The sequence below is a fragment of the Zalophus californianus genome, chromosome 6 (assembly GCF_009762305.2).
Source record: "Zalophus californianus isolate mZalCal1 chromosome 6, mZalCal1.pri.v2, whole genome shotgun sequence".
NCBI lineage: Eukaryota > Metazoa > Chordata > Mammalia > Carnivora > Otariidae > Zalophus > Zalophus californianus.
Window position 1 is genome coordinate 27,230,005 of NC_045600.1, and position 70,191 is coordinate 27,300,195.

At 48.4% G+C, this 70,191-nt stretch overlaps 2 protein-coding genes across 5 annotated transcripts; one reads left to right on the plus strand and one right to left on the minus strand.

Annotated features, from left to right (window-relative positions):
* Positions 1 to 8,020: 8,020 nt before the first annotated feature.
* On the minus strand, positions 8,021 to 34,841 carry VRTN (vertebrae development associated). The gene is made up of 3 exons (XM_027572606.1): positions 34,650 to 34,841; positions 34,110 to 34,250; positions 8,021 to 10,151 (listed from the first exon to the last, which is right to left on the minus strand). The coding sequence occupies exons 2-3, from the start codon at positions 34,187 to 34,189 to the stop codon at positions 8,021 to 8,023; spliced, it is 2,211 nt and encodes a 736-aa protein (XP_027428407.1). The 5' UTR covers positions 34,190 to 34,250; positions 34,650 to 34,841.
* Positions 34,842 to 42,833: 7,992 nt separating this feature from the next.
* On the plus strand, positions 42,834 to 59,309 carry ABCD4 (ATP binding cassette subfamily D member 4). 4 transcript variants are annotated; one of them, XM_027572076.2, is made up of 21 exons: positions 42,834 to 42,952; positions 46,920 to 47,038; positions 47,188 to 47,315; positions 48,459 to 48,598; positions 49,803 to 49,919; positions 50,281 to 50,406; positions 51,011 to 51,061; positions 52,497 to 52,591; positions 52,852 to 52,973; positions 53,075 to 53,166; positions 53,339 to 53,428; positions 54,961 to 55,169; positions 55,341 to 55,432; positions 55,945 to 55,981; positions 56,383 to 56,432; positions 56,843 to 56,895; positions 57,181 to 57,257; positions 57,547 to 57,599; positions 57,692 to 57,839; positions 57,917 to 58,032; positions 58,210 to 59,309. In XM_027572076.2, exons 1-21 carry the CDS (start codon positions 42,915 to 42,917, stop codon positions 58,276 to 58,278), a joined length of 2,022 nt encoding a protein of 673 aa, XP_027427877.1. In that variant the 5' UTR covers positions 42,834 to 42,914; the 3' UTR covers positions 58,279 to 59,309. The 4 variants fall into 4 exon arrangements, with proteins under 4 accessions (XP_027427877.1, XP_027427878.2, XP_027427879.1 ...); XM_027572079.2 differs by lacking the exon at positions 42,834 to 42,952 and having other exon boundaries at positions 46,917 to 47,042; XM_027572078.2 differs by lacking the exons at positions 57,547 to 57,599; positions 57,692 to 57,839 and having other exon boundaries at positions 42,915 to 42,952.
* The last annotated feature ends 10,882 nt before the right edge of the window (positions 59,310 to 70,191 follow it).

Below are 70,191 nucleotides of genomic sequence, written 5' to 3' on the forward strand. Positions count from 1 at the left end.
GAGAAAGAAGTGTTTGTTGTCTAAGTCACCCAGCCTATAGTAAATTGTTATAGCAGCCTGAACTAAGACATGGCAATTCGATGTTCACCTTTGGAGGAAGCACCAAACTGTTTGGTGACATCTCATTGTGACTCTGACCTACATTTCCTTAATGACCAGTGAGGGTGAAGATGTCTTCATGAGCTTATTGGCCATTTTTATCTCTTCTTTGGAGAAAGGTCTATTCAAATGCTCATTTTTAAAAATTACATTGTTTTGGGGCACCTGGGTGGCACAGTTGGTTGAGTGTCCAACTCTTCGTTTCCACTCAGGTGGTGATCTCGGGGTCATGGGATCGAGCCCCATGTGGGACTCCAGACTCGGTGTGGAGTCTGCTTGAGATTCTCTCTCCCTCTCCCTCTGCCCCCCCCCAACCTCACACTCACATGTACATACGTGCACATGCTCTCTCTCTGGAATAAATAAATCTTTTTAAAAAATAAAAATAAAAATTATGTTGTCTCTTTGTTGTTGAGTTGTAAGAGTTTTTTAATATATCCTGGATATTAAACTTTTTTAAGATTTATTTATTTATTGAGAGAGAGTGCACGTGCCCGTGTGGGGTGGGGGAGGGGCAAAGGGAGAGGGAGGAGAGAGAATCTCAATCAGACTCCCCACTGAGCAGGGAGCCCAATGTGGGGCTCGATCTCACGACCCCAAGATCACTACCTGAGCCGAAATCAAGAGTCAAGACACTTAACCACCTGAGCCACCCAGGTGCCCCGGATATTAAACTCTTATCAGATATATGATTTGAAAATAGATTCTCCCATTCTGTAGGTTGTCTTTTATTTTTTAATTTTTATTTTTTAAAGATTCTATTTATTTGAGAGAGAGCACGAGCAGGGGGTTGGGTCAGAGGGAGAGGGAGAAGTAGACTCCCTGCTAAGCCAGGAGCCTGACTCAGGACTCGATCGTGGGACCCTGAGATCATGACCTGAGCTAAAGGCAGACGCTTAACCCACTGAGCCACTCAGGTGCCCCTGTAGGTTGTCTTTTTACTTTCTTGGTAATGTCCTTTGATGCACAAAAGTTTTTAATTTTTACAAAGCCCAATATTTCTTTTGTTTCTTGTGCTTTTGATGTTAAATTTAAGAATCCACTGCCAAATCTGAAGTCATAAAGATTTGCCCATACATTTTCTTCTAATAGTTTTATGGTTTTAGCTCTTATACTTAGGTTGTTAATCCATTTTTTTTTAAGATTTTATTTATTTGACAGAGAGAGACACAGTGAGAGAGGGAACACAAGTAGGGGGAGTGGGAGAGGAGAAGCAGGCTTCCCGCAGAGCAGGGAGCCTGATTCGGGGCTCGATCCCAGGACCCTGGGACCACAACCCAAGCTGAAGGCAGACACTTAATGACTAAGCCATGCAGGCGCCCCTGTTAATCCATTTTAAGTTAATTTTTTTAGATGTGAATAAGGACACCATTTGTTGAAAAGACCATTCTTTCCCCCAACAAATGGTCTTGGCACCCCTGTTGATAGTCAACTGGCTATGTATATTTTGGATTTATTTCTGGAATCTCAATTCTGTTCCATTGTTCTATAGGTCTATCCTTATCCCAGTACCATACTGTTTCAATGACTGTAGCTGTGTGGAAGTTTTGAAATCCAAAAATGTGAATCTTCCAACTTTTTCTTTCTCAGTTATTGTTTTGGCTGTTCAGGGTCCCTTGAAATTCCATACGAGTGTGAGAATCAGCTTTTCCATTTCTGCAGGGAGAGAAAAAAGGCTATTGGGGTTTTGACAGGGATTGCATTGAATTTGTAGATCGCTTCGGGGAATATTGCCACCTTAACAATACTAAGTTTTTCAACTCATGAATGCAAGGTATCTTTCCATTTATTTAGGTCTTCTTTAAATTTCTTTCAGCAATATTTTAGAGTTTCCAGTGTGCTAGTCTTTCACTCCTTGGTTAAATTCACTCCATGGTATTTTATTCTTTTAGATGCTATTGTAGATGGAATTGTTTTCTTAATTTCCTTTTCAGATTGTTCATTGCTGGTATATAGGAACATGACTGATTTCATGCCCTGCAACTTTGCTGAATTTGTCACAAGCCCCAGTCGGTTTTCTTGTGGATTCTTTAGCATTTTCTATATATAAAATGTCATCTGCAAATATAGTTTTACTTCTTCCTTTCTAATCTGGGTGTCTTATTTCACCCAACTTACCCTAAGATTAACAACTCACACGAGTATGTACAATTATCATAACCAGGAAAATAATGTGGGTACAATTCCACTTACTACAGTGCTTATTCAAATTTCACCCATTTTCCCCAAATATCCTTTTTCTGTTCCAGGATCCAATCCAGGTCCACAGTGCGTTTGTTTGCTGGGTCCCCTTAGTCTCCTCCAACCTGTAACAGTTCCTCAGTCTTATTCTTCATGACCTTCAGGCTTTTGGAGAGTCCTGATCATTTATTACATAGAACATACATAGAATGCTTCTCAATTTTAGCTTGTCAGATGTCTTCCTGGGATTGAATCAAGGTTCTAAATTTCTGGCAAGAATTCCACAAAAAGTTATATGCCTTGTTACCAGGATTGTTAAGCTCAATCTCTCGATTTCATTGGTGTATGTCAGGTTTCTCCACTATAAAAAGTTACTATTTTGATCCTTTTCCTAAGAAGAAAAGGGATAGCATTGAAGGATTTTAAGCAAGTGACTCATTTAGATGTGCATTTCAACAATGCACCCCTGACTGTGGCATGAACGTGGGGAATACCGATTCGGCATAACTGTAGTCCAATGCGTGATGATGGAAGTGAGGAGAAGTGGATAGATCTTAAAGAGATACTTAGAAGGTTAAATCATAGGGCAAGTTAATGAGATCATGCAGAATTTCTGATTTAATTGGTCTGCAATTGGACTTGGACCAACCTAGTTTCCAAAAGCACCCACGTGGGGCACCCTGCTGGCTGAGTCCATAGAAAGAGCCTGAGACTTTTGCTCTCCGGGTTGTGAGTTTGAGTTTCACGTTGGGGTAGAGGTTATTAAAAAAAAAAAGCACGCAGGTGATTGTAAAGTTCAGCAACAATGAGATGACAACAGATAAGTCTACCCAAAGCCAGGGAGCCCAGAAGCTGAGCTTCGCTAGCAACATGCACAAATCACAGCACTGCACTGGGACCCCTTCTAAGCAGGGCTGGGCTGGGGCAAGGAGGGAAGGCAAAGCCCCTCACGTGCTCTCGGAATACCTCCCAACAGCCTGTGCTCCCTCCTCTGGCCTCCCGTCGGCCTGCCTTGTGGGGGCTGCAGTCTGGAATAGGTAGGTATGGGGAGGATCCCCCGAAGCCCTCCCAGTGTCCTCAGGCAGGTGATACGTGAGCAGGTACCCGTCCAGTCGCCTCCTGGCTGCCCTCCTCTCTAGGTGCCCCGCACCTCCCTCCAGCTCTCTCTGCCTGGCAGGGAGGATCTGCTTGAGTTAAGCGGATTTCATGCTATTTTCAAAGTCATCTTCCATGGAAATTTTTTTCTACCATTAAACCTATTTTCTGCCGCTCTTCTCATCTCCCTGAAAGCTTCCTCCTCCTCATCCATGAGATAAACCAGTAATGGGAACATTTAGGAATCTGCTAGTGACACTCTACAGGTGTCTTGGGGTGTCACTCACCAAGGTTGGGGAGGAGAAGTCACACGAAAGCCTCCCCGTTAGGAGTCAGGCCAGTAAGAGGAGCAGACAGCACCGAGGGCGGGGGCTGGAGCAGGCTCCTCTTGCATTCGCACGCACTCCTAAGCTTTGCCTCTCGGCCGGAACGTCAGGATACCTGGCCCTCGTCCTCCTGTGACAGCCACCCCACTGGGACAAGTGGTTTACAACCAGCGACGAAGGTCATCTGAGGAGCAATTGAGGCATTTTCCAGAGACCCCCAGGGAGCCAACATTTGAGCAAAGCTGACCCTGGGAGCTATGAGTTGGAGGGGTTGGGATGAGCTAGGAGATGCCAAAGCCAGCATATGCCTCCCTGTGAACTCACTCCACCTTGCTGTTCATCCCGGATAGAAGTTTCTTTCATATTGCTGCCAGTAAGCAGAGGCCTTTTGTGAGCACAAGTGTTGGGGCCAAATGACTCTGTACTGTCAGCTCCCTGCACAGGGCTCAGCCTGTCGTGGGTTGCTGGACAGGAGCCTATCAGACCTGCCAGACCCTGTGTGAGCAGGTCTGATCTAGCACCTGGACCAGACTTGGGCGCTGAGTGGCCTCAGAGGTGACCTGGTAGGAGAGCTGTGCTCAAAGGAGAGGATGAGATTAAGAATGGCCTGGACCAGTCCAGTTCCCTTCCCTGTGATCATCTCGCAGTGTGGAAACACATGAAGCCTTCAGTGTTCCTAGGGTCCTGCCAAGATGGAAATGTGGGAGAGAAAATTCTAGGATGGTGCCCAGCTTTCTGGCCATTTCAGCTGCTAAGCTGATGCTGGCAGCAACCAGGCTAAAAAATACTCAAAGAGCAGGTCGGTGGGGGATGAGCCCAGACTGACAGTGAGACTGAAGTGCTGCCCATGAGGGGCAGGTATGAGCTGGTTGTTCAGGGCCCAAGAGCCACCCCAGGGCCTGAGTGCTGGCCTCCAGAGAAATATTCGAGGAGCAACCTTGTGCATCAAGGTAGACAAGATAATCTCCCCCAAAATACAGGACCCCTACCCCTAGGGGATGAATATATTAAAAATTTTTAAATTATTCACATTTCACCTAATTGCTTTTTAGGATGAAGTTTTTGTATTCAAAATTTGTAGAACCAGTTACTACTCTACAATGGTACAGAATGTTGGAAGATGGAGAGCCAACCTCACATATTGTTTTCTTCGTTATTCCCATTGTTCATTTCACTAGAATTTCTTTCTACATCTGCATGTGAGAAAGTGGTGCAAAACATACAAATAATTTCAACAAATGTCAACTTCGAAATCAGCATTAGCATGAAATATTCTTAGCAAGATAACCACTGCTTAGGTATAATCTGCCTTTCTAAGCAATTATCAAGGAAACAGTTTTTCTACCAAGAATAATTTAACTGTACTGATACTTTCCAAATCAATAAATATTGACCTATTATTTTTATCTTATTTTTTTTCCCAACAGAAGGTAAAGTATCTCCCTGTGGTTTGGGGACTTAGAGCTGGCCGTGGACAAAAGGACCTTTCAGTCTCAGGACTGGAGTACCTTTACTTTACAAGGCAATCTTGAGCAAGAATCTCCCTGGGCATTAGCCTCCTCCTAGAAAACAGGAATTAGATTCCCAGGGGCTCTCAAACCGGGAATGGTTGTTACCAATAGCAAATGCTCATCCAGTACTTACGTAATCCCCATTTTACAGACGGAAAAAGTGACGTACAGCGAGGTTTAGCTCACCCATGTGCATACGCTGCCTCTCCAATGTCTAAGACTATCATCACTGGGTGGGGCCCTGGAATCCATGCTCCTAACCAGCTTCCCCAAGGACTGAGATCCAGTAGGTTTTTAGACCCCATTGAGGTACTCCTCAGGCATCGGATCTGCTGTTTCTGAAAGCCCATGGAAACAGACAGAATCCAGAACCCCAACCAGTGCAGTTCTCAGGAGGGAGCTTGCTAAGGCAGTAAGGGCAGGTAGGCTGGGGGTTCCAAATAGCCAGACCCGGCTGGCCCTACCAGGAACCCAGACTAGTCTCTTGCTGCACCAGATCGCCACCTGCTGGCTCTAGGTGGCCATTCCAGGCCAGATTTAGCAAGATCATTCTGGCATTTATCAGGATAGAGCAGGATAGTTTGAAAGGAGGGAGTCAGTGTCAGAGATGGGAGCAGCTACTGACCTAGATTAGGGGGTTGCTGTGGGATGAAGAAAAATGGCCAATGAGAGATATTTAGGAAGTAGGATTGCTTAGATTTAATAACACCAATCCCAAAGGACAACAGCAGGAAAAGCATAGTGGCCCCATTACATTCGTTCCCTCATTCAACAAGTTGTGGCACCTACTATGTGCAGGGAGCTAATCTTCCTGGGGTCTAAGCAAGTCAGGAAAAAGCCCTGCTTTACATAGAGCTCTAACGGGTGGGGGTAGGAGGTAATCAAATAAAGCAAATAAATAAGAAAATTATCAGATGGGAATAAACACCGCATGGAGAATTGAAAAAGGGTAATGCAATAGGGACACAGTTCTGAATGGTAAGGAGCCTGCCCTGCAACGGTGTTCCAAAGGAACAAATGCGAAAGCCCTCAAAGCGAGCATAGGCTGTTCAAGACCCAAGGTAGCCAGCGTGGCTGGAGCGGGACAAGCAGGGAGAGGGAGTCAGGAGCCAGGTGATGAAGGCTTTTGTCAGGCAGTGCAAAAATTTCTAAGAGTCACGGGAAGCCACAGACACAAGTTAGACAGGAAAGTGAAAGGATACGATTTCCCTTAAAAGTGCTCTCGGCTGCTCTACGGAGCATGGACTGTACGGGGCAAGAGTGGAAGCGAGACAGGAGGCAGGGATGTGGGCCAGTGGGGATGGCACCAGCAGCAGGAAGGGGAGAGGGCTCTGGGCACACTTTGGAGTCCGTCAACAGGACTTGCTTTTATAGACTGGATACAGGGGTGAAAAAAATAGCAGAACCAAGAATGACTCCCCAGGACCATTGAGGATGGGAGCCGGTGCGGAAAACCAACATTTTCCCTGCTGATGCCACACCCCAACAAGCTGAGGTCTGGCCCTCCAAGTTCAGCCCACTGGAGGGGGTTTGCAAGTTAGCCACTCTGAGGCCCATGGTGTCCTTACCTGTGCCTGGGCCTAGCCTGCTTGGGTGCATGACAAACATGAAAGAGAATGCCTGACACAGAACTGACTTGACCCTTGTGCTGACCTGGCCTGCAAGGACCCTTCGTGGGCCGGTTTTCTCCCATAGTGGGAGTATCTTTCCAGGCGGCCAGAGCCCCGTCTCCAGCTGGAAGTGCACCCAAGGTCACCTCTAGATCCGATGCTAAACAATCCCCAGAGTCATGCCCCCCATCCCCCAAACCCTGGACCTGGGAGCGATCCCTTAAAACAGAGGGACTGTGGGAATGAGCAGGCACATCCTGGCTAAACAAATACCAGAGACCAAGGGCTGTGGGTACCACATCACTTTATTTTTCTGGTTTTCCAACTTGACTCTTAGACAATGCAAATTCAGTTACTCGCCTGCCTGGCCACTATATGGTCCCTCGCTGATGGGGCACAGGCTCTGAGGAGAGACTCAACAGAACGACGGGGGCCCCTAAGAGCCAACCAGGCTGGCAATCTCACATATTGTTTGGGGTCCACAGAGGGGTCCACAGAAGGGCCAAGCACCAGCAGAGACTCGAAGCCCTCTCCCCCAGCCCCTTACCACACTCCTTTCAAGGGACAGGCCAGCACCTCAGTGATCCAGCTCAGGGTCTTCCCTTAGAGGTCCTTCCGATATACCCTTGTCATGCTGAGCCTGGCACCCTCTCCCTCGGGGGCACTAGGCAGAAGCCACTGACCTGCTCCATATTTGATTTCTTTCTAATGTTCCTTTGGGAAACATCTTTAAGGAGGGTGCCAACCCCCAAAAGAAACTGAAGACATATATTCTGCCTAATGGGACAAATAGCCATGTTAACGGTACTTCTTCCATCCCCAGGAAAAGTTGAAAGCAGCTTTAGCTAACAAACCCCCTCAGGACCCCCATTCGTATGGTTTCCAACACCAGCCAGGGGGCCCAGCCAACCCACTTAAATCAAAACAAAAAACTAAAACCAAGACAATAAAAAGCAAGAATGGCAAACAACCAAAAAGAACAATTCTGGTCCTGTAGCTCTCTGCAGGAGACCAGATGGCTCATTTCTGGCTCTGTCTGCCTTAGAACCAGGAAGCAGCGCAAAGCTGCCCTTGGATTCAAGGTAGACACTGTGGGAGCCAGAGCAAAGGGCATCCTGGCCAAACCAGGGGTCAACTTAGGTCCCTGACCCTGTCCAAATGGGTCCCCTCTCCTCCCAGCCCCCTTCACACCTCCCCATCAGCCATCCACCAGGGTGAGGCCGTCATAGAGCGCCCGTTTCCACATGTAGTAGGTGGAGCGGGCGGTGAGGGGAAAGAGGGCACTGAACTCCTTGAAGGAGGGGAAGCTCTTAGACTGGAAGCGCTTCTGCAAGAATAGCTTGGCCTGGGCCTTGAACTTTGTGGTGGCGAGCATGTCCATCACCAGCACCTGGCCGTCCCTGCCCCCCACTGCTGCCTCCGCCACAGGGCGGCTGGACAGGGACCTGCTGTGGGGCCGGCCCTGGGCCGTGGCCCCCTCACCTGAAGGCCCTCCGTGGGCCTTCCCTGGATCCTCTCCTGGAGAAGCCCCCACCTGCAGGGGGGTCCCAGCAGGAGGGGCCATCACAGCTGACCCATTCCTGCCAGCTTCCTTCTCCTGCTTCTCCTCCACTTCCCGCAGCCCCCCTTTGCCCAAGGTGGGGGCCTGCATCTGGAATTTGGACAGGCCTCTGGGCCAGCCCCGGGCAAGACTCTTCCAGACCCAGAAGGTGGAGGGCGACAGGCTGGGGTAGCGGAGGCGGAAGCGACAGAAGGGGAGATGCCCACTCAGCACTTGCTTGCGGGCCGCCCTGCGCAGGCGCCTCTGCCAACGGGACAGGGGCACCTTGGGGGGCAGGAACTCGTGGGGGGCGGGTGGTCCCCCCGCCGTTGCTTTGCATGCCCCCTCGCCCCCCTCCCCCTTCCAAGGGAGCAGGGCCTCTTCCGGAACAGATGCCGGCTGGGGAGCCCCAGTCGTGGGGAGGGCTGGTGCCGGCTTGAAGCCAGGGTTCCTTCGGAGAGCCTTCCGGCGCCAGTTGTAGTAGGTGGACCGGGAGATGCCAGGGAACCTGCGTTTGAAGCAACGATAGGGTACCAATGTGTTCAGGGAGATGCAGTGCTCCAGGTACAACTTGGCCCGCTGCATTAAGACCATTCCGGGGCTCGACACGGCCAGTGAGGAGCATCCCAGCCCCTTGGCCACCTGCTCCTCTGGCAGCTTCTGCAGCTCCTCCGTCACCTGCCCCTCCTTGGGGGCCAGGGCCTGGCAGGTGCCAGAGCCCAGGAGCTCTTGCTTCCAGGCGTAGTAGGTGGAGCGGGAGATCTCGGGGAACCTCTGGAGGAACTGCTGCAGTGGCACAACACCACCGCGGTGGACGCTGTCCTGCAGGAAGTGCTTGGCCGAGAAGCGGGCGGCCACCTTCTGCCGGTGCTCCTGGGACTGCCGCCGCCAGCGGTAGAAGGTGCTCTTGGTGACACTGTAGCGCTCACGGAGGTGGGAGTAGCTGAGGCCAGGTTCCTGGTTGAGCAGCTCCAGGGTCTTGGCCGGTGGCGGCGGCAGCGGGGCCAGGGCTGGAGGCACCGGGGCCAGGCTGGGGGCACCTTCAGCCTCCACCTCCTCCAGCCCCACCACAGGGGCAAAGTACTGGTGGCGGAAGAGGTGGCTGGTGAGGGGCTGGCCAGCCCACATGATGTGCAGCGTGGCGGGCACGTGGTCACAGCGGCGAGGCCGGATGACCCGATTGAAGTAGGGCCGGATCTTGAGGTTCCGCATGGGGTAGATGGAGTAGATATTGCGCTGAAGGACAGAGGCGAGAGCATACAAGTGCCACACGTTGGAGAAGCTGCTGGGGAAGCAAGTGGCCTTGACGTCCGCATCGAAGATGGCCTCCAGCGTGGCAGGTGGCAGGCTGGTCATCTCAGGGGACTCCTCGGAGCACAGGGAGTAGCGCACGGCCTGCAGCATCACCTTGGAGTCGATCATGCCCTGGAGGTAGTAGTGCCTGTGCAGCAGCATCTCGACCACGGTGCGGGCCCGCAGCTCCAGGCTGAAGCCCACGTCCCCCCACAGCAGAACGCTGGCCGCCTCAAACAGCAGGCTGCCCTCGCCTTCGCACGCCAGCGGCAGCATGTTCCGGGGAGCATCCTCGGGGTACAGGCTCAGGGCCACCGAGTCCACCTCCAGCACCTGGGGGCCGGAGCCCCCCTCCCGGCAGGTGGGGAGGGTGAAGGACGACAACACCTGCTTGGCCTCCAGAGCAGCACCGACAAGACCCTCGAGGCCCTCGGACTCCACAGCCTCCTGCAGCTCCTGCAGCACCTGCTGTACCAGCTGCTCCCGAGAGGTCATCCTGCCAGGGCAGAGGGCAGAGTCAGGACGCCCAGATACCCAGCAATGGTGACTTGCACTTGCTCCCTGAAGATAATGCCCACCCACCCACTCCCATGCCCCCACCCCCGGGGGTAGACCAGCTGGCTAAGTGCCTCCCGGGGTTTAATCCCTCAGCGGTACTGAGGAAGAGCCTGGTCTCTGGAACCCGACTTGGAAATCCTGGTTCTGATACTAGCTTGAGCAAGTCACTTCAGCTCTCCATGCTTCTGGTTCCTCTTCTGTCAAGTGGGATGACCGAAGTATCCAGTTACACAGTTATTGTGGGCACAAATGAGACCACGAAAGCATGGAGATATATAGGTATACACACACACACACACACTCATCCTTAGAACAGCGCCTGACACACGGGGAAGGAATGGAGAAGCATTAGCTAGCTATGACGCATTCCACAGTACAGACATAAAGGCCGTACCTCCGTACCTGTTAAAAAGACTTACAAACTCACAGAGCTACAACTGGTCTGCCTTTCCTTAGAATGGTGATTCTCAAAGTATGGTCCATGGACCCTTGGGGTTCCCTGAGACTTTTCCAGGGGGTCTGCACGTTATTTTCATAATACTAAGATATACAAAGATAATGTAAAACTAAGATATTATTTGCCTTTTTCATTATATTAATTTTGAGTAGAAATGTGGTAACTTAGCATGAATCCAACTATGCTAGTAGTCATTATATTCTTTACCACCATGTGCTCAGTTTGGGCGGGGCGGGGGGAACACTAGTTTCACTCAAGAATGTCCTTGATGAAGCAGTGAAGTTTGTTTTTTTTTTTTTTTAATTTAATCACAGCCCTTAAGTACATGACTTTTCAGTTTTGTGAGTGGCAAAATGGGGGGTAGTCATTTCTGCTGCATACTGAATGTCTCACGTGCCGATTGTTTGGTTTATATAATGAACTAGCTGCTTTTATCATGGAATATCACTTTTACTTGAAAGAAAAATTGAGACATTACTCATTTAGACTTGGGTATATTGGGCAGACATCTCAAAGGTGAGTAAGGTGAGCCTGTCACCTCACAGAAAACTGTTGACTCTCTGCTGCCAGTAAAATTCTGAACTTTCGTTTGAAAACTAGAATTTTGGAAAACCTGTATCCACTATAGTGAACCTGACAGTTTCCCGATACCTAAAGACTTTTCTGATGGGATCAGTAGTGACACTAACAAATGTAACTTTTTATACCATGTAATGGAATTGTCAACATCTGAAGATCTACATCCATCAATGAACTGTGTTTCCCAAAAAACCAATGGGTGATGCTACAAAGTCACACACAGGTAAAGATCCACTCCAAGTATAAAAGAAAGCAATGAATTTTACTATACTAAAGAATCATGGATATTGTTTGTTTTTACATTATAACTAAGCTTTAAGAAACTACTACTTGTCAAGCGTTGACGTACTGATCAAAGAATATTCACTGAACAAGCTATCGAAATACTCTTCCTTATCTGGACAAAGTTGGATTTTCTTCATAGACTTCTATCAAAACAACGTTATCACAACAGACTGAAACGTAGAGACACAATACCTTTTAAACCAGATATTACAGAGACATGAAGACATGTATAAGAATGCATTGTTCTCACTACTTTTTTGTTCTGGAAAAGTTATTTTTCACAAAAAAAACTTGTTATTTTTTTTTACTGTGTAACAGGCTTGTTTTTTAATAAATATTTTCTAAATTTCTCCATTTTAATTTTGAATACACATTGATAGATGTAACCTATATAAATAAAAGCTCTTCAGGGTCCTCAAGTTTTAGAGAGCGTACAACGGGTCCTGAGACCAGAAAGTTTGAGAACCACTGCCCTAAAACAAAGAGCCTTTTCAAAGGGGTGGCAGCAGCCTAGTCCCTGGACTAACACAGATCTAATAACTAGGATGTACTGAGCATTCAGTATTTGCCAGGCACTGTCTTCTAAGCCCGACAGCCATACTTTAAAAGCAGGCACTACCCTCATCCCCAGTTTAGAGGTGAAAAAACTGAGAAAATGCAACTTAGGCTAATTTGCCCTAGGTTGCACAAGTGGTAGGGCCAGTACCAATGCTGGAACCTAGTCACTTTAGGGTCTGATTCATCTCCAATTTAAACCAACACAAACGAATGATCCTAATTACCGGTACATTTTCAGTGTTGCGTTGCAAAGTATATTCCTTTTCAGATACTGCTTTTAAATTAAAAAGAAGACCATTGTCCTCTCTCAGATCTGTTCTCAGAATTCAATAAATTGCTTTAGATTAGCCTGAGGTTTGGTTTTTTTTTTTTTAAGATTTTATTTATTTATTCGTAAGAGACAGAGAGAGGGGCAGAGGGAGAAGCAGGCTTCCCGCTGAGCAGGGAGCCCGATGCGGGGCTTGATCCCAGGACCCGGGGATCATGACCTGAGCTGAAGGCAGAGGCTTAACTAACGACTGGCCACCCAGGCGCCCCTAGCCTGAATTTTAAAAACTGTGTTTGGGTGTATATATTTGTCAGCTCATCAAACTGCACACTTAAAGGGGATGTGCTTGGGTGTAAATTATGGTTCAGTCAAGTTTTGAAAAAAGTTTATAAAGCACCAAAAGAGTACCAGAATTTTACCTGATAATCGTAAAAAAGAAAGCTTTTCAGTAATTAGTAATCAGGGGTACCTTGCTGGCTCAGTCAGTAGAGCGAAGAGACTTGATCTCGGGGTCATGAGCTTGAGCCCCATATTGGGCAGAGATTACTTAAAAAATTATTTTTCACAAAATTAAAAAATTAGAATCACCTTCGGGTAAAACTCTTGGCTGTAGATTTTTTTTTTTAATGTGTATGCTGTGACAAATCTGGTCTAACCTCGCAGTGATTTTGTATTTTTACCGTATCATTTGACCCTGGAGTTGGGCTCTTAATCTGTTCATCATGAATGTACCTTACGTTTACTTTTTAAAAAAAGATTCATTTCACTGGACTCAGGAGATAAAACAATGTCATAGCAGTCCTTGATCAAGAGAGCACACTTCCATAGGCAATTAAAAAATTGAGCCCTGGGCGCCTGGGTGGCTCAGTCGGTTGAGCAAACGTCTGCCTTCAGCTCAGGTCATGATCCCAGGGTCCTGGGATTGAGCCCCACATCGGGCTCTCCGCTCAGCAGCGAGTCTGCTTCTCCCTCTCCCTCTGTGATCTCTCTCGCTTTCACACTCTCTCTAAAATAAATAAAATCTTTTAAAAAAAACATTGAGCCCTGAAAAACACACTGTACGCACAGAACAGCCTTTTCACTCTGGTAGCCAACAAAGATGGTTTTACTTACATGTCCCTGGTAGAATGCCGCTATACAGCTTAGACAGGAGCAAACTTTGCAAACAAAATTATGAAAATAGCCACCACTTACTTACGGCTTACTAGGTGCATTTAATTAGGTAATTCAACCAAAATCTCAGGAAAAAAGTGAGGGGACAATGAATTTAAACTGTTGGGTGATTCCTCCTACCCTCCCACTCAGTCCCTTTCCTGAGCAAAGCATCATGTCCCCTCCGGTGATGGCAAGCTCCTTTGGGCTTTACAAGGATTGAGTGGATTTCAGGCTTTTTAGAGGTAATTTTGCTTATATGCAGTTCTCCCCTCCCCTCCACATAAACTACAACTCCATCACACCTGCACCATTGCTTGGGATGGCTATTCTGAGCTCACACCTGGAGAAACGGAGGCTTGGGGGTTAAATAACGTTCCCAAGACCACACAGCTATTAAAGCTATAAAATTAAGCAATGTGACTCCAGAGTACCCCTCCTAAACACTGTAATTCCACCACCCAGGGGAATACATCACCCAAAATGCTTATCAGCTGAGGGATCCAGAAACGCATGGATTCTTGGAGCTTTGAGACAAACCTGGCCATTTCACAGATAAGGAAAATTGAGGTCCAGAAAGGTACAGGTGACTTGCCTGACTTCAAGCAGCAGTATCCAGGTATCTTCCAACAAAATGTCCAGATATACCACACTTCCTTCTGCACAAACCCCACCCCATCCTACCCTGTCCCACCCGACCTACTCTTCTCCGGTCCTGTCCTGGTCCCGGTCCCACCCAGCTCCCCTCCACCCTATCTCATTCCTTCCTCTTCCCCAAAGGCGTAGGAGGAGGTGTGAGTAGGTAATACCCCACTTCCGTTTTCCTCAAAAGCTTACTGAGAAAAAGCAGCTCCCTGGAGCTCCGCACCCCACATCCATCCAAGGAGGTCTGGACTACCGGAGAACAGACAGTGGGGGAAAAGCCAGAGGCTCTGCAGGGGAAGCCAATCATCCTTAAGTAGACAATTGGTTGATGGGGTTCAGGTGCAACAGTCTTTTCAACAATGGCTCCCTGGAAGTGCAATGCAAAACAGATCCAGCAATGGCCAGGTGCATTCATGGAATGAGGTGCAAAAAGCGAAAGCTCATCTATGGGCTTTGTTCAACTGGCCCCCACCCCGGCCCCCACAGATCTTGGAAGGGATTGGAAAAGGCAAGAAACCAAGGAGGCAAGCCCCACCAGGTTACACAGGCTCTCCTAGCTTGAGGTTGGAGGGAGGTAAAACGGGGCATCTAAAAAGCATCCAGCCAGCACCTTAGCACTTAGGAAGGGCTCGGAGCCAAAGAATAAATGAAGGGGCACCGGCAACTCTGCAAGAGACTCCAAGCCTTACCTTCACCAAAGCTAGCTTTCCTCCTCCCTCCATCTCCTTATTTCAAGAGATAGAGTCTCAGAGCCCAGGTCTGGACTCTGTCCCTTCCATTTTAGAAGGGGTCGGCCAGGGTTCTAGGCAGGGCAAGAGAAGGAAGGGCCAATGAATCTGCTAACTCAATGCTGCTTTAAATCTCCTCTGGCTTCTAGAACAAACTCCTTCTCTGCCAGCCTCATCCTGGGCTCTGTGTTTGCTCACCAAGGACCCCATGTTCTCGCCATCCCTCCTTTTCTCCCCATCCCTCATAAAGTAGGCTCTGCCGTCTCTACAGTCAACTAGGCCCAACAAGTAGGACGCAGTGCCACCCAGGCCTCAACCCTCAGCAAGACCGATTAAGACCACGGTAAACCGGATGGCATCTCACCTGGCCTGGCTCGGTGCCTCTCTGGTCTGCCCTCCCGGCTGCCCAAGCTAGGTCCCTGGCTCGAGGGAGCGCCAGCCATCTTGGCTCCCTCCCTGGGTTCCAGGAGGCCCAGCAGGGGCAGGGGCAGCCACGGGGGCTGGCTGGTGGCCGGCGAGTCCATCAGCTGTGAACTCCCAAGGAAGGGTAACGGGAGTGCCTGGGGGATCCAGGGTGGGCCTGAGGCCACCAAGTCAACCACGCCTGGGGAGTTCGGGAGTTCCCAAGTTTAGTTGCTCTCGTGGACCACGTGTCTGGACGGGTAGGAGAAGGGAGAGTATGGCCCACGAGGTAAGCAGTGCAGGCCAACAATCGCCCCTCAGGATGCCAGGAAAGCAGCAGGCGGCTGGGGAGACTAGAGCTGGCTGGCCCCACGCTTCTGAGCCAAGGGACCCAACCGGAGAAACGCTAAGAGCCTGGGGAGGGGCCGAGGACGGACAATTGTGTAGGGTGGGGAGGGGAGATAGGCAGGCGGGTGGGGGTGGGGATGGGGCTGGAGGTGGGGGTGGGGAGAAAGAACTTGAAACAATGCCTCACTTCCCCCTTACACACACACACACACACACACACACACACACACACACACACCCACACCCACACACGGATGCACGCAGACACACAGGCTTGCAGCATCTTCACGGAGTCGCTCCTTGACCCTTAGGCCCTTTACTGTCCCAAGGCCAGTCCTCTCTCCCCTGGGGCCTCCAAGCCGAACGGGGCACCCACCGTTCCTAATTTTGAGGAAACTTCCTAGTTTACTGACCTCGAGGGTGGCCCAGAGCCCTGGGGGCGTCCACTTCTTTCTGCAGCTTCCAGCTTGGGACATTTAAGTCACCCTGCGTCAGCGTCCCCAGCCAAGCGCCACTCTCACTCCAGAACTGGCTTGGTATCTGTAGTGGACCATTGAGCATGGACCGTCTACAGCCAACTGGCCGGTGGAGAAGCGGCTTAAGCCACTCCCCCCAGGAAATCGCCCACCCTCAAGTGCTCTGGTCCCAAGATGAAAGAAGTGCAAATTCGGGGGTCACTTCCAATGGTAAAGTGATAGCGGCTATTGTCTGGTCCACTCTACCCAGCTGGGGGCATTAAAGCGCCCAGACCTAGCTCTGAAACAGACTCCAAACTGCCCTGGGAAAACTTAAAAGAAAGTTGAAAGATTTCCAAAGAGTTTGGGGGAGGGGTTGGGGAGGTTCAGAGAGAAAGACCTAGGGAAGGAAAGTCCACCACCAGGCTTGAGGGTAGGGGTGGGGGAGCATAGCTGGAGCCCAGAAACTGGCCTTTGATGACTGGGTAGACTTTGGGGCTTTCTGAACCTCCAAGATGCATCTCTTCCTGAGGCAGCTGCCCATCCCTGGCGGTGCTGGATGGGAAGGTTGGAGAGCTCACTGCCCCCACCTTGGTGCAGGCCCCTTTTCCTTCCAGAATGGCCTCACTTTCTCCAAGGGCTCCATTCCCACCTTTCTCCGAGCATCTCCCAGGGGTGGGGCTCAACACCTCTCACTCCCAAAGCCTGCCCAGGCCAAAATTTCTTCCGTCCGGGGCCAGGGCGTCTATATCCCAGGACACCTAGTTTTCTGAGCCCCACAGGAAGGCGGGGGCGTGCGGTACCTGGGCTTCCGTCCCTCCTGCAGCTCATCTCTGCCCAGGGGCCTCAGATAATCCCAGAGGAACCAGTCCTATCCGCCCGTCTAGTCCCCGCTGGTGGGGGAGGTGAAGGCCGCCGGATCGCAGCCTTTGGTGGTAGCTCCCCCCAGGGGCTTTCCTGCCCGGCTTTAACCCTTTGGAGAGCTGGGGCTAGCTGCTGCCCTCCCGGGCTTCATTCCACCCACCTCCCTTCTATGGCCTGACCCCTGGCTACCGCTGTAAAAGGTCACCTCCAGCCCCCCACCCCAGGCCCCCAATGTCGGTTATGCCCCAGCTCACAATTATCATTTTCTCCTCTGCCAATCATGAGCCCTACACTTACCACCTAGATCAAAAATCCTTTATTGAAGGCTTGTTCCCAGGAGCACGGGAGGAGGAGGGGGCTACCAGATGGGAGCTCAAGTCCAGTCCCCGGATCAAAATCACACCAGCCCCACCCACCATGATGGTAGGCGCCCGAGGCAGCGGCTTAGACGTGTCCTGGACTTGGATTTGAATGCCAACCCTGCCCCTTTCTAGAGTATGGCCTTAGGCGAATTGTTTCAACCCCTGGAGCCCTGATTTAAAGGTTACTGGGGCACAACCTGTCCGGCAGAGTTGCCGCATAGATTCAGCAAGATGATCAATATAAAGCATTCAGGACCGTGCTTGGCACGGAGCAAGTCTGTTGCAGTCCTCAGCCTCTACAGCTAATTTGAAATTATTTTTAAGTTCTTAAGATAAATGTAGCATTTTAAAAGTTTCAGAGAATAGTGGTTATCTTGTAGGAGTTGGATACTTTTCCTTTCCAAATTATCTTTCTGTGTTGACATTTTATAAGGAACCTACCTTACTTGCTACCATTTTTAAAAGCAATGAAGATAATTTGAAATTCTTTAAAAGGCTAATGGAGTCTTTAAAAGTATTTTTTTTAAAGAAACTAAAGGTTTGTTGGTGCTTCCATCACCAAGGTACGAGTCTTTTATAGACCAAATTGGGAAAATTTAGAATAATTGGGAAACTTTTTTAAAGTAGAAAGAAGAAAAAGTTACCTATAATCTCATCTGAAGATAGCTATTGTGAACATCTTGGTATATTTCTTTCTAATCTAGTTTTTTTTTTCTTAGACTTACACAAATTAAATATTCTCTTTCCAAAAGATCCAAATGGTACAGGGTAAAAAATAGAGTAAATTGAGCAAGTCTTCCCTTTCAGTCCCTAACACATTCTCTTCACTATGCTTATCTGCCAGTTCTTTTTCTGTGCATTTACAACACGTATAAATTTCTGATCTTTCTGTGCATATTTTTGTTCTATGTTAAACGTTTTTTTAAACTACTTTTGACTAATATATAGTCTATTTTCTATACATAAAAAAAGCATATTATTCAAAATGCATGTAAATTTTTGGTTCAGGAATTTACAAAAGGATTCAGGATTCAAATTTCAGCCCTGTCTACAGTTTCCCTCTCCAGAAGCAGCCAGTGTTGTTTCTAGGGTACCATTCCAGAAATATGCATAAACAAGCAAATCTCTGAGAGAGTGCTTTTTTCCTTTCTTTGAAGCACAAATGGTAGTACATCAAACCCTCTTACGCACCTTGCTTTTGTCACTTTGCTTTTTTATCCAGAGTCACCATTGTCCAACAAAATGTAATGAGAGCCACACATAATACTTTTACATTTCTAGCAGCCACATTAATGATAGTTAGAAGACTTTAACTGAATGGACAGAGGGATCATTGAATTGGACAGGTGATATTAATTTTTTTTAAGATTTTATTTATTTATTTGATAGAGACACAGCGAGAGAGGGAACACAAACGGGGGGGGGGTGGAAGGAGGCTTCCCGCGGAGCAGGGAGCCCAATGCGGGGCTCGATCCCAGGACCCTGAGATCATGACCCAAGCCGAAGGTAGATACTTAATGACTGAGCCACACAAGTGCTCCTGGGTGATATTAATTTTAACAATATATTTTATTTAAACCAATATCTCTGAAATATTATCATTTTGACAGGAAATCAACATAAAAATTATTTTTAATATAAAAATTATTAATGAGACACTTTGTACCAAGTCTTCAAAATTCAATGTATTTTCCACTTGAAGCCAATCTCATGTAGAACTACCCGCATTTCAAATGTTCTATAGCCCCATGTGGCTGGTAGCAAATGTACTAGTATATATCTAGATGGAAAAGGAGCTCCATTTTTTTTTAAGATTTTTTAATTTATTTGACAGAGAGAGACAGTGAGAGAGGGAACACAAGCAGGGGGAGTGGGAGAGGGAGAAGCAGGCTTCCCGCGGAGCAGGGAGCCGGATGCTGGCCTCGATCCCAGGACCCTGGGATCATGACCTGAGCCAAAGGCAGGCGCTTAAAGACTGAGCCACCCAGGCACCCCAAGGAACTCCATTTTATGAATTAACATAATGTCCTATCCAGTCCTCCACTGGTGAACATTAAGGTCATTTCCATTGTTTGCTCTTTAAGCCAAGCTACAATGGGTAATCTTGCATGAATATAGGTATAGCTAATACATCCCAAGTGCACTGTCGTAATCTGTATAGATTTTGCCAGATTTCCCTCCCTAGAAGTTGTACCAATTTATTTCCCCCAAAACAAAGTATGAGAGTGCTATCTCCCTACCCCTTGGCCAGCACAATGCGTTAGCACTTTTTTATCTTTGCCAGTTAAATAGGCAAAAAATTATGGGCACCTGGGTGGCTCAGTTGGTTAAGCGACTGCCTTCGGCTCAGGTCATGATCCTGGAGTCCCGGGATCAAGTCCCGCATTGGGCTCCCTGCTCTGCAGGGAGTCTGCTTCTCCCTCTTCCCTCTCGTTCTCTCTCTCTCAAATAGATAAATAAAATATTTTTTTAAAAAAAGGCGAAAAATTAGTTCCTCCCTGTGGTTTTAATTTACATTTTTTCATTATGAGTAAGAGAGAGCATTTTTCATATATTTTTGAACCATTTATGTTTTCTTCCCTATGAATATCCTTTGCACATTTTGCTATTGATTATAAACCTTTTTCTTACTGTTAATGAGAGTTCTGTATAAATATCGCCTTTGGTCCATGGTAGGAATTACAAATGTCTTTTCTGCGGGCACCTGGTTGGTTCAGTCCGTAAAGCACGCAACTCTTGATCTCAGGGTTGTGAGTTCGAGCCCCAAGTTGGATGTAGGGATTACTTAAAAATAAAATCTTAAAAAAAAAAAACCCACAAAACTTTTTAATAGGGGCATCTGAGTGGCTCAGTCGGTTAAGTGTCTGCCTTCAGCTCAGGTCATGATCCCAGGGTCCCGGGTTTGAGCCCCCCATTGGGCTCTCTGCTCAGTGGAGAGCCTACTTCTCCCTCTGCCTCCACCTGCTGCTCCCCCTGCTTGTGCTCTCTCTCTCTCTCTCTTTCTCTCTGTCAAATAAATAAATAAAATCTTTTTAAAAAGCAAAAAGAAAAAAGAAATAAAAAGAATTTTTTTTCTGATTTTGTGGTTTATAACTGGACTTTGCTTATGGTAGTTTTTATCCTGAAGAAATCTTTTTATGTTTACATATATTGACCATACCTGCTTTTCTTTAATGGATTCTAGATTTGGTAAATTTAATTTACCTTTATTTATACTATTAAAATTAAGTATTACAAAATTAAAGTCTTAGTCATCAGGTGTCCAAACACCAAAAATCCCAGATTCCCAGCAATAATTAAACCAAATCCTACAAGTAGACATCTTTAGTTAATATGTACCTTGCTTTGGGCGCCTGGGTGGCTCAGTTGGTTAAGTGACTGCCTTCAGCTCAGGTCATGATCCTGGAGTCCCGGGATTGAGTCCCACATCGGGCTCCCTGCTCGGCGGGGAGTGTGCTTCTCCCTCTGACCCTCCCCCCTCTCATGCTCTCTCTCTCTCTCAAATAAATAAAATCTTTAAAAAAAAAATATGTACCTTGCTTTGAACAAAATTTAGATTTAGGGAGCAGATGAGTTGGGGTAATCCTTCACTTATAAAGGGACATACAATAGAAAAGCTTCCTTTAAATAATGAACTGAGATAAGTAATTAACTGGGCTTAAATGTATAGCTGTCCAGGGCTTGTATAAGTGGGGGGGTCACCTGTATTTGCATCTACAAAAAATAAGTTCTGCATTGAGCATCTATTGAGCACTGGCTGGGCAGTGACCAGCCTGAGCTTGGGGTGTGACGGTAGGGTTGAAATTCCAGTTCTGCCCTTGTGTGCGGCTAACCAAGTTTTCTCATGTCTCCAGGCCTAATTCCTTGCTTAAAAAATGATGAGACTAATACTAGAGAGGTTGCTGTGAGAGTGAAATGAAAAACGGTTTATGAAATTCTTAGCATAAAGGCTCCGCAAACGACACTGCTATTCCATTTAGCTGTACTACTCATTCTCTACAGAGATTTAAAGAATTCATCCCTCTCTATTCAATTAATTATCCACTTGGTGGCCTTACTAAATAACTTATATATTGGTCCATCATTCATTCAATCATTTCTTTATTCTGTTGTTCATTTACTCATACGTTCGCTCCTGCGCTGGCAGATATCTGAGCTCCTGCTACACGCCAGGTCCTGGGCTAGCCCTAAGGACACAGTGATGTCTACAGACCTGACTCTAGACTCCAGAGTCCGAGGGTTGAGGCTCAGGAATCTTCTCAAGCATTCCACACACAACACCACACTTATTACTGTGTTTACTGTACATGAAGGCCCTACATCCAATGGCTGACAGTTACTCCATGACGTCATAATCTCCTGGTTTCCTTTCTTTTTCCTTTGTTCCTTTTCTTCTCCCTCTTCCTCCCCACCACTCTTCCCTTTTACCCCCTCTCTGCCTCTACCCAGAGTCCCTTGGCAATTACTAAAAGACAGATAACAACTCAAGACTCTGGAGTCCGTCCAACCTGAGTTGACTCTCAGCTCCTCTACTTCCTAGTTAAGGGAACTTAAACAAATCTGACCCCAGTTTTCTCATCTGTGAAATGGGGATGATAGCCACTTTATTCCAATGACTGAATTAAATGGTGATGTCACTCCTTGGCTGTGAAGAAACATTTAATACCAGGGAGGTATGATTATCAATTCAAATCACAATGGGTTGAGCATCTACTCTCTGGAGACATTATGCTCAGTGCTGTGGAAGACACATAAAGAGCCAGCATAGTGTCTTCCAGTCAGAAACCACAGCCCAGGGGGGAATGTACTGAGTGCTCCAGAAGAGCCAATGTTACTTGCTATTACCAAGGAAAAGAACAAGTGTTTTTTGAGCCCCTCACTCCTGGACCTTGGGCTTGCTCAGAGACCTGTGCTGAGCAGGCTGTCAGGCTGCCCCGGCTTCTCTGGTTTCATTTACAGATCCAGTCTGGAATTATCTACAGCTTTAAAGTCATTTACTGGGGTGCCTGGGTGGCTCAGTCGGTTAAACATCTGCCTTCGGCTCAGGACATGTTCCCAGGGTCCTGGGATTGAGTCCCGCGTCGGGCTCTCCCTGCTTCTCCCTCTCCCTCAGCTTGCTGCTCCCCCGTTTGTGTTCTCTCTCATTCTCTCTTTTTCTCTCTGTCAAATAAAGAAATAAAATCTTAAAAAAAATAATAAAGTCATGGGACGCCTCGGACACTTGGGTGGCTCAGTTGGTTAAACGTCTGCCTTTGGCTCAGGTCATGATCCCAGAGTCCTGGAATCAAGTCCAGTATCTGGCTCCTTTCTCGGCGGGGAGCCTGCTTCTCCCTCTGCCTGCTGCTCCCCCTGCTTGTGCTCTCCCTCTCTGGCAAGTAAATAAATAAATAAAATATTTATAAATAAATAAAGTAATTTACTTTGGTGGTAAGTTTGAATATAGACTGTGTCTTAGCATATACTAAGGAATTAATGTTAATTTGTACAAAGTGATAAGAGTAAAATATGTCCTAAATTTTCAGATAAACATGTAAGAACTGAGGCATGAAATGATAGGACCTCAGGTATTTGCTTTTGAAAAACCAGAGGAAAAGCAGAGAAAAGGGTAAGCTACATATGTCAAAGTACTGATAGTTATTATTGAATCAGGGGTTTGTTTTACCATTCATTCAGAGTGATTCGTTATGCTATTCTCTCAATTCTATTACAAGTTTTGTAATAGAAAAGTGAAATATTTATTGTTGAGGCGTCGGAACATCACTTTATGGGGGCAGCGGGGAAGGAAACTTCCTGCAAGCAGCATTCCCATTTAGGCGCCAGGTAGACAGGACAGTGTTGGAAAGGTACCTGGTGGGCAAAGTCATTGGCCACAGGGATCGACACTTAACTTCGTTTGCAGGGCCTTTGCTTGGTGCCCTTGGAGTGATGGGATTCACACAAGAGCTGTCCTTAGGGAATTTACCTGGAGAGCAAAGAAGGCTGCTGGATAATAGCCCCTCCCCTGACCCCAAGGGAACAAGCACAGGTCCCCAACTAGAACAGCCCGTCCTCAAACAAGGCTTCAAGGGCCCGTGGTCCTCTCCCTGCTAGTTCATTGCGTTTCTTCTATCGCCTGTGTTTCATATGAAAAGAGGATGAACCGAAGGTCACCCAATCATTCTGTTCTTAATCTCAGGCCGGGTGCCCTTGGTTTTGGTTAGCTTATTCCCAATTCCCTCCACTCCCACCACTCCACTCAGTCAAGCACTTTTATACGTTTCTTTCCAGAGTTTCTTTCTGTAAGTACAAGCAAATACAAATATGCATCCTCCGAGTATGTTTTGAATAGGCTTAAAACTAACAACAAAGCAAATTGAAAATACAAAAAATTGCCAAGTGTTCCAGGTAAAGAGGGAAGTCTGGGAGTTGTTGGCCTTGTCGATAAGATCTAAAGCCAAGGGACTGGAAGTGATAACAGATAATAGAGGAAGAGGGGAGGGACAAGAGGAAGGAAAGAAAAGGGACCACCCATAGCGTCAGCAGGAGGAGAAAAACGGAGAAGCAAAGGGAAAATCGAGAGAAGATTAATTAATTAATTTATTTATGTATGTATGTATTTAGGGACGCATATGTATTGGTTAAAAATGAAATTATTATGTATTTAGGGACGCCATATTATTTATGTATTTATGTTTTGGGGACACCTGGGTGGCTCAGTCCTTAAGCGTCTGCCTTCGGCTCAGGTCATGATCCCAGGTCCTGGGATCGAGCCCCGCGTTGGGCTCCCTGCTCTGCGGGAAGCCTGCTTCTCCCTCTCCCACTCCCCTGCTCGTGTTCCCTCTCTCGCTGTGTCTGTCAAGTAAATAAATAAATAAAATCCAGGCACCCCTCAGGAGAGAATATTTTAAGAAGAAAAGAGTAAGTTGTCAATTGTGATACTTGCTTCTATTGTGTAAATAGATCTGCATAAACCCACCTGGAAAGATAGCCAAGGTAAAGAGAGAGTTCAGAGTAAAGTGTATTTTCTGATCCCATTTTTGCAAAAATCTGCCTAATCGATATGTATCTACACGTGTTCAGTGAGGAGAAAGAAGTCTGGAAAACATTAAAGAGAACAAACTAATAGGGAGAAATCCTGGTGAGCATGTTTGTGGGAAAAGGTGGCTTTTTTACTTTGCATACTTGGGTTTGGTTAGCATTTTTTACCACAAGAACATTTTTTTTCAAAGATTTTATTTATTTATTTGTCAGAGAGAGAGAACACAAGCAGGGAGAGTGGCAGGTAGAGGGAGAAACAGGCTCCTCGCTGAGCAAGGAGCCCAACTCGATCCCCTAGGACCCCAGGATCATGACCTGAGCCGAAGGAAGACACTTAACCGACTGAGCCACCCAGGTGTCCCAAAAACACATTCTTTTTGTAAATAAAAAAGATTTGGAAAAGAGGAGAAACTACTGGTTAAGGCCATCTATATTCAGAATTTTTTTTTTTAACATTTTATTTAAGTAAACTCCATGCCTACCATGGGGCTCGAACTCATAACCCAAGAGCAAGCATCTCAAACTCTACCAACTCAGCCAGGTGCCCCTGTATTCAGAATTTCTGAGGCTGTAGAGATTAAGATTGAAAGAACTGGCTTTAGGGGCACCTGGGTGGCTCAGTTGGTTTAGTCTCTGACTGTTGATTTTGACTCAGGTCATGATCTCAGGTTCCTGCGATCCAGCCCCGGGGCCAGCTCACTGCTCAGCGGGGAGTCTGCTTGTCTCCCTCTGCGCCCCCCCCCCCCACCCCTGCGCACACACTCTCTCTGAAATAAATAAATAAATCTTAAAAAACAAAAAAAAGGCACTGGCTTCAGAACATAATAAACCTGAGTTTAAACCCAGCTCTACCCTCAGGAACAAATGAACCTCTCTAAGGCTCAGTTTCCTCACCTGTAAAATGGTGATTATTATGATAACTACCTCAGAGATTGTGATAAGGATTAAATGGGGAAATGCAAATAAAGCATTTAGTGCAGTGACTGTCACACAGGAAAAGCTCAGTTAGTATTAGTTGGCCTTTAAAATAGTTATTACTAGGGTTGGGGCACGTGGGTGGCTCAGCCCTTAAGCGTCTGCCTTCCGCTCCGGTCAGGATCCCAGGGTCTTGGGATCGAGTCCCTCATCGGGCTCCTTGCTCAGCGGGAGGCCTGCTTCTCCTTCTCCCACTCCCCCTGCTTGTGTTCCCTCTCTCGATGTGTCTCTGTCAAATAAATTAAAACAAAATTCTTTTAAAAAATTAGTTATTACTAGGAGCGCCTGGCTGGCCCAGTAGGGAGAGCATGGGACTCTTGATCTCAGGGTTGTGAGTTTGAGCCCTACAGATTGGGTGTAGAGATTGGTTAAAAATGAAATCTTAAATATCTAGTTATTACTAGATCAAAAGATAAAACAGTTATGACTCGGTCAAAGGGGCCAATCAGAGAGGTGCAAACTTGGACCACATTATTCTAGAAGTGCTGTCGCTGCAATGCTTTTTCTGTGTCATGCTTTGGACCTTCACAGAGGGTCATACAGGGAACTCAAGAGGCACCCTGTGTCCACCAGAAGGAGGATGCAAGATGATCCGCAGAATTTCTTTGTGTATCTATATTTTTCAGCTCAGGACCTGAGCTGAGATCAAGAGTTGGAGACTCAACCAAATGAGTCACCCAGCCCCATAAAGCAATTATTACTATTTTTCAAATTTCATTTTTAAGTAATCTCTACGCCCAACATGGGGCTCAAGCTCACAACCCCAAGATCAAGAGTCATAAGCTCCATCAGCTGAGTCAGCCAAGTGCCCCAGCATCTAAAGCAATTAGAACAGGGGTGCCTGGCTGGCTCAGTAGGTAGAGCATCTTAGGGGTCATGAGTTCAAGTTTACTTAAAAAAAACTTTTTTTTTAAGGATTTTATTTATTTATTTGACAGAGACACAGTGAGAGAGGGAACACAAGCAGGGGGAGTGGGGAAGGGAGAAGCAGGCTCCCCGCTGAGCAGGGAGCCCAATGCGGGATTCAATCCCAGGACCCCGGGATCATGACCTGAGCTGAAGGCAGACACTTAACGACTGAGCCACCCAGGTGCCCCTAAAAAGACTTTTTTAAGTAGTAAAAAAAAAAAAAAAGGTAAAGCAATTAGAACAGTACTCAGCATATACTAAGCATCAAATATTATTTATATTGTTATTATTTTTTAAAGATTTATTTATTTATTTTTAAGATTTTATTTATTTATTTGAGAGAGAGAGAATGAGAGATAGAGAGCACAAGAGGGAAGAGGGTCAGGGGGAGAAGCAGACTCCCTGCTGAGCAGAGAGCCCGATGTGGGACTCGATCCCGGGACTCCAGGATCATGACCTGAGCCAAAGGCAGTCGCTTAACCAACTGAGCCACACAAGTGCCCTATTTATTTATTTTAAAAAGAGAGAGCATGAGTGAGGGGAGGGGCAGAAGGGGAGTGTAGAGAGAGAAGCAGACTCCCTGCGGAGTGCAAAGCCCACTACCCTGAGATCATGACCTGAGCCAAAATCAAGAGTCGGAAACTCAACCAACCGAGTCACCCAGGCGCCCTGATATTGTTATTATTTTTATGATTATTATTGGCTCTTATTCTAGGATTTCCTTACCCTCAAATTTCTTCAGCCCCATTTCTGCAACTCTATATGTATTTTAGTAAGATACTTCAAATCTGTTTTTGGAAAGAATACAAGCAAATAACTACATAAATATGTTTTTAATATGCCGGTCACTGTGTTCAATGCTTGCAGAATACAAAATTAACAAAAGATTGTTTCTGTCTTCAAGGAAATGCTCAGTCTAGTGGGGGAGACACACACACCCATAGCTGTAACCCAAGTACAGAATATGGTAAACCATGCAGTAAAGGTGTCCAAGCACCATGAGGACACAGAGCAGCTGAGACATGTGGAGGGATCCTGGAGAAGGTGGCATGGGAGGCACACTGCCCCAGGAGACACGGATGACAGAGCAGGGATTCCAAGTCAAGGGAGCCATGGATGATCCAAGACAGACCCTCCAGGACTGATGTGCTACCCACACTGTTGGGTCTCACAGGGGTGCTCAGTAAAGCCCTGTTTTTGACTATTCAGTTCAAGTAGTATGAAAAGGGGTAGGAACAGACAACGGACAATGCCCAAGGGCACCTTCCTTTTTCAAGAGAACTGAAAAAGAGTAAGAACAGAACTAAATCCTTTGAGGTGGGAAGATTGACTTGTGTGCCAGGCCAAACAGGTGTCAACACCAGGTTAAGGGCAGTTGTTTTGAGGGAGAAGGGAATGGAAGGTTTGGGGTAGAAAATGGGAGGGGTTCTCTGCCCAGATCCATCTGCAATGCAGAACAAATGCCCAAAGCTTCTGACACTTCTCCTTGGGCTCAGAGATAGAAGTCTCCTTTTTTTTTTTCATGGTGCAAGTTTCACTTCGAGTTTTCCAGAACCACATTTTGGCACAATCTCTGAATGTGTTCTATCATCTCTAAGCAGAGTGACCCCAGATGACTTTGGTCACACCCTCCTTTTCACCCTCTCTCTTATATGGAGAGTGCATCTGAAAGTGAGAGGGCTAATCACAGCTATTTTCCAGCCCCAAATGTTCCTAAGAAGTGACAGTGTGAGGGCACCCGGCTGGCTCAGTCGGTGGAGCTTATGACTCTTGATCGCAGGGTCTTGAGTTTGAGCCCCACGTTGGGTGGAGAGATTACTTAAAAAATAAATAAATAAAAGAGAGAGACGTCACTGTTTGCCTCCCGGGCTTGTTTGGGAGGACTGTGTGATAGAATGTCTAAGTGCCTGGTACTCAGAGATCATCTCTGAGCTCCCTCCATTCCTGAAAATGAATAAGCTACCGCTTATTGAATGTCTCTGCTATGTCAGGCCATGTGCAAAGGGCTTTATCTGTGTTCCCAGTTTACTAATGAGGGGGCAGCTCAAGTCCTTCAGGATGTGACAGCAACATGGACTCCTGCTTTTATTTCTGCCCTTGGAGACTTGATCTCCTAAAATCAAGTGATCAACTTCTAGAATACCTCAGGTGTCATCAGAAAGTTTGGTATCACTAAGGGCTATGCTGACAGAAGCCTAGGGATAATTTGAGGTGACCCCAGGCCCTTTCTTTTCCCAGAAGAAGGGCAGGTAATATCTGTTTAAATTTCATGTAAAGCGTTTACAACCTCATTTGCCTTTCTCAACCTTTCCTTCCTTCTGTTTCTTTAAGGTGCTATTTCCCAAGTTGGCCGCTCATAGAAATCACCTGAAGAGGTTAAGAAAGAGGTGCCTCCCTCCTACCCCAAGAAATTGTGATATAATTTGGAGTGCAACCTGGGCCTCTGGATTTCTTTTTAAATTCCCAGGTATTCTAAAGATTTTTTTTAAGGCTTTATTTATTTAAGTACTCTCTACACCTAATGTGGGGCTTGAACTCACCACCCTGAGATCCAGAGTCATAGGCTCCACTGACTGAGCCAGCCAGGCACCCGATTACCTCACACTTTTAACAGCTACAGAATATAAATATATTTTTTAAATTTTATTTGAGAGAGAGAGAGAGAGAGTGAACACAAGCACCAGTGTGAGTGGGGGAGGGGCAGAAAGGGAAGAAGAAGAAGAGGGAAAGAATCCCAAGCCAGAGCTGGAGGCAGGGCTCAATCCCACAACCCTGAGATCCTGACCTGAGCCCAAACCAAGAGTCAGACGCTTAACCAACTGAGCCATCCAGGCGCCCCAGCTACAGAATATTTTATTGTAGGGATTACAATAATGTATTTAAGCAATTCCTTGCAACTGGACATTTAGGTTGTTTCCAGTTGTTCTGTATTATAAATGTGCAGGAGACATATTTGCCCATATTGTGCAAACATTTCTATAAGATTCATGAGGCGGAACTGCTTAGTCAAAGAACATGATATGTAGGTAAGTATTTACATACTTACGTATTTATTTCTGTGTTTCGGTAAATGAACAAAGGAAGTGCCTCATGTTGTCTTTTGCTCAGTGCAAAATTATTGGGACTGAAGTGGCTTCTGAGGATGGGATCCTTGGTCCTTTGAGGTTGAGGGCTGGCCAGGCTACTGCCCCCACCACATCCGTGGCTATACCTCAGCTCTTCTGTCGGAGGCAGGAGGTGGCCAGGGTGCAGAGTTTTCCTTCCTCTCCCCACAGGGTGCCTTTTGGTGTGTTGGCCCTTGACCTAGGAAGTCGGAGGAGGCACTTTGCGAACTATCAGAAGAGGTAGAACATGCTAGTGAGAATCAACCAGCATTCATTTTGACTGAAGCTAGACCCTGTCCACAGGGGCAGGGCCTGACAGAAATGAAGGAGGGTCAGGGAGCAGCAGATCCGAGCCACGCTTGAATCTTGACAGGGCTTCTCACAGAGGTGAGGAATAACGGTCCCTTTTCCTGGCCTGCCCTGCTGAACTAGTATTTGAAACAAAATGTGGGCTTTTCAGGAGGCCATCTTAGAAGGGCAAGGGGTGCTCAGGTGGGGCCAGTCCTGAGGCCCCAGTAAGGGTCAGGGTGATGGCCTGATTTTGGAGCCAGTTGGTAAACATGTAAACAACAGAGACTGAGGAATTGTGCAAGAGAAGGTGAGGTAGGGGTTACCCAAGGGTCCTCAGACTTACCCTCAAGGTAGGGGCTAGGGGGAGACCTGGGCTCACATATTGGGCCCAGGGCTGATAGCTGACTTCGTGGAGGCTTGGGGCAAGCCTCTCCTCTCTGAGCCTCTTGCCTCATCTGGAAAATGTGGCCCATACTCATTTCACCTGGGGTTGTTTTGAGATTTACAGGAGGGAACAGATATAAAAGCATTCAGCCCTCTTCCCAGGACACAGGAGGTGTTTCATAAATAGTAGCTGCATTTATTAGTGGATTAGGAAGCCATGCAAAGAGATAGGGACCAACATCCTCCAGGGCAGTCCCCACATGGGGCCTGGAACCACGACCGAACATGCCGCTGCTGGGTGGGATGTCCTGTCCTGGACAAAGGGCCCAGCATTCTCGCATGGGGACCTGAGCATGGCGTCCCTGTCAGTATTCCTGCCGCTCTGGCTCTCTTTCCCAGGCAAGTAGCCTCCACCTCCAGGCAAGCACCCTTAACTGTGACGAGGGTGTTGGGGTCTTGTGGACCCGTGGCCCTGGCCGTAGCCAAGAGGGAAAGAGGGGAGTGGTGGTGGCAGTGGGGAAGCTGTAAAAAATGTAAATGGTGCAGCGTGGAGCATGGCTCCAGCTGTCTGGCACTCACCAGAGCTGGCAAGAGCCCGAGGAGGGAGCCCCAGACCCCGGGCGCCTTTTGTCCCTGGTCTTGGCTATGTAAAAGGTGGGGGAAGGGGCAAGAATCCGTGGAACTTGTCCATTCATCGGAGCCCCCCTGCTGCCAGCAGGTGCGAGAATGGGGGAGGGAGATGCGGACTCTGGCCTGCAAGGTTTAGAAATCAGAATTGCAACTCAGCATGCAGTGGACTGACAAACAGATTCCTCAGGTTCCAGCCTCTAAGGCTGTGAACCTTCAGGCCAGCCAGACTCCATCCTGCTTTGAGTGCGGCCACGAACTGGTTCCCCGCCCCCCAGTTGGCCTCCCAAACGCCCCTCTCGCCAGTTCCCAAATCCCAGCTTTGCACGCGCTCTGCCAAAGAACGCTGCTTCGCCAGGCCTACTCCCAAGCCCGTTTGATTTTCTGAGGTTTTTGTTTGTTTGTTTTTGTCTGCTCCTCTCTGGCTTCTCCAAAGCACCACATTCAAGCATTAGATGTTACTTGGACTAAAGTCTTAGAAAAAGCAGTGTGGAGAGAGAAAGGACTTGGAACCATGCAAACCTGAGTCTCAACCCTGCTCTGCCCTTCCCGGCTGAGTGCATTCAAGGCAAGTTACTAACCTTTCTAAGCCCGAGTGTTCTGTAGGTAAAATGGCAATTCCCTTTGTTCCTACTTCTCAAGGTTTTTGTACAAATTAAATGCTGAGTTAATGTTTAGAAAGCTCTTAGCACAATACTTGGCACAGAATAGGTGCTCGATGAATATTAAGTTATTCCCCTTAATAGTCATAGGAAAATAAGGCAGAACCTCCTGGCAGTCTTGTTTCAATTTGTATTTCCCTGTTGCTAGAGAGAGTAATCTTTTTTTTCATATGTATATTGGCCATTTGTATTTCTTATGTGAATTGTCTGTTCATATCTGCCATCCGTTTTTCTTTTTCTTCTTTTTTTCAAGATTTTATTTATTTATTTGTCAGGGGCGGGGAGTGCACAAGTGGGGGTAATGGCAGACAGAGGAAGAAGCAGGCTCCCCACTGAGCAAGGAGCCCGATGCGGGGCTCCATCCCAGGATCCTGGGATCATGACCTGAGCAGAAGGCAGCCACTTAACCGACTGAGCCACCCAGGTGTCCCTAGCATCCAGTTTTCTTTTAGGGTTTTGTGGGGTTTTTTTTTTGTCTTTGGTTTAATGATTGGTGGGACATCTTTATACATTCTGAAATTCTTTATTAATAAAATTTGCAGATTTTTCTCTTTTGGTCTGCCACTTGCTTTGGCTTTTTTAAATTAAATTAAATTGAATTGAATTTTAAAGATTTTATTTATTTATTTGACAGAGAGAGACACAGCGAGAGAGGGAACACAAGCCGGGAGAGTGGGAGAGGGAGAAGCAGGCTTCCCGCGGAGCAGGGAGCCCGACATGGGGCTCGATCCTGGGACTCTGGGATCATGACCTGAGCTGAAGGCAGACACTTAACCATCCGAGCCACCCAGGTGCCCCAAGATTTTATTTTATTTTTTATTTTTTAATATATTTCTAGTTTATTTTTTTATTTTTTTATTTTTTTTAAGATTTTATTTATTTATTTGAGAGAGAGAATGAGAGAGAGAGAGAGAGAGCACATGAGAGGGGATAGGGTCAGAGGGAGAAGCAGACTCCCCGCTGAGCAGGGAGCCCGATGCGGGACTCGATCCTGGGACTCCAGGATCATGACCTGAGCTGACGGCAGTCGCTTAACCAACTGAGCCACCCAGGCGCCCCCAAGATTTTATTTTTAGGTCATCTCCACCCAACACCCAACGTGGGGCTTGAACTCACAACAACCCTGAGACCAAGAGTGAGTATTCTACTAAGCCAGCCCCGTGCCCCGCTTTTGGCTTTTTGCTATTTTTCAACATACAAAATCTGTTTTTCTTTCTACACGGTGTATGCCCAAATCTGCCCGTAAGGGCTGGTCCTCTATAGGCTGTTTTAGTTGGCAGTTTGGGGGCTGCAGCGACTCTCCCCTTCTAGACCAGTGCTCTGCCCAGAGCTTTCTCAGACCCTCCCTTGTTCTCTAAACAAATGTGAAACCCTGCCGCGGTGCTGTTGGACCATTCCTGCCGAATCCCACTTCTGTCTCCAAATGCACACACTCCCACCTACTGGTTTCTGGAAGGATCACATCTTTCTTTTATTGGTTGGCTGATCTGGGAAAACGAGATTTGACTGAGAAATTAGCAGCTGAATGAGACTTTGGATGTCCTTTTTTAACCCTCTGTTTGGGGCCCAGGGCTGACTGGATCTCTCCATACTTCACCATCCCAACCAGTTGCCCAGACTCACATTAACTGACGATTCACCTGATGCATTTCTGAGAAACTGTGTGTAAATCTAATTTGATGGATTATATTTTAATGCTCTAGGAGAGAGGGAAATTAAAATAAATGTTATAAATTCTACCAGCTCATTTATTGGGCACTTATCATGTGCCATCTGCTGTTGAAGCACTTTACATAAAGACCTTATTTAATCGTCATGACAATGAGGAAAGCTCAAATTTCTCCATTTTATAGATAAGGAGCCTGAAGATCAAAGGGGTTATTATGTAGCTTGGTAAGGTCACCCAGCTGGAATGTTGCCAGATTGGGCAAATAAACATTCAGGGGCCCAGTTAAATTTGGATTTCATATAAATGAGTAATTTTTTAGTACAGCATACCTCAAATATTGCATGCAATATTTTATCTGGCAACCCTATCCACATGGTAAGTCGGGAATGTGAACTGGAATCCGAGTCTCCTGATTCCCTAGCACCTTCCAGTGGTAAGACCATGGAGTACTTGCATGGAATTCTTTGAAAAGGGAAGAACCCTCTTGTACTAAGTTTTGGGCTCTGCCTCAGACATGCTGAATAAAATGTCTGGGGGTGGAACATCCTTAAATATCCTCAACCACAAACTCCTACTCCTCAGGGAGTCCTTTGCACTCTGGATTTTGAGAGCACTTTAGTATGTAACCAGCTTGCAGATATAGATGCCCATATTCAGCTGTCTTGTGGTTGCCAACATTCCTAGTAACTCTTTACAGTTCCTTCAGTGATCCATCCATTCAACTCCCTGATAAATATTTACTGCTGGAGGGCCTGTCCTGCCAGCCAGAGATAGAAAGATGAATTAGACACAGCTCCTGCCCTTGAGGAACTCCTGTTCCACTGCAGGGACTGATAAGTAAACAGACACATTAAGGTGGGGGGTGGGTGCTGGGTTGGGCAGCGGCATAGTAGAGACCATGATAGAGGTTTGGTCCAAAGCAGAGGGGGTGGGGGAGGGAGCAGTCAGATACAAATTCCAGGAGACTCGCTTCAGCCAAGTCTTGAAGGGTCCATAGTTTTGTTTTCCTCTGAAGGGATATAACACAGGATAATGGATATAAATTTTAGCCAGTGGTTATGTTTTGCAATAAGAGATAAATTCGGATGAAGGAGAAAGTGAACACAAGGGCTCCAGAGTCAGACATCTTGGTTACATACAAGTTTCTCCACTTACCGGTCATGAGACCATGGCCATGTACTAATCCATCCTCCCGATGCCTCAATTTGTCTTCTGTGAAATAGGGCTGCCAACATTATCTACCTCACTGGTTTGGTGTCCAATTAAGCAATCCATATAAAATGCCTGACACAGCTCCTGAAAAGTAGTAAGTATGCAGTGGAGGTTCACATCGACAATTTCCCTTTCTCTACTAGATCTTTCCTTCACCCTACAAATGTATTGAAATATCTTTCCATCCTTGACCTCATATCTTCCTCTGACTGTTGGTACATTATTTGTTCCTTTTTTATGGTACAACTCAGAAAGAATCACCTATTCCTAATTGCCTATTTCCACTTTCTCACCTCCTCTCTCCTGAACCCGCTCCATGGAACCTGCTCTTGGCAAGGTTGCTGATAAGCTTCACAATGCGGTTCCAGTGGGCAATTCTGTCTCTGTCTCTGTAACCCCATAGCAGTATTCAACACAGTTGATCTGGCCACACCTCATGAAGTGCTTGCCTGCTTCCCTTGGCTCCCAGGACACCACACTCACCTGGCTCTCTCCTCCTCCCTCCATGCTGCTGCTTCTCCATCTCCTTTGCTGGCTCTTTCTCCTCCTGTCCTGGTCCACCTGCTAGATGTGAAAGTCCTGCGGGGCTCAATCCTCTGACCTCTTCTCTCTGTCTATGTTCACTTCTTAGGTGATCTCTTGTAATCTACTCATTTAAAATCCCACCTCCTGATGATTCCCACATTGATAGCGCCAGCTCATATCTCTCCTGAACTCAAGACAAAACAGCCGAGTGCCTATGTAACATCACCATTGGGTGTCCAGTAGGCATCTTCGATTCAGCCTGTCCATAAACAGCTCATGACTTACCACCTGTCCCTACCCAGAATCAGTTCTTCCTTCAGAGTTTCCCATCCCCGTAAATAGTACCATCATTCACTCGGTTGTTCAGGCCGAGAGCCTTAGAATCACTCTTGATTCCTCTTTCTCTCATTCCCCACACCCAAACTCAAATTCTGTCCATTATAGTTTCAAAATACATCCCAAATCTGATACTTCTCACTTCCTCTGAAGCAAGTGTCATATGGGGAAGCTGCCTTGGGCCTTTGAACCAGCCACACTGCAGGTGTTTTGACCTTGTCAGCCCATAGGATACATTTCAGATTAACTGATTACTCTTGAGTATTTTTTTTAATTTTTCACTTTTTAAATTTTTTTAAAGATTTTATTTATTTATTTGACAGAGAGAGACACAGCGAGAGAGGGAACACAAGCAGGGGGAGTGGGAGAGGGAGAAGCAGGCTTCCCGCGGAGCAGGGAATGATGCGGGGGCTCGATCCCAGGACCCCGGGATCATGACCTTGAGCCAAAGGCAGACGCTCAACAACTGAGCCACCCAGGCGCCCCTACTCTTGAGTATTTTTACACACTGTTTCATCTTTTTTTTTTAAGATTTTATTTATTTATTTATTTATTTATTTGATGAGAGAGAGAGAGAGAGAGAGAGAGAGAGAGAGCGCGAGAGAGAGCGCGCGAGAGCGTGCGAGCGCACACACCAGCAGGGGGAGCGGCAGACAGAGGGAGAGGGAGAAGCGACTCCCTATGGAGCAGGGAGACCCATGGACTCTGGGCTCACTACGTGGGCCAAAGGCAGACACTTAACTGACTGAGCCACCCAGGTGCCCCTGTTTCATCTTTTTCAAGAACATTCACATGCTCAGTGATTTCTTGTGGTGGCTATGAACTGCAGGTCCACTTTACCATCCTAATTTTATGTACAGGGAAACTGGGGGTTAGAATATTAACTTCATTCATTCCAAAAGTGTTCACTGAACACCTTCTATGCACCAGGCACTGGGCTGGGTGATGCAGGATATGAGGAGCGCTAGGCAGGCATGCAGGGGTGAGAGGCAGGAATATTCTGTCTATAACTGAGGTGTGAACCAAGAGTTGAGAGAGCCAGAAGGTGATTGTGATTGTTTCTATATTGGGAGACAACTTTGGGAAGGTTTTATTGTGTGGGTAACATTTAAAAAAAAAAAACCCACTTTAGGGGCGCCTGGGTGGCTCAGATGGTTGAGCGTCTGCCTTCGGCTCAGGTCGTGGTCCCAGGGTCCTGGGATCGAGTCCCGCATCGGGCTCCCTGCTCCTTGGGAGCCTGCTTCTCCCTCTGCCTCTCTCTCTCTCTCTCTCTCTCCCCCTCCCTCTCTCTGTCTCTCATGAATAAATAAATAAAATCTTAAAAAAAAAACCCACTTTAAACATACAGGCTCTTGTGTTCTTTCTAGTCCTTGCATTCCTAATTCCTACAGATGCCAATTATTTTCGATGGGTGCGTACTTATGGACACACAAACATGCATTGTAAAAACAAAATAGGGACTATGCCTTCTTTTAAACTTAACCATATTTTGTTTTTCTTGTAGATTTTATTTATTTATTTGAGAGAGAGAGAAAGAGATATGGAGAGAGGGCACAAGTGGGGGGGAGAGGGAGACGCAGGCTGCCCGCCCAGCAAGGAGCCGGATGCGGGACTCGATCCCAGGACCCCGGAATCATGACCTGAGCCGAAGGCAGACGCTTAACCGACTGAGCCATCCAGGCGCCCCAAACCTAACCATATTTTGGCTATATCCAAGGATATTCATTGCTGCATTCTACGTATTAGCAAGAGAATATAGCCCACTAAAATGTCTATCAGGAGGGAACTGGATAAATAGTTCCTCTTTAGGTGGTGTATTTTATACTGGGAAAAAAATGAGATAGGTATATATGGTATGGAACAATCTCCAAGCTATACTATAAAGCGTAAAAAGCTAGGGTGCCTGGGCGGCTCAGTCAGTTAAGCGTGAGACACTTGATTTCGGCTTAGGTCATGATCTCAGGGTCATGAGATGGAGCCCCATGTCGGGCTCCATCCTCGGGGTGAGTCTGCTTGAGCTTCTCCCTCTCCCCGCTCCTACTCCTGCCTGCGTGCTCTCTCTCTCTCAATAAATAAATGTTTTTTTTAAAATAAAGTGTAAAAAGCAAGCTGCAAGACAGAGTGTTTAAAAGGAAAAGTGTGTGTGTGTGTGTGTGTGTGTGTGTGTGAGAGAGAGAGAGAGAGAGAGAGAGAGAGAGAGAGAAAGAGAATAATAATCACACATATCAATCTGTATATACATAAAACATTTCTGGAAAAATTCCTAAGAAACCACGAACAGTAGTTGGGATGTGAGACAGACTTATTTTTCATTACATACTCTATCATCCTGTGTGAATTTTTTTACCATGTGTTAAAAAAATTTTTTTTCTTTCTTTCTTTTTTTTTCTTCTAGTAATCTCTACACCCAATGTGGGGCTCGACCTCACAACCCCAAGATCAAGAGTCGCATGCTCTTCTGACTGAGCCAGCCAGGTGCCCCAATTAACTAGTGTTTTAATTGAAAAATTTAAACTGAACACCTTCTATGTGCCAGGCACTAGTTAACTTGGGTGCCTGGCTGGTTCAGTCAGAAAAGCATGCGACTCTTGTCTTGAGGTTGTGAGTTTGAGCTCCACATTGGGTGTAGAGATTACTAACAAAAATAAACTTTTAAAAAAACCTAGTTAATTAAAAACAAACTAAACAGGGCGCCTGGGTGGCTCAGTCGTTAAGCGTCTGCCTTCAGCTCGGGTCATGATCCCAGGGTCCTGGGATCGAGCCCCGCAGCGGGCTCCCTGCTCTGCGGGAAGCCTTCTTCTCCCTCTCCCACTCCCCCTGCTTGTGTTCCCTCTCTCGCTGTGTCTCTCTCTGTCAAATAAATAAATAAAATCTTTAAAAAATACAAAATAAAAAAATAAATAAAATAAAAACAAACTGAACAATAATAGCATGGGCATTTTTTCCATGTTACTGTACATTATATATAGTATAACTCTTATTACCATGTACTGTTTAGATATTTCACGTGTATTAACTTACTATTTTCCACAACAACCCTCAATCATTATTCCATTTCACAGATAAAGAAACTGAGGCAACTTGCCCAAGGTCACACAGATATTAGGTGGTGGAGCAGGAATTTGAACCCATGTGACCTGGCTCTGAAGTCCATGCTCTTAACCATCTTGTGATGACACCCCTCTCCCGTTAAGGGCTGCAAAGTGTATTCTACAACGTGATTGTGTCACACTTTATCTAACCACTCCTCCTTTGATATGCATTCTGGTTGCTTCTGGGATTTGGCTATTACTTACCATGCTGCAGAAACACCCTCGTAATTAACCCTTCATGTTCTTGGCTAAATATATTTATAAGAGAAGTCTGGGAAGTGAAACCACTGCATCATCTAAAATTTGGTAGTATTGCCAAATTACTTCCCATTATTTTACTTCACCAGTGTATTCACCCCTTGTCTATGTATGAGAATGAGGAAGTAGCCCAGAAAGGGGAAATTCATCCTAGATGAAAACAGCGTGCGCAGAGACACTGACCTGTGTGTTTTATGAAATTGTCTAGCTCGTCTTTTTTCAACAAATATTTATTGTGCCCTTCCTGAGTGTGTTCAGAGAATGGAGACAGTCATGGCGAACACACATAGACCATGCCTTCACGGGTCAGACAATCTGTGGAGAGAGGCGTTAATGAAGTAAACACACAGAGTGAAAAATGTAACAACAATGTGCAATAAATGCTATCAGGTGAGAAAACCGAGTGCTGTGGGAAGGAGTAATGGAGGCTTTCTTTAGAGAGGATGGTCAGGAGAGGACCTGGGGAAGAGACGTTAGCTGGAGACAGAAGGAAGAGTAGAAATTAACAGAAGAGTTGAGGGGAACAAGGCTATTTCCTGGCCCCTAAAGAAGTTGGAGTGACAGGTGGGGCCAAGGCCCTAGAGCTTTTTGAAGCACTGAAGGGTTTAAGTGAGGTGTTGATCTCGTTTACATTTTTGCAGATTCCCTTCTGCTACGTAGGAACTGGATTAAAGCAGGAACAAGAAGTAGGGAAACCAGTTAGGAGGCTGGCCTAAGGTGTAGGAGGACCTATAGATTAAAAGAGTCTCCAAAGATGCATCGATCAACTGCCATGTGTGGACTTCATTTGGATCCTGATTTTTTTTTTTAAGATTTTACTTATTTATTTATTTGAGCGAGATAGAGCGAGTGTGCTCCAGGGCAGGGTGGAGGGGAGAAGGGCAGGGCGAGGCAGAGGAAAAGAATCTCAAGCAGACTCATCCAAGCTGAGCACAGAGCCCCACGAAGAGCTCAGTTCCACCACCCTGAGATTCTGACCTGAGTGGAAACCAAGAGTCGGAGACTCAACTGACTGCGCCACCCAGGCGCCCCTGGATCCTGAATTTTTTTAACTGTAAAAAAAAAAAAAAAAAATCACAGCTATGAGACGATTAGAAATTTGAACACAGTATATTTGATATTAAGGAACTATTTTAAAAAATTTTTAGGTATTCTGTCAGGTTTCCACTATCCCCACTCCGGGATTAAAGAGTTGGAGGTTAGCTAGTAGATAATTTAGAAATGTAAACTAATATATTAATGAATGATATGATATACATAGCATTTTGTTATATTGCATTATAGTTTTTCCTATGCAGATATTTACATCTATATTTTCATAGTTGAGATCATACTTAAATCCAGTTGGTATTGGAACAATACCCTTATTTATTTATTTTTAAAGATTTTATTTATTTATTTGACAGAGAGAGACACAGCAAGAGAGGGAACACAAGCAGGGGGAGTGGGAGAGGGAGAAGCAGGCTTCCCGCGGAGCAGGGAGCCCGATGCGGGGCTCGATCCCAGGACCCTGGGATCATGACCTGAGCCGAAAGCAGACGCTTAATGACTGCGCTGCCCAGGTGCCCCAGAACAATACCTTTTAAAAGTTTAAAGTAATATATAGTGTTGAGGGGACCTGGGACAGATATACCACCATACTCCAAAGCAGGATGCTTGAGAGTAAAAGGTGACAAGAGCTGGAAACCTGAATTGTTCTAGCCAGGTGAAGTTGCTTGCCTTAATACTTTGGTTGCCTTATTAGTTTTTCAGAGATTGCATCCTGACATGTTTTATTTGTTTGATTTTCAAAGTGACAAAGCCATACTCGGGAAATCATACTTGGGAGGAAGTTAAGCTCTTGCCATCTCTGAGAAATGCTCAGTTATCTCCTCCATAAAGTTTGGACTCCCCGCCCCCATCCCCAGTTGGATGGCACTCCCTGAGGCTCTGGGGCAGTGGTTCTCAAAATGCTGGGGGTGGGCAATGCTGGGATTTTGTTCCTCCCCACACCCACCTACCAAGAGATATTTGGCAATGTCCAGAGACATTAGTGATTGCACAAATGGATCAGGGAGAGTGCTGCTAGAAGCTAGTGCGTAGAAGCTGGGAATACCATTCAGTATCCTACAGTACACAGGATAGCCTCCCTACTCCCCCAACAAAAAATTATCGGGCCCCAAAATCAATGCTGTCATGGTTGTGAAAACTTGCTGTAGGTACCTTTGTCACAGCACTTCATGAAGACAACTATAATTGTAAACAGGTTGACCTTCCCAACTAGACTGGCAACTTCATGGGGACAGGTGATACATGTGTCTTCTTGGGTGTTTGGCATATAGTTGGCACTTAATGAGGATTGAAGGAAGAGGGGCACCTGGGTGGCTCAGTCAGTTAAGCCTCTGCCTTTGGCTCAGATCATGATCCCCAGGTCCTGGGATTGAGCCCAGCATCTGGGCTCCCTGCTCAGTGGGGAGTCTGCTTCTCCTTCTCCCCACCCCCTGCTTGTGCTCTCTCTTGCTTTCTCTCTCAAATAAACAAATAAAATCTTAAAAAAAAAAAAGGTTTGAAGGAAGATGAGGAGGTACGTCCAGATTCAAACCCTGTGAGATCATGCTGCTTGATTTATTTTTTTAATTAATTAATTAATTAATTTAGTGTTATACCATTTCCAGGTGTACAATATAATGATTCAACAATTCCATACATCACCTACTGCTCATCAGGACAAGTGCACGCCTTAATCCCCATCACCTGTTTAATCCAAACTCCCACCCACCTCTCCTCTGGTAAGCATCAGTTTGTTCTCAACAGTTAAGAGCCTGTTTCTTGGTTTGCCTCTTTTTTTTCCTTTGCTCTTTTGTTTTGTTTCTTAAATTACACATATGAGTGAAATCATATGGTATTTGTCTTTCTCGCAAACTGCTTGTTTTCTGAATTATTTCCCACCTCCCTTTGGGCACGGTAATGAGATGAAGTATTGCATTCTCCAACATTTAACAAATATTTACTAAGCACTTATACTGGCAGTGTTTTAGGTACTGGGAATACAGCTATGAGCAAGGCAGAGTCCCTGCTCAAAGAAAGTTTAATTTCAGAGGGGAAGACAAACAATAAACAAGGAAACAAGATGGCTTCAGACAGTGATAATTATCATAGAGAAAATACAAGTGGGGCATCTGGCTGGCTCAGGCAGTAGCACATGCAACTCTATTTTTCTTTCTTTTTTGTTTTTAAAGATTTTATTTATTTGACAGAGAGAGAGAGAGAGAGAGAGAGAGATCACAAGTGGCGGGGGGGGGGCAGAGGGAGAGGGAGAAGCAGGCTTCTGGCCGAGTACGGAGCCAGATGCGGGGCTCCATCCCAGGACCCCGGGGTCATGACCTGAGCCGAAGGCCAACGCTTCACCAACTGAGCCACCCAGGCGCCGCTTTTTTTTTTTCTTTTTAAAGATTTTATTTACTTATCTGAGAGAGAGAGAGAGAGAGAGAGAGAGAGGACGCTGGCGGTGGCCTAAGCAGGGGGTAGAGGGAGAGGGAGAAGCCGACTCTCCACCGAGCAGGGAGCACAGCGCAGTACTCCATCCCAGGCCCCTGGGATCATGGTTGGGGGGCGGTGGGCAGGGGCAGACGCTTAACCCACTGAGCCACCCAGATGCCGGAGCATGCAACTCTTGATCTTGGGGTCCTGAGTTCGAGCCCCATGCTGGGTGTAGAGATGAAGGAAGGAAGGAGGGAGGGAGGGAGAGCAGGAAGGCAGGGTAATACAATAGGGAATGATGTGGGCAGGCTGGCATATTCTAGGTAGGGTGACCAGGCGACATTTGAACGAATTTTGAGAGCAAGCCATCCATGGGAAAGCTCCCAGCCAGCACAACTGCACTTGCAAAGATCCTGAGATGGAAACAGTAGCCTCTCAATGAAGATTTAAGGGAAAGGCGCCATCACTTTGCTATGGAAACAATCCAGAAGCATGATTTATGCTTTGTTTTGTTTTTTTGAAAGATTTTATTTTATTTATTAGAGAGAACGAGAGAGAGAGAGAGAGAGCATGAGAGGGGGGAGGGTCAGAGGGAGAAGCCGACTCCCCGCAGAGCGGGGGGCCGGTTATGGGCCTCGATTCAGCGACTCCAGGATCATGACCTGAGCCGAAGGCAGTCGTTTAACCGACTGAGCCACCCAGGTGCCCATGATTTATGTTATTAAAAGATCACTCTGGCTTCTGTGGGAGAATGTATGAAACATCTATATTCCGAGTCTAAAATATTTGTCATAAAATGGTCACATTTTTCGGCTGTTCTTGTCAAATAGGAAACCTCCCGGATCCAGCAGGGGGCGCTGTAGGCGCCCGGTCGACAAATGTAACACTCAGCACTCTTTGGTTCTTTTCGAGGGGTGGGTCGCTTCCGGGGGCGGCCTCGTCGCCCGGCGCCTTCCTCTCTATCCGCCCCTCTCTGTGGTCACCGTGGGCCCGCCCTCTTAGGCCGACCGAGTGCTCTTTGGGCTCTTCCCGCAGCCGGCTCCCGCGGCAGCGGGGCAAGGAGGGCGGAACTCGGCTCATGGCGGTCCCGGGGGCTGCGGCCGGGGCTGGCGCCAGGTGAGCAGGGCGGTGGGGAAGAGAGCCGGGCCTCTGGGTGCCCTCCCCGGGGCTGTGTGGCCGGGCCCCGGCGAAAGAGGAGCTCGGAAGGGGCGCCCACCCTCCCGCGATCCGAGGCGGCCTCCAGTACTCTGGCTGTGGGATCCTCTCCCTCGGAATTGGCTCCCCGCCCCCGACGCAAGAAGTTCCAAGTGCACAGAATTGAGTTAATCGTCCTCAGTTCTTGGCACGCTGTGGTCCAGTGCAAGGTCCCTCTTGTGTTTTACTTTATTATGTTCCTTATTCTCAATCCTATTTCACTCCCCTTCTCAGACCCCCATCTGGTGTATTAAAAGACTGTACAGCCCAGCTTACATAACTCTGCATGTCTCTTACCTTGAAAGATAGTGGTTTTTGAATTCCTATAAATGATAATATGCTGTGATTTAAAAAAAAAAAACCTTTTTACTCAACGTTGTGTTTTTGAGATCATACATTCAGTAGTAGTCTAGTTTCCATTTCTGAAGGCTGCATAATACTACCCTATGTACTTTGGACCGCATTTTACCTATATATTCCCCAGGTGATGGACACTTAGAATGCTTCCAGTTTTTAACCACCTCAAATATACTGGCACTTGTCTCCTTGTGGACATGGGTAATATTTTTCTGGATTACCCACCCCAGGGTAGGATGCTAGATCATAACTAATTCTGCAGAATTGTTTTCTGGAATGGGCACATGAGTTTATACTTCCCAACAGCATTGCATAAAGGTTCTGGCTTCCCCACATCCCTGGAATGTTTGGTATTGTTTGGTTTTCTGATGTTTATCAATCTGATGGGTTGTAAGGTGGCATCCCATTGTGTTTTCCTGTATTAAGCATTTGGGTTTCCTCTTTTCTGAATAGCCCCGTTGTATCCTTTTCCCACTTTCCATGGATTTCCTATCTTCCTGACTTGCAGGAATTCCTTGTATGCTCTAGATTTTAATGTCTTGTTGGTTTTACACTCTTCACATACCTTCCAGAAGTCTTTTAATCTATGGCACTGTATTGAGCAAAAATAAATTAAGTCCATTAGTTTTCCCCTTTATCAAAATTTGTGGGTTTGGGGTCTTATTTGAGGAATATCTTCCCACTGTATCTTCATTAAGATATTGTTCCTTTCCTTCTGTTAAATAGAATTTCACATTAGATTTTTAATCTATTTGGAGTTTTAAAATTTTATCTTTCTAAGTGATTTGAGGTAATGACCTTAATTTTCCTTCACCATTTTCAATTAACAACTAATGAATTAATAATTAAAAATCGGAGGGGCGCCTGGGTGGCTCAGTTGTTAAGCGTCTGTCTGCCTTCAGCTCAGGTCATGATCCCAGGGTCCTGGGACCGAGCCCCACATCAGGCTCCCTCCTCAGCGGGGAGCCTGCTTCTCCCTCCCCCACTCCCCCTGCTTGTGCTTCGTCTCTCGCTGTGTCTCTCTCTGTCAAATAAATAAATAAAATCTTAAAAAAAAAAAATTGGAGAGCCTGTGGAGCATCATTAAGAGCTCAGATTCTTGGACCTAGGCTGCCCTTGTCCAAACCCTGAGGCTTCCACTTACCAGGTGGGTGACAGGGCAAGTTACTTAACCTCTTTTGCTTCAGTTCCTTATCCATAAATAGGGTATAGTCTCCATCTCTTAAGGTTGTGACAATCAAATGAATTAATACATGAAAAACACGTGTAGAACAGTACTGGGCACATAGTATGTGCTTAATAAGTGCTGACAACTATTAGTATTACTATGACCTTTCTTGTGATATAACCTCTATCATGTGCGCATGTAAACATAGGTCTATTTTTTCTTTTTGGTCTCTGTCCCATTGGTCTTTTTGTTTCTATATTAAAACCACAATTTTGGGGCACCTGGGTGGCTCAGTCGTTAAGCATCTACCTTCAGCTCAGGTCATGGTCCCAGGGTCCTGGGATCGAGCCCCACATCGGGCTCCCTGCTCGGCGGGAAGCCTGCTTCTCCCACTCCTGCTCCCCCTGCTTGTGTTCCCTCTCTCGCTGTGTCTCTCTCTCAAATAAATAAATAAAATCTTAAAAAAAAAATAAAACCACGGTTTTTCTGTATTAAAACCACAGCCCTGCACTATGATTTGTCTTTTTTTTTTTTTTTTTTTTGAGAGAGAGAGAAGGGTGTGAACACGCGAGAGGCTGGGGCAGAGGGAGAGGAAGAGAGAGAATCTTAAGCAGGCTCCACGCTCAGCATGGAGTCTGACACAGGACTCAGTGTCACAACTCTGAGATCAAGACCTGAGCCGAAATCAAGAGTCAGATGCCCAACCAACTGAGCCACCAAGGCGCCCCTGATTTGTCTCAATAACTGATGGTTTGGGTCTCCAATTCCTCCTTTCCTGTTTTTCACGGTTGCCCTCAGCTGTTCATGGGCCTTTATATTTCCATATAAAGTTCCTCAGAGAAGTTCTGCTTGTGATTGGTATTATATTGAATTTATAGACTACTTTTGTTAGAAATGAGATCTTTATAATGTTAAGTCATGCCAGCTCTATTTTTTTTCACATCCTATAACAGAGCTTTCGTTTTTCTTTTTAAAATGTCTTATCCTGGGGCGACTGGCTCGCTCAGTCGGTTGAGCTTGCAACTCTTGATCTTGGGGTTGTGAGTTCGAACCCCATGATGGGTAGAGAGATTACTTAAAAATAAAATCTTTTGGGGTGCCTCGGTGGTTCAGTCTAGGGTCGTAGTGCCATAGATTAAATTCAGGGGTGCATATTTAGGCGCCCCTAAAAATAAAATCTTAAAAAAAATGTGGGACACCTGGGTGGCTCAGTCAGTTAAGCCTCCGACTCCTGATCTCAGCTCAGGTCTCGATCTCAGGGCTGTGAGCTCAAGCACCACATTGGGCTCTATGCTGGGCTTGGGGGCCTACTTAAAAAAAAATGTCTTATACATTCTTTTTAAAAGTTAATTCCCGGATGCTTTACAGTTTTTTGTTTTTTTTTAAAGATTTTATTTATTTATTCATAAGAGACAGAGAGAGAGGCAGAGGGAGAAGCAGGTTCCCTGCCGAGCAGGGAGCCCGATGCGGGACTCAATCCCAGGACCCCCGGATCACAACCGGAGCCAAAGGCAGACGCTCAACCATCTGAGCCACCCAGGCGCCCATGTTTTACAGTTGTTTTAATGCTTTTCTTTTGTAAGTGACCTCATATTTTCTTTATATTTTCCAGTTTGTTATTGTTGGTATAGAAACACTTGATATTTGTATGTTAACCCTATATCTAGCTGAACTCCTTTTATTTCCAGCATTTGTCTATTGATTTGCTCGTTGCTGTGTAAATGATCACATTATCTACAAATAAAGACAATCTCTTCCCTTTTAATTCTTTTACCTCATTTATTTTTCTTGCTTTATTGATTTAGCCAGGACGTTAAAATCCTTTTTTTTTTTTTAAAGATTTTATTTATTTGACAGAGACACAGCGAGAGAGAGGGAACACAAGCAGGGGGAGGGGCAGAGGGAGAAGCAGGCTTCCCGTGGAGCAGGGAGCCCGATGCGGGGCTCGATCGCAGGACCCCATCGCAGGACCCCTGGATCATGACCTGAGCCGAAGGCAGACGCTTAACAACTGAGCCACCCAGGTGCCCCAGGACGTTAAAATCTTTGATGGGCTTTCTTGTCATGTTTGTGACCATAAAGAGGATGTGGCTGAAGTTTCTTCATTAACTATGTTTTATTTATTTGTTTATTTTTTTTGCTGTAAATTTTTGGTAAATAACCTTTTATAGCATTTACCAGCTTAAAGAAATCCCTTTCTCTCCCTGGTCTGTTCCCAGTCTACTGCCTTCAGCATCAGTAAACCATTCTTCCTGCATGGCCTGGACCCCTCCCCAGAACAGTGTAGATCAACTTGGTAACTGCTCTGTAAGGCTTAACTGCCCTCTTCGGGTTCTCTCGACTTCTCCTGCATCTCTTCTTCAGGCCCAGGTTAGATCTGCAATTTCTCCAGCGGTTCCTGCAAATACAGAAGGTTTTGTTTCCCTCCTGGTCATCACAGAATGCCTTGATGTTCCTGACCCTGTTGTGTGTCGCCCTACTGAGTGAGTGAGTGAGCCCAGGCTACAGGGGGAGGGCAGCCTTGGTTTGGGGTCCCTTCTCTCTGGGGAGTCGATAAGGCAAGGACTCAAGGGGAAGACTCCTTGTTTTCTCCCCCTTCACCACTGACTTCGGACCCCTCTCCCCACCTCAGAACAACTGGTGATCTACCAGGTTGGCTTGATCCCCAGCCAGTACTATGGGGTCCTGGGAAACAAAGACTTGGATGGGTTTAAGACCCTGACATTCCTGGCTGTGGTGCTCATCGTTCTCAACTCCATGGTAAGGTCTTCTCCCTGTGTTTCTCTTCCTCTCTAGCCTAGGGTAAGCACGGTGTCCACTGGGACTTAGCCACCAGGAAGCAGAAATCAAGCTGTGTGTGTGTGTTCCCTCCCTTTCTGGGAACTGGAGGTCAGGAGGGCATTGATCTTGTTGTTGGGCCCAATCCCTGGGATGTTTTCGGCTCCCAGGACTTGGCCACGAGGTTCTGGTTTAAGTCAGTGTTTAGCAAAAATGATCTTGTCCCTTCCATTCCCATTACTCTTGCTTCAGGGAACTCCCAAGCATTTGAAAACTGGGATCAGCAGCCAGGGGGGTATTGCTTCTCTGTGGGGCTGAGGCCCTGGTTCAGCCTGGCACTGTGTCACACCTCTCCACCTTTGCACCTGCTGCTTTCCTGCAGAATGGCTTCCTTCCCCACCCTTGTTCACTTGGTTAATGCCTGCTCACTTTTCAAGTTCTGCTGTTGTCACCTCCTTCAAGTCCTCCTTAACCTTCTCCTTCATGTTTCCTCAACCAAACTCTGCCCTCTTCTCTGCTTAGCTAATACTTTTAGTTAACCTCTGCTGTAACACTCCTCACACCCTTGTAATTGTTTCTTTGCTAGACTGAGCTCATTGTCACTGCCTTGGACGTAGCATGTAGCTGCTCCATCCGTGGTGAACAGTGAGTCAGGCCTCTGCTAGGACTCCAGCCTAATGCTCTGCCTGCCTGTGTGGCCTGTTCTCTTGGGGAATCCGCTTCTCATCACACTTGGGCACTTTGGATGGGTCTTCTGGTGGTAAACACCTGTGTATACAGAACTCTGTTCCAAGTTTTGGTGAACAGAAAAGTGAGAACATAAATGGCATAGAAGATATCATCCCCAATATCCGGAAGCTCACCTGCTCTCAGGATAAGACAGTACAACATAAGGGGCCAGAGACCTGTGCTTGGCGATGGAATGAGCATGGCGGGGAGGGAGGGAGAGAGGGAAGAATCGCCTGACTTGACACTTTAACCCAGAAGTGCTGAGTGGACAGAGACTAAGCGGAGTGGGCTGGGGCTGGTCAGCAGATGCACTCTGCCAGCCCCGAGCTCCTCGCTGAGATGTGCAGAAGCCATCTCTCCCTCTTCCTCACTTCCTCTCGCTTCCCCACTGCACAGCTGAAGAGCTTTGACCAGTTCACCTGCAACCTGCTGTATGTGAGCTGGAGAAAGGACCTCACCGAGCACCTTCACCGCTTCTACTTCCAAGGCCGCGTGTACTACACCCTTAACGTGCTGCGGGATGACGTCGATAACCCGTAGGCGCCCCCCCCCCGTCCTCCCACCCTCTGCAGGGTTCTGTCAGTCTGGCCCGGCCCTGGAGAGTCCCTGCGTGGGTCCTTTGAGATCATCCACAGTTCTCTGCAAGTGTTGATAAGTGTCATAGGGGAAGGGGGACTCCATGGAGAAACCCCCGAGCAGCCGCGGGGCTGAGAATAGGGCATATAAGTTAGGAGCGGCCCCCTTTTGTCCATTTTATACCCTGTGCTTCCCAACCAGGCACCCTCTGAGGAAAGTGTCCTTGCTCGCAAACCAGCTCTTGGATTTTCAGCAGTAAAAAATTATTGCTGCCCGGGACTCAGTGTAAGATTCAGATCTTCATTCTGTCACCTCCCAGTTGACAGGCCTTCGTTCACTGAGCCTCAGGTTCCCTTTCTAGAAAATGGGGATGATAGTTCCTATCTCAAGAATCTCTCAAAGGATATTCATGCAATGCACATGTGTGGTGCCTGGCACATAGCCAGTGTCCCAGTGTGAGTTAGCGCTGGTTATTTCACAGGTGAGGAAACTGAGGCCCAGAGAATGCAAGTGACTTGTCCAAAGTCATGTCTCTCATTGGAAATGGGAGTCAGAGCGGCCCTGGTGGTGCAGTGGGACATATGGGGTCTCTCCTCACACTCCCTCTCCACTCACCACCCCCAGGCACTTTTCTGCCTGTGGTGACCTTTCGTCAGCTCAGGCTGAGCTTTGTGGCAAAGATTCTTGGGATTCCTGTTGCCTCTTATCTTTCTCTTCTAGGCTTCTCCATGACTCAACCCATATGAAGCTTCAGCAGCCAGATAGCTAAAATGGGGGCAGGCTCAGGTTCCCAGAAGAGATTGGGAGGAGGCAGAGAGAAGGGATAGCTTTCTGGCTCGTCCAGAAACTCAGCTCTTCTACCCTCGGGTCGTTCTCTGGTGCTACTCAGAACTGGCTCAGGACCCCTGGGTACTGGCCCTTTGATTTGCTACTTTTCCTGAGGGGTAAACTGAGGCACCCTAAGAAGTAACTCTTCAGAACCCTGTTTAAAGGTCCTAAAGGTCTTAGTGCCTCTAGGAAAACCAGCGCTTGTCGGGGTCCATCTTCCCCCGGGATCGTGGCTAACAGTGCTGAAAGGCAAGGTCAGGGTAAGAGGTAACCTCTCAGCCCTTTCCACCCTTCGCGTCCCGCCCCCTGGTCCAGTTGCTTTGTTGTTGGCTCCAGGGACCAGCGCATCAGCCAGGATGTGGAACGGTTCTGCCGACAGCTCAGCAGCATGGCCAGCAAGCTGATCATCTCCCCTTTCACCCTCATCTACTACACCTACCAGTGCTTCCAAAGGTGAAGCCTCTCCTCCCCCATCCCACCCCCAGGTGTTTCCCCCCGAGGTCCCTCCCTCACATGAGCTCCCCCAGGTCAGGGTCCAGAAGAGGCCGGTCTTCCTCCCGCCTGCAGCCCAGGAAGGCTTCCCCTGTCCTGTGCTCGGGCCCCCGCCCTTCCTTTGGACACATGGCTTTTCAGTGTCACAGGGGTCCTGGTATCTGACAACCTGGACCAGGTACCTGCTGCCCCCACAAAGGAGCAGAGGTCCCACAGGACTGCTGGCTGAGATTGGACGAGGGCTGCTTCAAAGAGCAAGAAGCAGGGCTGAGGCCTGCGGGGACATGTGACACCCCCCACCCTCCCTTTCTCTGCCTTCCAGCACGGGCTGGCTCGGGCCTGTGAGCATCTTCGGGTATTTCATCCTGGGAACCCTTGTGAACAAAATGTTGATGGGGCCCATCGTGGCAAAGCTGGTGCAGCAGGAGAAGCTGGAGGGGGATTTCAGGTATGTCTCCCTTGCTTGAGGTTTCTGGGCCGAGCATAATGGTTAAGGAATGGGATCTCAAGTAAGACAGCCTCACTCAAGTCCCAGCCTGTGCTAGTTACTAGCCATGTGCTCTTGGGTGAAGTCTTGAACCTCCCTAAACTTCAGTTTTCCCATCTCTAAAATGGGGATGGTACTGTTGCCCGCAGAGGGGATTGTGAGGAGCCTTATTGAGATTCTAGGTGAGAAGCAGCAAGAGTGGTGTCTGGTTGGCCGTCATCATCCCTTGGTCTTCTCATGTGCTTCTGTTCCAACCTTCCTGTTTTGGCTCAGCCAATAGATCCAGCCCCTGCACTGTGCTTCTTGGCCTCCTACTTCAGGTTGGGCCCTGGGAGGAGGTGGTGTGGGCAGGAATGCACCTGTCCTCTGGGGAGGTGAGGGGTTGTCCTGTCTGCAGGGCTCCTGCCACCCCACCCAGGCCCTGCGACAGCTCAGGGAAGGGCTGGGCCTTTTTGAGGTGGAGCCAGGTTCCTCTTCGTCTGGAGATCTTCTTGGTCCAGGCTAGAGAAAGGAGAAGGGCCAGTATTGCCCGTTGTCAGCACACATTTGCCTTTGGTCTGCCCAGGTTCAAGCACATGCAGATCCGGGTGAATGCTGAGCCTGCTGCTTTTTTCAGGTGAGTCAGGTGGGCATCGTTTCCTTCTGCCTCATCAGAGCTGATAGTGGAGATGGCAGAAAAGGAAAGACGAATTGTACGGCCCTCCCACCATCACTGAACCCTGGGGCTGAGCATCCTTACACTTGGCTATGACCCTTGCCTCATGTCTCTCACTGCCCTTGTCTGCCTCATCCTTAGGTCCAGGGATTTGCTTCTGAAGCTGGTTGTTCCTTCTAGTGACCCAGCAGGGGGCCTAAATTTGTTCCAAGAATGAAACGAGTGAATGCTTCTTGTCTTGGTGATGACTATAAGGCATTGCCTCTGCCTCTGTTTTTCCATCTACAAAATGGCTTTCTGCCAGTGCCTGATGGCTGATTAAAGTCTCCAAGACTGATCCTTTGTCTCTGTAGGATGGGAGGGAAAGGAGGCCTCAGGAGATCAGGAGACCTGCTCCCCACAAACATTGTCCAAGTAGAACAAAGTGTCTGATCTCCTGATAGCAGCATTGTGAAATCTCCTTCCTTCCCTCAGGGTCAGGAGGGGTTCCTGGGCCCTGCCTTCTGTGGGACCTCTGGAGTCATTGTTTGGTGCCAGAGAGATAACTCAGGCCCCAGAGGTGTGTGTTAAAGGAGTGGAAGCTGCTCTTGGATCACCTGGATCTAAATAACTCGAGGACCTTTGCACTTATTTGTCTTTGCTGCATTTTGCAGCTGCCACCACTTGGGGGCGCCAAGAATACTAGGAATCTATGAGGTGGGGTTTGGTTGGGAGGCGGTAGGGCTGGGCCTGTGCTAAGTGCTTTTGGATTCTGCAGCCTCTCATGAAGTTCTGGGCTCTGGGGAAAGCAGGTTGGTTCTTGGAGCTCTAGATGGGTTCTTCCCTGGCTTCTCTGTCCCTCTAACACTTTCCATGTGCCAGGGGAGGAATGCAGTGCGTCTGCCTGCCCCCCCCTAAACTGACAGCTCAAGGACAGGGACTGTTTTATCCCCTTGTGTACCTCATTTGGCTAACTAGCACAGAGCCTGCCACCGAGCAACTGCTCCGTGTATAGTCGCTTAATAATGACAGCTGTTATTTTTTAAGGGTCCCTCTTCTGCCTGGCACTTTCTATTTAGAAATTCTCTAACTTATTTTGTAGGTATGATTAGCCCCATTTCACAGAAGAAGACACTGAAACTCCGAGGCTTCAGTAGCATTAGTCACCCAGCTAGTAATTGGCCAGAGCCAGGATTTGAGCCAGATCTGCCCAGTCTAGAGTTCATGTTCTTTCCCCAGACAATACTGTGCGGAGTAAATGAAGCAGTGAATGGATGCTAGTGGCAGAAAGGGTCTGAGATGAAGACCATTTGGATATAGGCTTGGTCCCCAAAGGAGAGTGTGATGAAGGCTAGAGGTTCCCCTGGCCTGGCTGAGGCTTTCCAGGCCCCATCAACATCCCAGCCTTTCTCGTCAGAGCTGGGCATGTGGAACACATGAGGACAGACCGCAGGCTGCAGAGACTCCTTCAGACCCAGAGGGAGCTGATTTCCAAGGAGCTCTGGCTGTACAGTAGGTGGAGGGAGCCCGGGGAGGCAGGAGCCCCAGGGGCGGGATAGTCTCCTTCCCTCCCTGACCTCCCCGCTTTCTCTCTGCCCTAGTCAGTTTGCCGGGATGAAGGAATTAACCACGGGGAGCGACTGTCTTTGCCAGGAGTGTCCTCGGGAGAACGAGGCTCCAGGGAATAGCTTGGTCCTACGTGGCTTCCTCTTCCCTCAGAGCACATCAGTGGTTCCTGGGTCTCTTACCCTCGGTGTTTCTGCCTTCTGCAGTCGGTGTCAACACATTCGACTATCTGGGCAGCATCCTGAGTTACGTTGTGTTGGCCATCCCTATTTTCCGTGGTGTCTATGGAGACCTGAGCCCCACAGAGCTCAGCACTCTGGTCAGCAAGGTGAGGCTCCCTCCTGGTGACCCCTCATGCCGTCCCCCTCTGCCCTTCGGCCCAGCGCCTCGGAGTCAAGGCCGGTACTCACTGCTCGCTGTCCTGTGCAGAATGCCTTCGTGTGCATTTACCTCATCAGCTGCTTCACCGGGCTCATCGACCTCTCCAGCACCTTCTCAGATGTGGCTGGTTACACACACAGGTGAGGCTGCGTCCGGCCCCTCTCCAGCTCCTGAGCAAAGCGGGTGCCACTGGGAGAAGTAGCTGAATGAAAAAAGGAACAGAAAAGCCACATGGCAGTGGGTGTGAGAGAGAAGGAGGGATGCGTTCACCTGGGCCCCCAGGCCCAGCTCAGGTTTTCACTTCTTGCCCAGAATCGGGGAACTTCAGGAGACCCTGCTGGACATGTCCCTGAAGTCGCAGGGTGGTGAGGTCCCGGACGAGAGCGAGTGGGACATGGACAGGTGGGTGCCGGGCTGGCAGGGCAGTGCCGTGGTGGGCGTGCCCAGCTGGGGTTCGCCCCGGAGCCCTGCCCTTTCCCAGGCGGGCAGCAGAGTTGTGCAGAGCAGATACCAGGCCTCTCTGCCTGGTGCCGGGCACATCACAGGTGTTCCCAGGCAGGGGTGCTGTTCTGACATCTGTTGTGGTCACCTGCACCTTCCCCCATCTGCGGGAAGCATGGTGCACACTCCTGCCTGGGCCCGAGACGACAAATCAGGATTTCTGAGCAGTCTGCCTCCTACTGAGCCCTGCCGCCTGCCGCCTTCCTCAGGGCCTGCCTGTTCTCTCTTCCCCAGGCCTCGCTCACCCTCACACATGGCTTTACTTGTGTATCCTGTTTTTGTTTTTTTTTTTTAATTATTTATTTGAGAGAGAGAGAGAGAGAACACAAGTGGAGGGGCGTGGCAGAGGCAGAGGGAGAAGCAGAGGGAGGATGCGGGGCTCGATCCCAGGACCCTGAGACCATGACCTGAGCTGAAGGCAGACACTCAATGGACTGAGCCACCCAGGCTTCCCTTTACTCATGTCTCCTTGCATGCGTTGTGATGTTTCTGGCCTTTCTGTGCACTGAGGATTTGTTTCATGTCCTCACTTTCTTGGGCTAATTACTCAACTGTTCTGTGTCTCCGTTTCTTCATCACTGTGAGGGGAACAGTAATGGAACCTTCCTCTTAGAATGGTTGTGAGGATTAGCTGTCACAGTCCGTGGAAAGTGCTTGGACAGTGGCCACAGAGTAAGCTTTCAAAAGTGGAAACAGCCTGCGTTCCAGGGCCTACACACAACTCCCTTCTGAGGCACTAAAGCCTTAACTGTTGCCCCCGTTCAGAATTCAGGCTTCGTGCAGCTGTGGGCCTGGGGCTGGGGAGATGGCACGGCGACCGTAGGAGACCAGAGGTGCTGCTCTCTGGGGGAAAGAGGCATCTTGTGCAGAACCAGAAACTCCAGGTCCCTTTCCGACCACCACATCCGTCCTGTCACACGCCCTGGTCACACGCACTGTGCACACCCACCAGGGTTAAGGTTAGACAACTTCAGCTCCGTGACCCTGAGTGAGTTACTGAGCCACCTGACTTGGTTTCCCCCTCTGCCAAGTGGAGATGACGTTTGTGCTCAGTGGGTGTTAAAGCTTAGATCAGTCACGGCGGGCCTTTGCACAGCCTGGCACAAAGTAGGTGCCCTCAGCCCTACCTCTGTGTTCGTGTGCCCGAGCTGCCGTAACAAAATACCACAGACTGGGTTGCTTATCTAAGACATTTATTTTCTCACGGTTCTGGAGGCCGGAAGTCCAAGATCAAGGTGTTGGCCAGGTTGGTTTCTCCCGAGGCTTCTCTCCTTGGCTTGCAGATGGCCGTCTTCTTGTCTTCACAAAATAATTGTGTTATTTTGAGAACACAGTTTATCCCATAACAACCCCCCCTGTCCAGAGGTGAGGCCCCCGAGGAGAAGACCCTGTCTCCCAGCATACTGACACTACTTCTCTCCCCTTGGTCGCAGGGCCCCAAAGCGGCCGGTCACAGAGCCAACAGACACAGCTTTTCTCCTCGAGCGGGTCTCCATCTGTGCCCCCTCCTCTAATAAACCCTTAATCAGGGATCTGAGCCTGAAGATCTCTGAGGGGCAGAGCCTGCTCATCACAGGCAACACGGGCACGGGCAAGACGTCATTGCTCCGGGTTCTCGGTGGCCTCTGGGCAAGCACACGGGGTGAGAGCCAGCCCTCCCTGCCTCTGAGCCAGCCTTGGCCTGGTGGGATGCGTGTGCGTGCATGCGTGTGTGTGTGTGTAAAAATCCAGGCCTTTTTGTTGGGGAGAGGAAATGAGAGGCAGTTACTTTGTCTGGGAGATCTCAAAATGGAGGTTTCTGTGGGCTCTGCAGGCTCAGTGCAGATGCTGACGGACTTTGGACCCCATGGGGTGCTCTTCCTGCCACAAAAGCCATTCTTCACTGATGGGACCCTTCGGGAGCAGGTCAGCCTGGGGCCCGCACCTCCCTCTACCCTAACGGAGACTTCTGGCAGTATGACAGGTCTCAGCTCTAGAAAGTTATGGGGCGGAAGGTGGGGTAGTAAATGGCTCCTGCTCAGGAACTCCCTCGTTCTAAGAACATTTTATTCACTTCCGTGGATTGGGCCACGTCGTTAGAGCAACTCCTGGGGGCAGGTTAACCTGTGGGGGCCGAAACCAAATATCACATACATTTTTTGGCCACCGAGGTTGGATTCTGGACGCTGTGCCCTTAGGAGGCTCACAGACTCTTTCCCCTCAGACACAAATCTGAAGGTTGCAGTGACCCTGTCGCACTATCTGCTGGCCCAGACTCTCCCACTGGACCCTTGGCCGGAGTGTCCCTTACCGTGCTCAGGTGGAGAGGAGCCTGGCCTCTGGCAGTTGCTGGGGCTGTTTCTGAGGGAGGATAGGCTGTATGCAGCACTGCCTCTCACGGGCCCTCATCTTAGACCTGTGTGGTTTTGTTTTATCAGGTGATCTATCCCCTGAAGGAAATCTACCCGGACTCAGGTGAGCTGGGCCTCCTTGGGGCATGTCTTCCCATCTAAATTGTCCCTGCTCTGCCTGACTGGGGCCTCGCCAGTGCCTCTTGGCAGAGGCTCCGGCAAGGCTGCTGGTTTGAGGTAGTTTTCTTCTCCTTCAAGTGTTTACTATTTTGGGGTCTGTACCCTGACCTCATCTTGTTCTGTCTTCCCCTGCCTTGAGGAGAGACCCCCATTGGAGGAAGGGAAGGGACTACTTCCTTTGCCTGGCCCTTCTTCTGTGTATTAAGTGGTATAACCCCGTCACTGCAGAGCCTTAGCCCAGATTCTGGCGCCCCCCCCAGCCCTGGCCCCTTCCACAGTGTACCCCCTCTCTTCTGGCTGCCCAGAAGGAGCTGACTTCTTGAAGAAGGCTTGTCTGTTTTGCAGGTTCTACTGATGATGAGAGGATCATGAGGTTCTTGGAGTTGGCAGGCCTGGTGAGTATGGGCAGGGACCCTGAGGCCCAGGCCCACCTGGTAGCACTGACCACAAGGGCTGGTCCAGCAGAGCCGGCATAGTGCCCAAGGCCCAGGACCAGAAGTGTGAGCCTGGACCGCGGGAGTGGGAATAGAAAGTGGTGAGGGGAGCAGTTGGCCAGGTACAGGCAACCAGAGGGTGCATTCTCTGCATCGACTTTTAAAATGATACTAAAACTAAGTCTGCTTAGCAGACGTAAATAGTGTAGTTGATAGGATAGTCCTCCCTGCAGGGCACAGATGGTTCCCGCAGCCCCTGCCACGGTGCGTGCGCTACAGGGCTGTAACTGCCTCAGAGGTGTGTGTGGAGAGATGACAGGAAGCAGGGATGGGCCCTCTCACAGACAGCATTCCCTCTGGGTGTGTTACAGTCCAGTTTGGTGACCAGGACAGAGGGTCTGGACCAGCAGGTCGACTGGAACTGGTAAGAAGGGAGTTGGGGTGCTCCCCGCCACACAGTGGGTTTCAGGTGTTTGCTGGCCCATCAGGGGCATGTTCATGCCCTCAGGAGCAGCGTTTTGGCCTCACCTCATGTGGGCAGCCCATCTCATGATGGGCTGGACTGTGGTTGAAAGGGGAGGGTGATGTCCGTCTGTCCCGGGGGCTAGCCTCTCTGCCCCAAGAACCTCTTCTTGCTTAGACCCCATTCTATGCAAAAGCCAAGCCATATCCTCCTTCCTCTAGCGGTCCTTTCATTCCCATTCCTCAGGTACGATGTTCTGTCCCCAGGAGAGATGCAGAGGCTCTCCTTTGCCCGGCTCTTCTACCTACAGCCAAAGTATGCAGGTGAGGTCTGCCCCAGCAGTACGCATGCCCGGTACTCTGTGCTCACGGGGGTGTGTGTGTGTGTGTTCCATGTGTAACCGCGGGGGCGTTCAGACACGGAGGAGAGCACCCCTGTGCGTGGCCGGGCATCTCTGTCCCTGCAGGGGAGGATGCCAGAGCTCTGCCTGTGCGACAGCAAGGTTGGCATCCCCAGAGCAGCTCGGGATGTGTTACACCACCCATTCTCGAGCATTCTGCCATGGCAGCAGCTGGAGCCAGCCTAAAAAGCTTGCGATTTTATGCTTCTCAGCCTCTGCCGTCAATAAGTGGGCAACACCCCCAGCTGTGCCTGGCGGAGGGATGGTAGGTGTGAACTTCTTCAGGGACTGGCGTCCTTGGGGGAACTAAGGAGCGCTGGTTTGAGCAGTTCTAGGAAGTGCTGGTGCTTACTCTAGGAAGCTGGGGGATTTCATCCTGCCGCTGGTAGAAGGCTTCCCAGGTGGATCCTCGCCCTCTGCTTTTTTGGCCCACGCTCTTCCTGTGGCAGGGCTCCTGTAAGCCAGAGCAGCTTCCAGCCAGCCTTGCCCTGGGCCCCAGGCAGAGGTGAGCGTGGTTTGGAAGAGAGGCAGAGGTGGGCCAGGGGCAGGAGCCGATCTCTTCCTGCCGGATTCTGCCCTCAGTGCTTGATGAAGCCACCAGTGCCCTGACCGAGGAGGTGGAGAGCGAGCTCTACCGCATTGGCCAGCAGCTGGGCATGACGTTCATCAGCGTGGGACACCGACGTAGCCTCGAGAGGGTACCCAAGCTCATAGAGATGGCCTGAGGAAGGAGGAAGAGCCCAGAGGCTGGGCCTGACGAGGGCCAGGGGCCCTTCAAAATGGGGAGTGGGGGTGGCGGAGAGGGCAGGTGAGGGATGGCCTCCCGTTGGCTGTGGTCAGCGCGGCCTGATCTGCGTCGTGCTGGTCTCTTGCAGTTTCACTCCTTGGTTTTGAAACTCTGTGGAGAAGGAAGATGGGAACTGATCAGAATCAAAGTGGAGTGAAGCCAAGGGTGTGGCTGGCCCCTGGAAGAAGTGCCCAGCTCGGGGCAGATCGGCATTCTCCCGGAGAGACCGGGGGAGGGGGGCCTGCGGGGCACGGGAGACCCCTGGCTCGCCTCCCAGGCCCTGTGCAGGGGGCACTGGCAGCAGGGGGGGCCTGGCTGGTGTGCGGCTCGCTGCAGGGCACCCAGTCCTGCCAGGGTGCCTCCTGCCGCCTCAGCCAGAGCTCCCTGCACTCAGGGTGCTGATTGCTTACGAACAGCCTCAGATCATGTTTTCTAAAGAAAAACCTAGAAGTGTGGAATCTGTGAGAAATGTAGGGTCGTTGTGGAGAGAATATTGGGCTTAAAGTCACGCAATCCAGAAATCTTTTAAATCCATTAAATTTTGTAGCAATAGATTTTTTAACTTTAATCGACTATTTAACTTTTATAACTTTTTTTTTTAAAGATAAACATTTCTTACAAATTGCAGCCTTCTTCCTTTTCTCTTTATTTTCCACTGTAAGGTGACCTTTTAAATTGAATCCACAGACTTGTATTTGGGAGCCTGGGGGGAAGGGAGATGCACTCTCCATTGTACTGGAAACTTCTGCGCCTGGTTTTTCACTTCACTCCACACCTGCGCTTTCCCTTTGCCAGTTGTACCTGAGTCACTAACCTCTAGGGCCCTTCTGTTTTTCTTGTCCTAACCCAGGTAAAAATAAATCTCTTTCCCTTTAGTCAACTAAAATAAGGTCAGAGATTTTTCAAAAATAATCTTTGTGAGGAAACAGCAACAACGAGAGGAACAGACAAAATCCAGAAAGCATGGAAACTTGAGATGGAAAACGATTTGAGCCCAAAGCCCTTATTCTAGAACAGTGTTACCCAAAGTTGAGTTGTCAGTGCAGCACGTTCATGATTTTTGCCAGATCTCTGTACTTCTTGTACTGTGAATTACTTAATATTTTTTAAATTAACTCCCCCCCTTTTTTTTTAAGATTTTATTTATTTATTTGACAGAGAAAGCACAAGTAGGGTGAGTGGCAGGTAGAAGGAGAAGCAGGCTCCCGCTGAGCAGGGAGCCCACACGGGGCTCAATCCCAGAACCCAGAGATCATGACCTGACCCGAAGGCAGACGCCCACCCAACTGAGCCACCCAGGCGTCCCAGTTAACTCCTTAAACCTAATTGTGTTTGTTTTTATTTATGCTTGATATAAATAGAATGTAACTGTAAAAGTGAACGTAAACCAGTTTACAAAATTGCAGTTTGATACTGTGTCTGCAGAGAGTCTGAACCTGAGGCTTGCTTGCTCTCTCTCTACAAAGGGAGGTTAAGGGATGTCGTGGGGGGAATTAGACATACTGGCACCCAAGTGAGAATTTTCTCAGTAAAGTTAGAAACCTGGAATGGGAACTGCTCGGGAAGGAACTTTCTCACTCTAAAACTTGAGATTATTTACTGCCTTGTTGGTACCCTGCTGAAAATGATGCCAGATGTGGGGTGGGGAACTGGGGAAGTGCTGTCTGCAGAGTGACGGCCCCTGGCGGCTTGGCTGGCCCGCAGGCCTGGAGCCTGTTCTTCCCCAGCTCCACCGTGTCGGGGCGCTAGCGCCGCGCACCCGGGGGCCTTGCTGAGAGAGCTCAGGGGGCCACCTGACCAGGTCTGACGGGGGGTCGGGTCCCTGGTGAAGCCTCCTGAGGGGCCTGCAGGATATCAGGTCTACAAAGGCCCGTGGCAGCCCTGCAGCCAGTGTCCAATCCTCTCACAAGGCTGGAGGGACCATCAAGGTTGGCGTCTGCCCCGAGAGCCGTCCCATCCTTGAATCTCCCAGCCGCATCCTGCCACGCGGTCTTCTGGCTTCTGGTCAGACACAGCTAGCTAGCGCTGGAGACCACCCATCCTCGGACCCTTCTGACTGAAGAGAGCTCCTGCTTAGGTTAAGGGAAAACCCGTCTCCCTGAGGATTAAGGATTCCCCTGACTCCCACCCCTTGGGTGTGTGTCTGTTAAATCGTGGGGGCTGGGTGTGGAAGGACCCCCTCAATAGTTTAATTTCTGTGCTTTTTTCAATGTAGCTGAAGCTTCCCCCGGCCTTTTTGTTGACAGCATCGCCTTACTGACCTGCTTCCTCCTCACTAGACCCTTGAGCTCCCAAGCCTTCCTGCAGATGCTGCTGCCAGCTGATGACTTGAGAGACCGAGTTGGTGACTAACTCGGGGTCTTGGCATTTGCTTTTCCTCCGCCTCAGACATGTTTCGAATGCTGTTTCTGTTTGGAATGCCCAGTGTTCTCCCTTGCAGAAGCTCTGCCAGGAGAAAGCTGTTCTTAGGGGCAGACTCAGCCTTTGCCCAACATTCATCTCAGAGATGGAGGCTACTGAGAGTTTTGGATGAATCCATACACACCTGCATAGAAGTCTGGTTGTGTGTCCTCAGTATAGAACAAGGACAAAATGTTTATTTTTTTATTTTTTTTTTAAAGATTTTATTTATTTATTCATGAAAGAGAGAGAGAGGCAGAGAGAGAAGCAGGCTCCCAAGGAGCAGGGAGCCCGACGCGGGACGTGATCCCAGGACCCTGGGATCGTGACCTGAACCGAAGGCAGACGCTTAACCATCTGAGCCACCCGGGCGCCCCCAAAATGTTTATTTTAAATGTTTTCAAATCAACCAGGCAAATAATTTCCCAAACTTAAATCTCATTCTACCACTCAGGGAACTACACAGACCCAGTGGATGGGACATAGAAACGTTATTCTGTCCCGTTGTCACTCTCCTGAGGAGTCCTAGGTCTGTGGGATGCAGCAGAAAAGCAGTCTTTTGTCATCCCCATCACATGTCCGCTTTACCATACCCTACCAAAATCCCAATGGCCTATTTCTACAGAAATGGGAAAGTTGATCCTAAAATTCATATGGAATTGCAAGTGATCTCAAATGGGCAAAACAATCTTGAACAAAGTTGGAGGATTCACACTTTGAGGTTTCAAAAATCACTTCAAAGCTATGGTAATCAAAACATTGCAGTATTCGGATAAAGAGAGACATGCCGTTCAATGGAATAGAGTTAAGAGTCCAGAAATAGGGCGCCCGGGTGGCTCAGTTGGTTAAGCGACTGCCTTCGGCTCAGGTCATGATCCTGGAGTCCTGGGATCGAGTCCCGCGTTGGGCTCCCTGCTCTGCGGGATGCCTGCTTCTCCCTTGGCTTGTGTTCCCTCTCTTGCTGTCTCTCTCTCTCTGTCAAATAAATAAATAAAATCTAAAAAAAAAAAAAGTCCAGAGATAAACCCATACGTCTATGGTCAAATGATTTTTGTCGAGTGTCAAGACCATTCAATGGGGAAAACCAGTCTCTGACAAATAGGGCTGGAAAACAATATCCACATGCAAATGAAGGAAAGTGAGCCCTTACCTTATACCAGGTGCAGAAGTTAAAATGAATGAAAATTAAATTTAAGAGCTAAGACTAAATAGCTCTTAAGACATAAGGCAGTCTTCATGTCCTTGGATCTGGCAATGGTTTCTTAAATACAATGCCCAAAGCACAAGCAACAAAAGAAAAACATTGGACTTCAAAATTAAAGCTTTTGTGCATCAAAGGACACTATACAACCAATGATTGTGTTTGTTCTAACCTGTCTAGGGCTAGGAAGACTGACACAAGGTGCTTGTCTCTGTTTTGCCTGACTCAGAACTCACTCACTGGGCAGAAAAGTAGTGGGCATGGCTCAAAAACTTGGTAAGGTGCACAAAACCTGCAGCCACTTGAAGCAAAAGATTATGCTTAAGACATACAATAGACCACCTAAAGCCTGCGAAGAAATGCTGGGGAGTTTCTTTCGGACATTGGAGAGTTCAAAAGTGACTTGGTGTACTAGGGAATTTAGAAAGCCACATGCATGCCCTGGATAGGATGCCCGCTCAGAAAAGACCTGAGAAGACCCTGAGCTTTCCTTTCTGGCTGGTCTCAGCTCAGTCCAAATAGGAAATAAAGGCTAAGGTAGAGTTAAAAGAGTTAAACTGGCTTAGTGTTAAAGAGTACCCCAGCACGGAGTCAGTCTAGAAAGACCGGGAGAGATGTAGGTTTTGGTTGTTTGGGGTCGTGCTACTCAAGGAAATCTCTGTCAAAATACTGGCTGAACAGAGACTTCAAGTGACCACACATGACAAGGATGACAGTCCTTGCAAAACTAGTTTGAGAAAGTCACCAAAAAGATGTCTGCGGCCTTCAATAATCAAAAACAGCAAACTCTGGGGAAGGGGAGGAACTGGTTTCCGGTTACATATTCTATTCAAATGTCCCGTGTTCAACAAAAACAAATCAAAGAAACAGGATTATGGTCCATTTAAAGGGGGGGGGGTGAGGAATGACAGAAACCATCCGTGCAGAAGCCTAGACATTCTTACTAGCCAAAGCTTTAAACCAACGGTCTTAAGTATGCTCAGATAGTCAAAGGAAGCCCCAGAGCTCGTTCTGGCTCTGGCTGAGGTGCCGGAGCCGACAGCCAGCTCTGGACCTAGCACTGACTCAGTGCTGGATCTGGTGCTGCCGCTGCTTCTAGCTCGAGCTGGCACTGGCTCTAGGTTTTAACTGAGGCTGGAGCTGATGCTAGAGCTGGTCCAGGAACTGGCTGTACCTCCGAAGCTTGCTCTAGCCCGACAGCTGACTCTAGCTCTGGCTCCCGTGGAGAGCTGGGGCTGGAGCCGGTGCTAGCTCGGTCTAGTCAATGGCTCTTTTACTGGCTCTGGCTCTGGAGCCTGCTCTAGTTCTAGAGCTGGCTCTGGTGCTGAAGCTTATTCTAGTTCTGAAGCGGACACACAATACGGCTGTAGCTCGGGCACGGTTTCTAGAGCCAGTGCTGGTGCTAGCTATAGCTCTAGAGCTGGTGGGGAGTAGGGGCCAGAGCTACTTCTAGCTCTGGAACTGGAACTAGCGCCTGTGCTAGGACTGATGCTGGTCATGGAGCTGGCAGGGTCTAGCTTTGGAGTGGACATTGGAGCCCACTCTAGCTTTGGAGATGGCACTGGATCTGGAGAGCCCGCCAACTCTAGAGCTGGCACTGAAGTTGAATGTAGCTCTGTAGCTGGCACCAGAGCTGGCCCTAACTCTGGAGCTGGTGGTAGGGCGAGCACGGGATCTGGGCTGGGGCTGGCTCTAGCTTCGGAGCTGGTACTGGAGCTTGTTCTAGCTCTAGAGTCGGCTCTGATTGTAGGTCTGCAGCTAGACATGGTGCCAAAGCCATCTCCAGCTCTGGATCTTGGGTTACAGCTGGTGCTGGAGCTGGTTCTGGAAAAGTTGGACACAACATTCCAGGTCCAAGCCAGTCAGGTTGCGATGGGCAAAGGCCACCGGCTGCTTCTGTCAGGAGAAGTCTGGAGGCTGACAGGAATCCTCCAAGTACCGGTCCAGCAGCCAGGCGCGCAGGATGGAGGAGATGGCACCGAGGGTAGGACGGCAGGCAGCGGAGTCGGAACCCTGGCCTTTTCCCTCCCACGCTGCCTCCTATGGCGCGTCTGCAGGGGGATGGGCTCCTATACCCGGCCTGGCGCATCCAGAGACCAGCCCCATCCCATCCCCAGTCTGGCTTGCCTGGCGGAAGCAGGCCTGATCAGCAAGCCGGGGGCTCAGTCATAGGGCGCTCTCGATAAATGTCTGACCAAACACCCCCCCTTCTTCAGGGAAGTCTGGCATATTCCTCTGTCTCCCGCTATCAACTCCACGGGGTCAGGGAGAGGTTGTGCCTGCTCTGCTCGTTACACAGCACTGGCACACAGTAGGTGCTCCATAAATGTCTAACGGAAAAGGGAACAAACGGAGTCTGTCCTGCCCAGCCTTGTCTGGGTCCTTGTGGCACCTCATCCTGTAGCTTGTGCGCTGAGGTGCTGCCTTACTCTGCACACCGCGGGTGGTCCCGTGCTCCCCCAGGCCCTGCGGTTCTGAGGGGCGGGGCCGCCGCCTGCCCTAGGCGCATGCGCAGCCAAGCGGGCTGGGGCGAGGCGCGTGGCGGGCTTGGAAGCAGGTAGCTCACCACGCTGCAGGTCCTGGGCCCCCGCGCCGGGGGCGCGGGGGGGGGGGGGCGGCAAGCAGAGCTGGGAAGGGGCTGTCGTGAGTCTGTGACTGATATTTCCTCACGATTAGATTCAGGCTTTACGACCTCATCGCGAGGAAATACCAGACACACTCAAACTGAAGATATGCCGGAAAGAAACTGGCCTGAAATCTTCAAAACCGTCAAAGTCGCGGAAAGCCAGGACTGTGCCTAACTGAAGGGAACTACAGAGACTTGACAACTAAATCCAATGTGTGGTGCCGGACTGGATCCACCACTCATAAAGGGCGTCGTTGGAAAATTCAGCATTCTGAGGTTTGGATGAAGTATTGAATCAGTGTCAATTTCTTGATTTTATTGGTTATATAATGGTCATGTAGGAGGGTATCTTCATTTTAAGAAAATATATACACTGAAGTATTGAGTAATGGGACATCACGTCCTCAACTTGCTCTCAAATGGTTTAGAAAAAAATGCAAAAATAGGTATATAAAGAGAATAAAGCAATGTAGTAAACTGTCCATTTTATTATTTTTTTAAAGTTTTATTCATTTTAAGTAATCTCTACACCCAGCGTGGGGCTCCGACTCAACCCTGATATCAAGAGTCACTCGCTCCTCTGCCTGCACCAGCCAGGTGCCCCATAAACTGTCCATTTTAAAATATAAGAATCACAATGAGCATTTTAAAACTCAGTTAAAAGCAAGTAACTACTAAAATAGTAAGTCCTTCCCCACTGCTCCCCAACTACCTGACTATGGTACCAGATATACAGCCTGTGTGCCCTTGAGAGAACAGGCATGTTTCCACCGTAACTGCAACCGGCCAGAACTAAAGACTGGAAGAAAATACATTTTGTGTTTTCATGGTCTCTCTGCCTAACCAAACACATAGCACATATCACTTGCTCCTCCAAGGCTTACTTGACATTTCTGAATAAAGAGGACAGAGATGGAGGGAAAGGTGCCAGTGGTAGGAGGAGGTTGATAAGAACTGAGTGAAACAAACCCAAGTGGGTAGCTCGATGTCGGGATTGGGGGAGGTATCCCAACGGAGAACTGGTGGGACAGTGACCACTGGCAGTGGGGAAGGAGGCACAAATGCCAAAGGCTTGGGAGGTAATCCCCTTATTCACGTTGTACATCCCTGGACAGTTTACAAAAGAAAATGGTGGACTAGACTGGTGGGGAAAAAATCTGATCAAGAACATCTAGAGTTGAATAAACGACAACAAAAACAAGCCTGATGCAGGACTGAACTAGGAAACCAGAAAGAGAAATCCCAGCTGTGAGAGCCAGAACCGCCATGGGGGTCTGGGGTCAGCAGGTGACAGGAGAGAGCCGCTTGCATTTTAAATGCCCATGCAGGCACAGGAGACCAGACGCAAGGTGAGGACTGGAAAGAACACTTAAACAATCCAAGTATTCTCACAGAAAAAGAGAGAAAAGCTTGTCCCATCTTACAGAACACACAAGCAATATACCATGAGTCAGCAAATGCAACACACAGGTAGAATTACAAGGAGAAATTGGCAGAGTGGAATGTTATTTATTTGTTTATTTTCCCCTCCAGCCCTGAGTGGAAGGTTTTTAAGTGCATCTCTCTCCATAATCAAAACTGAAAAAAATAGCTATACATATAATCCAAACAGCCCCTCTAACAGCTATATAAAGCACTGCACTCCGAAATCGGAGAAAACATATTCTGTTTAATCACACACGGAATAGTTACAAAAATTAGCCACATATTAATCTAAACCTAGTCTCAGTATATACCAAAAGATCAAGAGGATGAAAATGATGATCTCTGATCACAATATAATAAAATTAGAAGTCAATAACAGGAATAATCTCTTCCCCCACAAAAATCCTATATGCTTGGAAAATTTTTAAACACCGAAAATAATCAGAAGTGAAAAAAAAATGTAGTAAATACGTAAAACTGAACATAATAAAAGGCCTACAGTCTTCGGGGATGCAACTACAATAAAACTTGGAAGTGTATGGGTGCCTGGGTGGCTCGGTTGGTTAAGCGACTGCCTTCAGCTCAGGTCATGATCCTGGAGTCCCGGGATTGAGTCCTACATCGGGCTCCCTGCTCAGCGGGGCGTCTGCTTCTCCCTCTGACCCTCTTCCCTCTCGTGCTCTCTATCTCTCATTCTCTCTCTCTCAAATAAATAAATAAAATCTTTTAAAAAAAAACTTGGAAGTGTATGATTTTAAGTGTCTGTATTAGTGAAGAAGAAAGATTAAAAATGAATAAGTGTTCCACTCAAGAATTTCACCAAAATCCCCTGCCCCCCCGAAAAAGGGTAGAAAAACATTTTTTATTTTTATTTTTTAAAAGATTTTAGTTATTTATTTGACAGAGAGAGAGAGCAAACAAGTAGGCAGAGCGGCAGGCAGAGGGAGAGGGAGAAGCAGGCTCCCTGCTGAGCAGGGAGCCCCATGCAGGACTCGCTGGGATGAGGACCTGAGCCAAAGGCAGCCATTTAACCAATTGAGCCACCCAGGCACCCCTGGGAAAACCTTTTTATTTTTTTAAAAGATTTTTATTTATTATTTATTTGAGAGCGAGAGAATGAGAGATGGAGAGCACGAGAGGGAAGAGGGTCAGAGGGAGAAGCAGACTCCCTGCTGAGCAGGGAGCCCGATGCGGGACTCGATCCCGGGACTCCAGGATCATGACCTGAGCCGAAGGCAGTCGCTCAACCAACTGAGCCACCCAGGCGCCCTTGGGAAAACCTTTTTAAATAAAAACTTAATGAAAGAAGAAATAGAATTTAATGCACACCATCTTGAAACCGGTAACTAAAGGGTTAATGGGACTACCCTCCATTGCGGTATTTTACACAGACTTTTCTGTTTGCCTTTAAATTTCCCAGATCCTCCAGCTAGAGGAGGAGGCTGGCTGCCTCGGGAATAAACACTTGCCTTGAGTGGACTCTGATGCTTGTGGGTGATGGTCTCTGCTGCTGGTGGGCAGAGGAGCTTGGGTTGAGTTACAATCTCATCGCCTCATTGGCCTTTCACACCACCCCTGTGAGGTCCTGTTCGCAGCAGATTTGAGGATGAGTGTGCCAGCGCCCAGGAAGTTAAGAGGCTAGCAGAGGCTGAGCTTCAACTCCGGTGTCCCGGATCCACCTCAGGGTTCTTCCGTTTTTTAGGTGGCACTCTTGTCCTGGGGTTGTCTCCCTGGGCGGTGGGCCTGGCTGACCCGCAGGGGTGGTCCCTACCTGGAGGAGGGCTGTGGGCTCTTGTTCCTCCTGCGTGGAACCCTCGGGTGGACAGAGGTGTGTGAGGAGGACAAAGTGGTGCTCTTGTTGGAGGTCATGCTGGTCCTCCAACGTTCTCCTGTATCTATCCCCGTTCAGCTCAGCACTTGTCTTAATAGCTTCTTGTTCATTAATCCGCCCATCAGTCACACTCCTGAGTCGTCAACTCAACTGCAAAGGTCAGTTGGCTGAGCCCAGATTGGGTTTTTAATTCTTTGCTTCTACTTCTGGGCAGGTAAGAACTGCCCTGGTCTACCCTCATGGGGGCTGTGTGGAGGAAACTGCAACTTTCCCTCTTCTTCCCTCTCCCATCTGAGCTCACCATGGTCAGCCCGGTAGATCCACATTTGTTCTCTGGGCCTCCTGAGCACCAAGCGAGGCTGAGAGGTGACTATCAATGCTGTAGGTACACTGGACAGCTTATGCCATTCTGCAGCTCAACAGGAGGCCAGCTTGTCACTCCCTGACTCCTTCCTGTGTCACACTCCCCTGAAGTCCAAATTGGGAGCAGAGCCTTGCAGGTAAAGCTGGGGGCGGGGGGGCCCTGGCTCCGAGGCGAGGAGTTCAGCGGGGAGGAGGCTGAGGCCCACTGGGAAGAGTTAGCACTGGAAAGGATTGATCGGAGTGAGAAGTTAATGGAGCAGATCACTGCTGGGCCCCCTCAGCTGTGATGACCCACAGACTTCATTGCTGCCTGAGTTGAGGAAAAAACAGGAGACAGAACGAGTTGAGGCCAGTGGCTCTTGACCCAGTTTCAGCTCCCCCGAGGGTGGGTCTTGGGTGCCTGGGTGATCTTGGGAGATCTGGGACGGGGACACTCAGTAAGCAGAGCCCTGGGGTAAAGACAGGAAAACAGGCAGCTCTGACACTTGTTCTAACCCGAAGAAGCGCTCTGTCGTCTTCCCTCTAGAAAACAAACCAGTTTACCTTTTTTTTCTCTAAATAAACTTAATTTTCTGGCAATAATTTCAGATTTATAGAAAAAACGTGAAGATAGCACAGAGAGTTCCCGTCAGCCCCTCACCAGGTTTCCCTATGATTAACATCTCCCTTGAGTCTGGCACCTTTGCCGTGGATGAGCTGGTGCCACAGCCCCAGGCCCCGAGGGAAATCACGGAGGAGAGGGGACTGCCACCCTGCTGGGAGCAGCAGGAAGACTCAAGGCCCTGGTGAGCTGGGGGTGCAGGGGACAGAGGAGGCTCGGTGGACCCGTCCCCAGGGGGCCCTCCGATCTCCTGCCCTCACTTGTGACCTTCCACCACCAGGCCGACTCCTCATCTAACCCCGCCTGGTCATGCTCAGCAGCCCGCATGCATCAGTCCCCCTGCCCTTACATCACTCTCTTGCTCTTGCTGGCGCACGCAGCCCTCTCTGAGCAGCCTGCTGGGCCCGGGAAGCCTGGAAAAAGGTTTCCCTTCCAGGTGCCGGCTTGTGGGATCCTTGGGGAGATTTCCCTTTGTTCCGTCCCTGGCTGTCCAAGCCCTTCCTTTCCTGGCCCGTGTGCTCCCTCTGCAGTGTCCCCATCTCTCCCTTCACTGATTACCTCTGGGCTTGTTTGCCTGTCTCCCCTGCAGAAAGCAGTGTGCCTCTCCCCAAGGTCAACCCCCTGGGTGGTTGTCATCTCCCAAATCCCTCAGTGCCCCAGTAGTCCCCCAGATGTAACCGAGGGGGGCAGCTGCCAACGTTGGCCACTGGACTGGAGAAGTTGGTGTGGCCACCCTTCCCTCGTGTGGCTCCTTGGCCAATATCCTTGCTGCTTCCTCACCAGAGGAACGACCCTGGAGGGGCAGACGTTATCATTCCCGGGAGAGAGGCACGGAGGTCAACACCTTCACTCCAGTCCCACGGACATGCGTTCATGGCCCCTTATCTCGTGCCTCCAAGACCTTAGGACATGTGCAATCTTGTATTTCACTTGTGTGTTTACTTGATTTCTATCTATCTTTCCCTCCAAGTAAGATGCTTTGGCCCCCACCGTATCCCCAGTGCCTTGCCTCACTTGCCTGGTACACAGTAGATGCTTCATAAATGTTTTTAAATTATTGAATGGACGAGTTAGAGGAAGAACATTCGTTCCTTCATTCAACAGTAGGTTGTCAGGCCCTTTGATGGTTCCTGGGGATAAAAGATGAATAAGATACAATCCCCACCCTAGAAGTAATCAGTAAATTAAAGACGTACAGTACAATACACACCACGCCATAATGGCAGACTGTCCCAAGTGCTGGGGGAGAACAGAGGTTATAAACCCTCCCCGGAAGATCAGGAAGGCTCCAGGGAGGAGAGGACTTGAAGGATAAGTGTCAGTGAGTCTCCTGGAGTGGTGCCCATGGGCAGGGGGCTGGGGGAAGGGCATTCCTAAGCCAACAGGCCACAGTGAGACCTGCGGGGACCTGACATGCTCAGGGAAGCCCTAGGGGAGTGTGCGTGGGCAGGCCTTGAAGCCAGGCTCTTGGATCTGTCCCTTCACTGCATAAAAGTTGGAGATTTCCCACATGTGCCCTCCAGGCTCTGGGTCCAGAAGGATTATACCGGCTCCCAATGCAGGGTGCGGGGACTGCTTGACCACCTGTCACTCTCCTTTGATGATGGCCTGCCAGAAAAATCT

Coding starts and splice junctions, on each gene's coding strand:
- VRTN (XM_027572606.1), bottom strand. CDS start 34,189: ATGTTGGCAGCCCTATTTCACAGAAGACAAATTGAGGCATCGGGAGGA. Junction 10,152..34,109: donor TGGCCATGGTCTCATGACCG/GTAAGTGGAGAA, acceptor CTGCCCTGGCAG/GATGACCTCTCGGGAGCAGC.
- ABCD4 (XM_027572076.2), top strand. CDS start 42,915: ATGGCGGTCCCGGGGGCTGCGGCCGGGGCTGGCGCCAG. Junction 52,592..52,851: donor CAAGGAGCTCTGGCTGTACA/GTAGGTGGAGGG, acceptor TGCCTTCTGCAG/TCGGTGTCAACACATTCGAC. Junction 56,433..56,842: donor TCTTGGAGTTGGCAGGCCTG/GTGAGTATGGGC, acceptor GGTGTGTTACAG/TCCAGTTTGGTGACCAGGAC.